At 36.5% G+C, this 71,876-nt stretch overlaps 2 protein-coding genes and 2 long non-coding RNA genes across 12 annotated transcripts in view; 3 read left to right on the top strand and 1 right to left on the bottom strand.

Moving 5' to 3' along the window:
- Positions 1–15,439: 15,439 nt before the first annotated feature.
- On the top strand, positions 15,440–20,060 carry LOC113943564. Its single transcript, XR_003526382.1, has 3 exons — positions 15,440–15,594; positions 15,832–16,107; positions 18,494–20,060. It is a non-coding gene; the product is annotated as an uncharacterized LOC113943564 (long non-coding RNA).
- A 6,937-nt stretch (positions 20,061–26,997) lies between these two features.
- Positions 26,998–43,640, bottom strand: FBXO8 (F-box protein 8). 4 transcript variants are annotated; one of them, XM_027635479.1, is made up of 6 exons: positions 43,429–43,640; positions 41,357–41,693; positions 39,066–39,192; positions 31,742–31,860; positions 29,956–30,152; positions 26,998–29,156 (listed from the first exon to the last, which is right to left on the bottom strand). In XM_027635479.1, the coding sequence occupies exons 2-6, from the start codon at positions 41,680–41,682 to the stop codon at positions 28,969–28,971; spliced, it is 957 nt and encodes a 318-aa protein (XP_027491280.1). In that variant the 5' UTR covers positions 41,683–41,693; positions 43,429–43,640; the 3' UTR covers positions 26,998–28,968. The 4 variants fall into 4 exon arrangements, with proteins under 4 accessions (XP_027491280.1, XP_027491276.1, XP_027491279.1 ...); XM_027635475.1 differs by having other exon boundaries at positions 41,357–41,690; positions 43,429–43,549; XM_027635478.1 differs by lacking the exon at positions 43,429–43,640 and adding an exon at positions 42,994–43,177.
- CEP44 (centrosomal protein 44) lies at positions 43,570–58,120 on the top strand. 6 transcript variants are annotated; one of them, XM_027635470.1, is made up of 12 exons: positions 43,571–43,799; positions 44,674–44,775; positions 46,748–46,891; positions 47,487–47,634; positions 48,633–48,779; positions 49,660–49,767; positions 51,194–51,325; positions 51,714–51,923; positions 54,659–54,728; positions 56,702–56,829; positions 57,088–57,125; positions 57,918–58,120. In XM_027635470.1, exons 3-12 carry the CDS (start codon positions 46,803–46,805, stop codon positions 58,024–58,026), a joined length of 1,179 nt encoding a protein of 392 aa, XP_027491271.1. In that variant the 5' UTR covers positions 43,571–43,799; positions 44,674–44,775; positions 46,748–46,802; the 3' UTR covers positions 58,027–58,120. The 6 variants fall into 6 exon arrangements, with proteins under 6 accessions (XP_027491272.1, XP_027491274.1, XP_027491271.1 ...); XM_027635471.1 differs by lacking the exon at positions 44,674–44,775 and having other exon boundaries at positions 43,570–43,799; positions 51,197–51,325; XM_027635469.1 differs by lacking the exon at positions 44,674–44,775 and having other exon boundaries at positions 43,572–43,799.
- Positions 58,121–67,896: 9,776 nt separating this feature from the next.
- Positions 67,897–71,876, top strand: part of LOC113943942 — a 20,238-nt gene continuing 16,258 nt past the window's right edge. The window contains exon 1 of the long non-coding RNA XR_003526514.1: positions 67,897–68,017. This is a non-coding gene — a long non-coding RNA (uncharacterized LOC113943942). The remainder of the gene's footprint in view (positions 68,018–71,876) is intronic.

Genomic DNA, 71,876 nt, shown 5'->3' with positions numbered 1-71,876 from the left:
GAACATCCAGGCATCAGGTTTGAACTGCAAAAGAATTCAGTTGGTCTGTTTCAATGCAGAATATTTATTAATCTACTTTTTTTTCTGTTATAAACCCAGAAGCTGGTGTGGCCCTCAGATTCAATATGTGTATGTCCATTTCTGATCATTCAGTGAAAGTAACTGAAAAATAGCAGACACTGTAAACAGTTATTTGAGATTTGTCTGAACGCTAAACCTGTAGCTAACCTTTTTAGACAATAGAGATCCTTGAAGTCATGCCCTATAATATCCATTTCTTTTATTCAGTATAAAAGATAACCAGACAACAGCTTTTGATGCAAATGTAACTGTGAACACATAACAAGTATTTAAATCTGATCAGAAAATTCCCTTCTGGATAAGTTAAATTAATAAAATACAACACATGAGCAACATTTTTTGTTGTAACAAGGAGTCTGAGTGAGAGGGTTTATGTGTTATTTTAAAACTGAAGAATTATAGACGATTTGAGGTAATGAGCTTCAGGTAGAACATATCTTGTCTGCAGGATAGCAAAACAGCAAGGATTAATTTGTCATGCCCCAAGAACAGACATGTTTGGGTTTCTGGAACATATACCTGTAGCTGCCAAAAATGAATTTTGCTGATGGGTAGGGTCACTAGAAAAACGTCTCCTATCATTTTATTTGAACTGTTGCTGGACATGTAGGTAACTGCCTGTAACTCAGGTATGGGTCAGCAAAAAAGACTTCATAATTATTAATAGTAAAGTCTAAACAAATCTGCAAAATACTCCATTAAGCTGGATGTGAGTGAGGCAGGTGAAATTTGGTATAAAACATGAAATTCACAGCTTTGCATTCAAAGCTGGGTTGGAAAACCTGCCTCTGTGTAATGTTTGAGCATACAATCAATGCAGAAGACAAAAAAATGCAGTATTATGATTTCATCAAATAATATAGGAGTCCTGTTGAAAATCTAATGCAGGATCATAGAACTACAGCTGCATAAAAGTGCTCTTGAATGAAGAGGCAACTAATGTGGGTAGATCACATGAGTTCAGGCAATATTATTCTGGCATTTCCAAACAAGCCACAAGCCTTTGTATTTGTTAGGTATCCTCTGGAGCATACAAATTATACAGCAGTTATTCATTTTGTACAAAGTGTTGTGAAGAGTTGGCTTTGCTTTTACCTATAATAGTTTGAATATTTAGATTCAGGAAAGAAAGGGTGATTTCAAGTAGAAGCTGATGCACATGATAAGTACTCCATCACTCCTTGGCATCCTTTGGTTATAATTAATCATTTTGCAGTTCTGTTAGAGATTATCTGCATCTAAATGCATAAAATATTTGTTAATGTTGAAATGTATGATACTACTATTAACATTTATTGAACAAATGTATAGACCTTTGAAATATTTAACTATCCTTGTATTACACTAGGTCAAAAATTCATAATATACTGTTTGGGTCCTTTAAATTCCTCTTTTGCACGGACTCAGATACTGAATCTGAGAGATTTAATACTAGTAGGAAATAAACGGCAAAGCCTGAATCAGGAAAGCATCTGAGTGTCTCTGAAAGCCAACTCCAACCACATTCTAGCTTCTTTTGAAAGAAGGATCCTCCCAATCCCTCTTACTTCTGTGACCTAGGAAGGGAAAACCTATACACAGAATTCAGATAAGAGCTACATCTTCCTTCTAGTCTTCCCTTTCAGATGAACAGGGGGACCTTACTGCCCTCTCCCATATACTACTCTAAACATAACAAATGTTACTATATCTGATGTGGCTCTTGTGAAATCTTGTAAAGGAAATTGGGGAAATTGTTTGTTTCCTATTTACCAGAATAAATGATTAATAGTCCATAAGCACAGGGGAGATGTGTTGTTCTTTATTTGTATTCTTGTAGTGCCTTAATTCTAAATGTTGGCCATGAGACATTGTAAAAGAGGATACTGTGTAAAACTACAGCACTTGAGCCAATTAATATACTATGAACTTGAAAATCATGCAGTTTCTTTGAGGTTGCACTTTTGAGAGTGATGTTTAAGTTCTTCCCTACAGAAAATTTAGCAATTCATTTTGTCACTTTAGAAATACCATATTTGCATAGAGAAAAGGTTGAATTACTCTGAAATGTGCACGAAGTGCTTTCCTACTTGTGGTTTTGGCACATGATATGGTAAGTAAGTATAACACTACTGTTGTCTTGGTTCTGTATCCTGGTGAAGTCAATAGAAAGCTTTTATAGTTACACAGTGCCTCAGGATTTGTATCAAAGTTTTCAAAATTTATCTTAAGAAAATTAAATATATGAGCGTACAAATAAAACTTAGAGAACTGTGGATAGCAATATCTGTGTAAATCCAGACTGTGTTTCACCTCTTTCAGTTTCCTTTCCATGCACAGTGTACACAGTGTACTCCTTGGTAGTCACACACATAGTGGCCTGTTAAATTTACTGGTATCATTTTTACTTTCTCATAAACATGAGTTTTTTTCATGAAAGTAATTAATGAAAGTGAGATTACATTGCAGAATCTTAGCTGGCGAAGAGATAAGAAAAAAGCTGCCAGATAAATATGTCAATATCATTCCTGAAGCAGAATGAAAATCTGAACTTCGGCAATGTCAACAAAAACATGTTTCTCTTCAGATTTAATTTCCATGAGAAACTATGTTAAATTAAAACCTTCTAGTGCAGTGTCCTTCCATTTTTCGCATTTTTACTACCTAGAGATCAAACAGTTTGACACAGCAAAAATTCTAGTGAGTTAGGAAGAAATGCTGATTGGTTTGTTGGCTGGTAGCCGGGGGAATGTTATGACCGAGTAATTATGTGTTCTGGACAGATGTATTAACCAGGCTTCGAGCTGGAGCCACTGGATATTATTTTAGTCATAAGACTAGAGGAACTGAATCATTTTCAAAGAGTTGGCTGGCTGACACTGCTTTAGTGATGCCTGTTCCAATGATTCTTTGGCAACAACTTCCAATGCTGCACTTATGACACAGTAAACAAAAACTACATTAAAGGTTTGTTTTTTAATCATAGAGAAGTTGAACATTTCCACTGAGCTTTTTTGCTATTTATCAAGAAGCACTGAAGGTTATTGTAAAGCTCTCATCCTTGTTTCTCTTACCAAAGAAGGGGAACCATTTAGCAAAACCGTTTTAGATTTGGTGATAGTAAGAATACTTCAAAACGCAAGGTTTTTACCAATTAGTTGTCTTCTTATCTCTAAACCTGCTGTGTCATGTTCATTAAATCACTCTGTGAGGTGAGTAAGAATGGTGGTTTTTTTATTGGACTGATGGGAGTAGGATGAGGGAGGCTTTCATTGTCAGCCTCAAGTTAAGAGATGGTGAGATTTCTCCTGTTCTGGTAAGTAATAACATTATTTTGCAAGATCCTGGAGTATTATACTGATAGATGAAGAAAGAAGTTGGAAGGAAAAGAAATCTGTACTAAATGCAGTCTTTCATAAAAAAAATGTAATTTTGACAAATAAAATAAGGCATAATATGTGCATATATCAATATTTAATATGTTCTAAATGTGATTTGAGATACTTCAGCCAGATTTGTCACCTGACAACCAAGAATACTTGGTTAGGCCTTTGAGTATTGGAGAAAAGATGTTTTATTAATTTTTAAGCCACTTGATTTTTGAATTTTGTAAATGCACATTGTCAAGATGCAACTAATTTGCAAATGCACATTGTCAAGGGGTTTTCTGGAGGTGGGGGTGTTCTGTGTTTTTCGTAGTTCTAAACTGACTTCATTACTGCTTCTTTCTCAAGGACACAACATAGAACAAGAGCAGCTCTTCATAATGAAGCGGGAAAGAGTCTGTTGTTTTGATTTCCCCATGCAGTGATGGATTATGAATGTAAACTGTTATGTAAGGTCATTTTGAACATTGCCCTGAAGGCAGTATGTCAAGGAAAGCACAGCAAACAAGTCAAAGATTCTCTTTCTTGGAATTGCAGTGGATTTAAATGAAGAAGGCTCTTTTCTGCCCTCAGATTCTAAGGGCACAATATGTGACTGGGAAAACACAGATCTATACCTAGAGCCCTAGAAGCTGCCTTGAGAAGAAGTTTAATTTTAGCTCTCCTACTTGCTCCCTTGGCTGTGGTAAATGGTAGACTCTCTGTGCTTTCAGGTTCACCTTTTGTAAAGCACAGGTGATAAATGACAGCTAGCATAGTACTAAATGTGTGAGGCTTGTGCTTTGTTTGGTTTGGGGCTGCTATGAATAAATGAATAGTAAAAAACATGACAGAAAGTGTGCGCTATGGCAAAACGTAAAAGAGAGATCAAAACTCTCCCTTCAGATTTGTGCAGGGGTAAATTAACCCTGTCCCTGGTGATTCATGGTGTCTTTTAGTGGTGTGTGCATGCTGGAGTGCCTTGTAATTTGTATACCCTGACAATTACTAAGGATCAAATTGGCCTGCATGTTTGTCTTACTCCCAACTCCTGCTGGCAAATGAGGGGCTTGTCTGCAAACTTCCTTCCCATATACCTCAGCTGCCAACACTCCAGAGTCAGCTTGCTAAGCCAGTGAACAAGGGAAAAGTGAGATACTGAAAATGTATTTGTTCTCTTTCTTCATCAGAGCAGCACAATGTTTCAGAAAAACATAATGTTTCTCCCTGAAAAAAATAAAAAAGAGGGAAAGATACAGTAACTGGGCTCCTGTACAAATACATGTTCTATAGTTGCTTTGTTTTCTTAATATTTTAATAAGCCATAACTTGTTGCTAGTGCAACATCAAATATTGCAAATTTCTATGGATTTTCTAGCTTGATAGAAACTTAACAAACAGCAGATAAACAGATGCTTCTTTAACACGGAACCACTGAATGAAGACTCAAGGGATACCTACATACTTCCATTTCATTGTCAGTTCAGTCATGAATTTGGTCATTGCTCTGATTTGGGTCTTTGAAGAATCTTTTTTGTCCTGAGACTTGAAAGAAAGCAACTATTTTTTTCCTTTTCAGGGTCATAAAAGGGAATCAGAAAAGGATACACTTAATTTTTTATGTAAGTCTTCATGCTCTACATCTTTGTGTATATATGTGCATCTGTCTAGGTGTGTGCATAAATGATTCAGATGATAACCTGAAAGCCATTCAGTGGAAGACTAACAGAAAAAAATTAAAGCCTTAAGTAGCACTTAAACTTTGTTCAAAATTCTCAGTGTGTTTGGATCTGCCCGAGACAAAGTCTGAAAAGGTCTTCAAGACCTGTTTTCTTCGATAAGCCAAACCCAAAACACCTTAAGCCAATAGGAGACTCTCCCTTTGCATTTGTCTGATTTGGAATGGGCCCAATGGATCCAGCAGGTTGATGTAATGAGAAGCTAAGTAATTGTATATGAAATAAATAAAATCCTATTGTCTTACATGTCTAAACTATGCTAATTTAAATCCCCAGAATGCATCTGAGTGCTCAACAGTTATTAATTCCTTTTCCACCATAATGAGCTTAAATTGTGAGCTGAGGTCCCTGGAAGATTTATGCAAGTTTCTTCTTTTCCTTAATTGGAAGAATTTGGCTTTTTTTTTTTAAGAGTAAAAATAAAACAAATCTTTCTGATTTAGTCATGATTTGTTTTCTTGTAGTTACATCCAAGATGTTAACACTAAAGTGTACAGCCCAGACACTGAAGTCTCATGAGGCAAATATGGTAATGGTTTATAGATTACAATAGTTATTACCCCATTTACTCTGGGAACAAGCTATGAGATCCAAAAAATGAACAGCATAATGAATAAATATATTGTTACCTAGACCAAAAGTTGTTTTCTAAAGATGAAAAGAGGAAGGTCATGGGACTTCAGGCTGGCACTATTTTAATAATTCGTGATGACAGTTGTGTCAGTTTGCTATAATCCTTAGACTATACTACACATTATCGTACAAATTGCTCTAAATGGAAATAAACAATGGTGCTCAGGGGGACTGGTTCAGCCTACGCAGAGTAAAATAACCCACTGACACTGCAAGAGAAGATCATAACTTTTTTCCTTCAGTTAAATGCTTTAAAGTGTGTGTATACTACTAAGTCTATGAAAAAAAAAATTGAAATGTATTCTCCATTGGATATATGGGTGCACACACAGAAATGGGATGGATAAATGCCCTCAAGCATTAAGACCAGAAATCCATGATTGTTGTGATTTTGAATGGTAAATGGTCCACTGGTATAATTCTAGGAGCTGAGAACCAACAGCATATTTAGAGAAGGTTCACCAAGAAGTGACATTTCACTGCTTCTTTGATATTTGGAAGTCAGCAGGAGGGAGAAAATGCTACCTTGAGAGAAATTAAATCCTGCTCATCTGCAAGCTGGTGACATCTTTATTCCTTCAATCACAGGAACTCTTGAATCCTGGTTGGCTTATGATTTTAGTTTAAAAAATGTAATAAATACAACATTCAATACCACCCTTAAAAGCCAAAGCATTTTCATCCTGTGCACAGCACACAGCTGAAGCCAAGTGCCACCTCTGTTCGCCCTGCTGTGTGCTCTAGCTGTAACACACGTTAGTCTGGCTCTGGGCTGCTACTTTGCTTTTGAGGGATTAGATTAAGTGTATGATTTAGAGGCTGATTTGTTTTACCCTGCTATCTTACAAACTAAAACACTTTTTTTGGTGTACTGGCAAAATTCCTGATACAGGTATGTTATGGATAGAAAGGAAAGCATACTGTGAATAAAGATGTTTTGTTTTCAAAACAAAGAAAAAATACGAATCTTGGTGCTAGTAGTTTAGGGATGAGGATGTTTACAGGGTAATTTGAGTGGGGACTAAAACAAAAGGAATGTTTTCATCCTTTCTGATTAATAGATGTTTGTACAGCACCATGAAGATGAGAGGCATGTTAAGTGTTATTAATTAGTATTATTTCAATATATTTATAAAATATTGATAATATTTATGTATTTATGACAACAAAAACATTTCAATATCAAAGTGAATTATCCCAGAAAAAATGCCAAGCTTTTGATCTGCTTATACATCAGGTCACTGCAAACCTTTTCCTTTCAACCTAGAGTTACATTCAAAAGCAGAAAGATATACAGCTGACGTTTCAAACTGAACGACACTACGATAAACTAGGGTTTCTCTAGAAGATAAAATACATCATAAATCGGCGTAACACTTACCTCATTTTAAATATTACTGTCTCCTTTTATCAGGTAACACTATATAACCTCCCTTTACCTCCTTTCTTCCCATATTTTATTTGGTATATTAATTCTGAACGATGATCACAACCAGAATTTTTTTTTAATTAAAATCAAATATATGGCTTTGGAGGCTTAGGTTATCTGATAAAAATATTTTAATTAAAAAGATACCAATTCTTTTGGCTCCCTGATGAATTGATAATAATTGAAATGTACAGTGTTAATTTTAATCTCCACCAGTTGTTCAAAGAAATAATTCTTACCCTTTTTCAAAGTCAAAAATAAATAAGTAAAGAGAAATCCCTTAAGGGGAAGAGGAAACTCTTGGTCTTTTTATTGCAGATTGTCAAAAAACTACCCATCATTGGATAGAGCTTATTAAATTTACTTATAAAGTTATTTTATTTTATTTAGTTATTTATTTTATTTTTCTAAGGATAAAGAAATAGTTATCTAACTACACTTACCGAGTTGTTTCTACTTTCATTTCACTCTACATCTAGAGGAGCTTTATATGTCTTGCAAATATACTTTCTTTACAAAATGATGATTCCATCATGATCAATTCATGATGGAAAGATACTTCACTGAAGTGAAGATTCACCCCTGGGCCTTGCCCCAAGGAGTATGCATGTAGCAAGGACAAATTTCAAACTGAGAAAACTATCTGTATGTCAGGAACGCGGGTATTGTGTAGCAGCTCTGCAATATCCGATTAGAGAAATGTGGTTTGACGATAGAAAATAGCATTCTAACACTTAAAGAAAAAATCAAGGTCATATAAAAAACAAGACAGAGAAAGGAAATGTTGATTTTAAAATATTTTTATTTATTTATTTATACTGTAAACTGCTATCAGAACAACTGTTTTCAGGTATTTTTGGGAACTTCTGGGTCAAAATTCTATATGAAAATTGATTCTAGTACAAGCTTTTTAAGGTAGATCAGAAGTTTAGGAGTGGTTAATTATTATTTTAAATGGACATACAGTGCAACATGAATACGAAAGCTGGGACTGAAGCAAAAATATAGATCTTGGTTGGCAGCTACTATATAAGAGTTTCTATATAAGAAAAGTTGGAAAGGACAGATACATGTGCACAAGTAACTAAAGTTTTTTCTTTCCTTTTGAGATTGTTGAACTTAATTAGATACTAATTCCGGGTGGGATGTTTCCTGGAATTCTTTCATTTACAATGATTGATTTTTAAGATCTAATCCATTTTTATAAATCACTGTATGAGCATGACTCCATTCAGAACAGTGATTTAATTCTGTTGTGACTGTTCTGACCTTAAATATTAAGCTAATATGGGATAGTCAGTAAAAGCTATTATGAAATACTCTTTTAAATAAACAAATAAAATAATTTAAATTTTTACGGAAATTTCGAGTGTCTTTATTTTCTAAGGCTGCTGCTGATTACTCAAAATCAACTAACCACAATCAAAGTCAACTGAATCCAAATAAGCTATCATGTTTAGTTTAGGTTTCTAATGTATCAACTTAGGTTGATGTACACATTAAAATGAAACAATAATAATAAAAGTCTTGGAAACAGAGAGAATCTGTGTATACCACTGAATACCACAGAAGAATGAAAACTGTTATGGGGTTACCCACAGAAATAATAGCATCAACTATTCACAGTGGCAGACCAAGTACACTGAAAGTGTGTGTGCAAATATCAGGATATGGGGGATTACTTTCTCCCTTTATTGTGCCTTCTGCCTAACCAAGCACCTTATTTAGGCAGTTTAATAAGTATTGCAATTTTCAGAAGTGCGGGACACTTTCCACTAGTATTAGTGGGAGTTGTTGACCAGACCTCATTAGGGCGTTAAATAAGATCCTGAGGGTCCAATCGTGGGCATATATCTCTAATGATTTTGTTCTGCAGCTTTAACTTTTAAGATTTAGTCATCTCTGTGTAGTTGATTACTGTCATTCTTTCCAGGTCTTGCAAATACCCCTGGAGTCAAGCTTATTCATGTGAGTTCAGTAGATAGCAGTTAAATATTTTCTCATGCATCAGTTTTCACATTGCACATGTTTTGCCGTGATCCTGTAGTAGGGAAAGGAGGAAGACTTTTTTTATGCATTCTATGGCTTATTTATATGGTATTTCTGCAAAAGTTTCATATGTTTTAATAAGATTTGTAATTTTTTAATATTTCCTGAACATGTAAGAGCAGTGTATGAGAGAGGATGAAACCTGAGTTAGTAAATCAATGAAATCAGAAAAGAGAATTTTAAAAACAGGTAACTAACAGATTTTAATTCCTTGACATTAAACTAAAAACTCTAGGCTTCTGAAGTGGTTGTGTTGTTTTCTCATCATTTAATGTTACAACTTGACACTTTTGCCTTCCTTACATATACCTAATTACTGTTAGGTAACCATAATAATGGAATTAAGGAGTCATTCTGCATAGATCTCTTAAATCAACACTAATCCTTGGTGAATGGTATTCTTTCTTTGGGGTAAAATGCATTTGCTATCAGCTCTTCCAAAAGCATATTCAGTTGGTGCTTTTTAGTCCTTTTTAGCTCTGTAGTAGGAACAAATAAATGCAAATTAGCGTAGAAAGCTTGCCTCGGCTAGGTCAAAGGCATGATTTAGAAACAGGTTTGTGGCAACCAGATATCAAATGGCTTTTACTTGTTTTTCGTCTCATGTCTATACTGTTTCCTCCATAAGACAACAGTAACAGACAATATGAAGAAATTTGGGCAGCTTAAATATTATGTCGGCCTGTGCTTTTCTTGAGTAGCTTAAAACAACATATTTTTTCTCTCCTCTGTTTGTTTTTTTTTTCCTTTTTAAAGAATCAATCTTTTATTATCTTCCTTCACAGAAGGGTAACATTTGTTTCTTTATTTTTGTATATGAATTTACTACAACAGATAACAGGATATTGCAGTCTTTGTGATGATTTAGAAGTGAGGGGGGGTTCTTTCTTTTTCCTTTTTTTTATGTGCTGTTTCTTTACCTCCTTCGCTTTTGGTTTTGCTCATGTTGGATTGACCTGCACATGTGCCGTAGACAGTCTTCTGGCTTGCATGCATGCACGCACATGTGGTGCATATACCAACAGGACCCACCACGAGAGTCTGCATGTATTCCTGCAATTATAACTGCTCTCTTTTGAAAATAGGGCTTATTGACACGTGTCACTACAAACAAACAAAAAACCCACCGACCTCAAATTCAGCATATCCTGAGAGAGGAATGCTCAAAAGCGATGTTAATATCTGGGAGAGAGGTCTGGTTTTGTGACTGCTTTTCACTTCCTGTTTCTCTACAGGAGAAATCCTAGTACTGTGTGGGATAGTCTTTCAGCTTTGAAAAACACAGTGCTCGCACCCTGAATACGTGCTTACTGCATATTTTGATGATGAATCAATACGTGTTATTAAGACCTTTTTTGGTTTTCTGATATAGAAGCAGAAATAATCATATGGATCAGAGAAAAACAATATTTCTAAAAATTTACATATTCACCAGTTAAAATGGCAGTGGAATAGTCTGCTAAATGAGTACATTGGACTGTTTATTCTTAATTTCTCTAAATTCTTTTATTGTATTTGAAAAAAAGTCTTAAAAATTTTCAGAGGAAAATCATATGAATTCTTTTGAGATAACATTGATCTTATGTAGGTTATATGTAGAAAAAAATGAAAACTCATTAAGTTATGCCTGAGTAAATATTTTGTTCAGAAATTAGTTGAACTAATGAAATAATCTTTTTCTTAAGCAGGAAAAAAAGAAGAACTCTTAAATACTACAAATATTGCCACCAAGCTTTGCATTCTATAAGTCTCTATCTTTCCTTACATAATTTTACTCCCTCATCAAAAAACAAAAAAAAAAGATCCACTTCTAACTGTGCTTTACTCCTAAAGGTATGAATTTTTTTTAAAAAAGAAGTATAGCATCAATTTATTGTTAAATGTATTACAGAAGCAAAATGTTAAAATGGTGCAATGGTATGTTGGAAGCATTTAATTTTGATAGGCATGATGTATAGCTAGGGAAGTAAATGTACTCAAATAATTATGTTGTCTTTGAAAGACTAGGTAATTTAAAAGTAGATTATCCAATGAGACTGAAGTAGTAGTTTTCAAATTTTCAGGAAGTAATTAAACAAGCAGAGGGTCTCTCTTTTTTACTGACCCTTTCTGGATTACATAGGGATTATGAAGAGAGACAAGAAAAATGACAGAGCAGGCTAAATAGCACATCAAACTTCCCTTGAAGAAAGCTTTTTTTTTTTTCCCTTAGTGGCTTTCTGAATCACAAATAAGCTAGGTAATGGTTTGTGATATTTTTGGTGCAGGTATCTGAGAAAACATGCCCTTTAGAAAAGCAGGAGACACCATAGGCCACTTATTTTTTTAATACCTCTCAATGAAATGTGTTACCTCAAAAGACTACTTCCCTGTTTAGAGTTTAGGCTTTTTTTTTCCCCCTTTTTGTTGTTGTTGGTGGTGGTGGTTTGATTTGGTTTACTATAAGGTTTTTGTTTAGACCTCAGTTCCTCTGGTTGGCTGCCACCTGGCACTCTGCCTTTTCTTTCCAAAAGTAGGGCCATGATTGCTTCTCCAGGTGCTGTTGATGCTGCCTGAGACTTCAGGCATCTCCACACCCCTCACAGAGCACCTCAGTCTTTCTCTGATGAGCCCCATTTCATAATGCTCTGGTTTTTTCAATTTGCATACTGCAACATGAAATAGCTATCTCTGGGTTTCTCAGCAAGATTATGTCAGGTAATGAGCTTGGGTCTCAGTTTCCCTGGCTAAGATATTTCAGTGTCTGCCTTTTGGAGCAGAAAGAAAGAGTCCGGAGTGGGGATGCAGTTAAATGACCAAAAAACACCCACGGGACAGTGGAAACAGGGAGGACAGGACTCTGTCTTTTTGTTTTGTAAATTCTTATGTAGCCATCTTAGGAATCAGCCCTCTAGTATCTAGGTAATAAGTCCTTTATCAAATCAAGAGGTTTTCTGACTTCAGGAAGATGAGAAAAATGAGTGTCCAGCCATTAAAATGGCTTTCATGCTTATTCTCAAATTTTCTTCCGTCTTTCTCTATGTATTTCAGTAGAACAAATGCAAGAGGAGAAATCACAACAGTAGCATCCCAGAAGGTGAGGAAGTAGATCAGATCACTGCAGCAGGTTTCTTGGAGAAATATGCAGTAAAAACCACTCCTGACCTTGCATGAGACTTTGGGAAACCTCCCGTAGTGCCCTGTGTCCAGATTCACCATTGCACCACACAAAGCAGCAAGGGACCACCTGGGACCACTTGAGGCCAATCTGACTGGCTCTCAGAAAAATCTAAGTATTTTGCATAGCCAGACTGACACTACAATTGCCTACAATTGTAGTCACTTCTCTCTTGACTTTTTCCTGAGGCATGAAATTTCTCCTGTGAGCATTCTGCTGACCTTGCCCTTTTCAGTTGCCTAAAGAGTTAATTCTCATCCACACCAATCAGTGTTTCAGCCACTGTTTCCCCTAGTGCTAGGGCTAGTGTGGAAAATTTCCATATTGACAACAGAGTCATAATGCAAGATTTCTCTCTAAGACATAAGGATTTATACGTGTTTACCTTCCCCGTTCACTGCTTTAAACTGCTGGATGTAGACTCCTGATTAATGTTGCTAATTACTGAACAACTGCTGCTGTACTCCCTTAGGAGGACTGAAAGTCACTGTTGGGATCTCTCAGAGTCTACAGTTGCCTATGCAGCAAATAATCTGATAACATTTCCATAACTAAACTTTATAAGTTAACTGTAAATTAAATTTACACTTTCATTTTAAAAGTGGGAATTTGAGAAATTGAGTAAGAATAATATTTTTTCAGGTTTTTTTAACAGTCACTTTAAATATTTTTGGCTCCACACCTTATGAATGGTTACATTTTTATTTAAATTACCTTTTTTATTATTATTTTATCAGCTTTGAATTTCTACATGAAAACCGCATTTTCAAAACACTGTATCTGGAGCTGGAAAATGGAGATAGTAGGAAATTATGACAGTAGATGAATGTGATAGTTATTTTTCTTAAGACTCTACAGTCACAGATGCAATGGCCTGGAGTAATCTGAGAGGCCATTGCTTTTCTGCATTTGCTCCGTCTGATTAGCAGGGTATGCATGACACTAAATAGTGTTGATGACACTAAACAGGGCCTTTTCAATCTCTCCATTCCTGGTAAAACCAGATATGCACCTGCACATCAAGAATATTGCGCACCAGTTTTTAGACACTTCTGACTGCATCCATAATGTACAGGACAGGTATTAGAAAAAGTACTGATATTTGTTAGATATGTGCATATATGTGCACATTAATTGAGTTTTAGGACAGACCTGTTGTAACAGACTGCTTTTTTTTCTTAACTGAAACAGTTGAATGGAAATGATTGTACTCTCTTTGGAGTTATCAGACAGATGGTTTTTGGGGAAATGGTTTTTGGGGAAATCAGTGTCTGGTGAGAGGCTGACTTGTGAAGAGGCTGAATTGTTGCAAACGAGTTTGGGACCAGTGGGGAAAGTATCCTCTTGATATCCTGGAGAGCGGTACCTGAAAGGTCACGTTTGAAAAAAGAAATGGTTGAGAGTTGTTCTGCATATGGTAGTAACACTGAAAACTGCATACTGTAGATCATCAGTACACTTTCATGTAGAGAGCACTATAAGACATTAAATTGAAGTGTTAATCGCAGTTGTCATTAATTACTGTGGGTGAACAAAGAATAAGGTTGATTTGCAGTCTGAAAGCATGTGTCCAGAGTGTCCTTCGGTACTATGCACCCTTTCAAGTAAAAAAGACCTAAATTCTTCAAACAAGTGCAGTGTGAGTAAGTTCACAGTTCCAAGATGCATTATCCTCTACATTTGGGGAATTGTTGGGCACGATTATAAAGGCAGGGAAAAAAGTTTGCGGGTGTATGTGAGACACCAAAAAGCCTTCTCTTGAGATTCGTTTTCAGTTCATTCTCATATTAGGTCAGAATCACAAAGTATCAGATTTGTCCCCAAATAATTAAATATAATTGATTTTGGAGACTCCATTCGATCCTTTGGCTTCTAGGTAGAGAAACGTGTACGGATACCCTTGCCAAGTCACTTAGTTTAAAAAAAAAATAAATCCAAAACGCAAAACCCCGTCAAAACATTTTTTTAGCCCGCTAAAAAGCTGTGTTCCTTCGTTAGTCCCGTTGCATTCCTGGAGCAGCACAGACTATTTGCAGATGGGATGGAGCGTCGAAAACTGTTATTTCTTTTCATTGTGTTTTATTTACACCTTTCCAGCCTTGTTGCCCGTTTACCACTGGTGCTGCAGGAGCGGCCCGCTCCCAAGCCTCCTCACCGCCACAGGTAATCCCCAACTTCACTCCCCGCAGCGGGGAGAGCTCTCGGTGTTGCTCAGCTTGTCGCCCCTGTTACTGGGCTTCTCTCTTTTTTTTTTCCTCGGAGGAGACGGTCGGGTAAAGGTAAATCTCCCGTCGCCAGCAGGGGCAAGAGGAGACCCTGAGCTCCCCCCGTGTTCTGGCTTTCCTCTCCTTGAAGCCCTGTGTACACAAAGGGCTCGCTTCTGCCTTTCAATTAGGTAACCGAGATTTATTTACTTTTGCTCTTTCTCCCATCCCTACATGTATTTAGTGTCTGTAACTCCTGTCAGCTTCAGGATTGGGTGTTCTTGTAAATTTTTTTTCCCCTCCTCCCGATTAAGTTATTTATTTGCATTTCCCCGGAGGCAGATTTAAATCAAATGTCCGTGTGAGGGAGGACTCCATCCAGCCTGAATCCTACAACCAGGAGACAGACGGGGCCGGCCGCAGTGTGCGGGCGGCGGGCAGCTGAGCACTCCGGCTGAGCGCCTCATCTCGCCTCACGGGGCTGGGGCTCCTGCGGCTTTGGAGGTTCCCGAGGAGCCCCAGCTGGGTGGGAGGCTTCTTCTCAGCTCGTCTGAGGGGCTCGCTGAGATCAACCTCAGCGCATACTCTCAGGGAAAAAAACAACAACCAAAAAACCCCAACATCACAGAACACAAAAAACCACTAGGGTGTTGCTGGAGAAGGAGGGTTTCCCCGTGCTTAAGGACGAAACTGGCCGGGACAGCGCTTGGCACTGGCGGGTCCTGCGGAGCTTTCCCGAAGCGCCTTATATGGCGGGGGGAGGGGGGCGCCCCGGGCACGGCTGCGAGCGCCGATCCCAAACCCAGGGGAGCGTGTGCTTGGGGGGTCGCTTTGTGTTACACACGCTGGTGTCATTCTAGGGAACAGAGGGAGAGGCCGCCGGAGGAGACGGGGGATCTCCCAGGACAGACAGTCCCGCCAGGAGGAAGAGTGATAGCATCCTTCCCGGCCACAACAGGTAAATCGTATTTGGCCACTACAGGCTGAAGTTGTGTTGTTGTTGGTTTGAGCTTTTTGTTTGGAGGCTGAAGTTGTGTTGTTGTTGGTGTTGGTTTGAGCTTTTTGTTTGGATTTATGGTTTGTTTTGGGGTGGGTTTTTTTGTGTCTTTGTGGGAGGTTTTAGTACATTTTTTTTTTCATTCTCCCTCTTTTTCCCTCCTCTCGGCGTTTTCTGAATGGCATGGACCTGACCAAGGGGAGGCGGCTATTGGCAGCCCGGGGAGCGCCGCCGCCCTGTCCCCAAGCCAGCTGTCTGTCCCACAACGGGGGGACGGCGATAACCCGGCGACGCGGAGTGCGCGTCCCGCCCGCTGCCCCTCCCTCGTCCTTCGCGCAGCTCCGCCGCAGCCCCGCGGAACTCTGCGGGCCCATCGCTGCCAGCCACCGCGGGAAATGCCACGGGAGAAGACACTTTCCCTCTGAAGCTCTATGCGCGACTTCCATGAAGAAATGGAAGGGAGTAAAGCCGAGGGTTTGTCTATTTGGCATTAAAACGGGGGGGAAAAAACCCCGCGCGGTTCGGTCACCTGCTCCGCGCCCGGACCGCATGGGAGCTGAGCCCGGCCCGTCCCTGGGGCGCGGTGGCGCGGCCCCGAGCGAGGCCTGCGGGAGCTTTTATTGCTCATAAAGGGTGCTGGGGGAACGGCCAGTAATGCGATCAGGAAGGGAGGTATTAGGCAGAGCAGCGCTCAGGCACTAAAAGCGCCCAAAAGCGTGCTCTCAAAGGACACTTCGGGCCGAGCAGCAGTAAAGGTTTTATTGGTAACTGAGAAGCGCCTCGCAGCCGCAGGTCTGCCATTAATGACCGCTTCGGTGGGTAAGAATTACACTGCCGGGCTGATGGCGAGACCCAGCGGGCAAAGGGCACTACGCGGTAATAGCAAGTATTTACTAAAGGAGTTACTGCCAAATGAATGCCGGGATTCAGGCTTCGATTCGCCGAATAAACTTTTTAGTAACTATGAAAGCAGGCCAATAACATTTATAGGGGAAAGAAAAACATTTGAAGTTAGAAACTTCTCTAGTAGCTGAAAATTAACTTCCGACAACAAGCTGGATTCCCCTCCTCGTAAATCTAAGAAACTCTATCCTTAAATTTCACCCTAAAAGATCTACTATTTTAAAAATAACAGCACCCCGCAAGGCAATTTTCCAGTGTAGAAGAACCTTTAAAACCAAACCAAGTACTGCCTGTGGGCAGACGTGTACGCTTAGAGCAGTGAGAGCCGAGTACTCACAATATTTTTGTTAGGATTTTCAGGTATGCAGGGAGCACACAAATGTTATATTTTCTTTTTGATCTGCTTGTTGTCAAGTAATTAGTAAAAGGAATTACCCGCTCTGCCGCTGTGCGGTCGGGTAGTAAAGGCATTAGAATTTTATACTTCGCATTTTCTGAAAGTCTCTGGCTAGACTGCCTGCTCCCTCAGCACCAGTCCTTTCAGGGGGGGTTAAAATTTTAATTCAGTTCGTTGTGATTATGAAGGGGTGGGTTATGTCGCCGTCTCTGCCCATTTGAAATTAATAGACTGATTCCAGTGACTTTGCTTCTCCGGGCAAAGGCGGGGGGGACTTTGTGGAGAAGCGCCTGCTCTGCCCCCTCAGCTGCCTCCCGGCCAACTCTACTGCAGTGCTGGCACGCATCGCGACACAGGTAGATAAATCAGATGGGGCGACAATCAGCGCAGCCTCCACTGTCTTTGGGAAGGCTCTCTTTTGTCTTCGAAAATCTGCCATGCGAATTTCCCCAGTGGACTCCTGTATTTTAATACGCTCTGTAATGTTAACCCTACCTTAAAACAAAAGAAAACAAAACAAAACCACCAAAAAAACAACCCAAAACAAACAAACAAGCGGCGAAGGCGCTTGAAATTAACTAATCCTTTTACCTTTTCTCAAACAGGGATTTAAGCTGTAAATTTTATCCGTGCAAACTAAAACAGTAAATATTGAGGTACAGGTTCATAAAGATACCTAAATGAACACATAGCTTTAGTGTGTGAGCATATGTATATAAGCAATTTTGTCATTTGTTCAGTGCACTTTCATTGAAAAAGAAGAGAGGCTGATGAAATGATTATCCTTTCATCAGATTAAAGTCCGTCTGTTATTTTTAAGTCTTTAAATCCTTTCGTCAGGACTATGGCTTTATTCGAAATTATGAAATAGAGGATTTTAGCTTGTAATAGGAAAAAAAAACAAACAAAGAAACAAACTACCCCATCTCCAAAAGATTTTCTCCACCTTCCCACCTCCAAAACAACAACAAAGCACCAGAGCATCCGAGAATTTTTTTAGTTTTATTTTGCTTGTATATTCAACGCAGAGACTTAACAATTACAGGTTAGAAAACGCATTTGAAAACAGTAGGGCCAAGTTACGACAAATGTCTGGCCAGTATTAATTTAGTGTTTGGAAAACAGCTGACAGCTGCGAAGGTTTCCCCCTTTCCTTCCTTTCCTTTAAAAATAAACCCCTTCAAATCCCAGACCCCATCTCGTTTTCTCTGGGTAGAGTCCCTTCTCTCTCTTTCCAGTTGCATGAAGGGGTGAATTGAAAAATCATTTAATTATTTTCATTCTAATCGCCTTAATCCCCCTTATACTAGGAGCAAATGATGATAATGGGATCCACATGGAAAAGACCCTCGGGAGAGGGGGATTAGCGCAGAATATTCTCCCGGCCCTGCACCCCGGCAGGTGGAGACCGGCGGGGCGGGGCTCGCCTCGGCACTGCACAGCTCAGCTCGGCTCTGCTCGACTCCGGCGGGGTTGGGGTTTTAACATGCAAAAAAATATTGGAGTAAACCTCCTCAATGTGTGGGTAGCTTGTTTTTTATTATTTCATTTTTGCTCCAGGTGACACAGCTGTAAAGTGACCCGGTTGTCACCCTGGGGGGACAGGGGACTCTCCTGAAACAGGGGGAAAAAAAACAAGACACCGCTCCTCCCCCCCTTCCCGCGATCCCCCCGCCTCTTCGGAGCCTGAGCAACGACAAGCTGATTAATCTTCCCGGGTCGCCCTCGCAATCCCCGAGGGCCGCTCCGCTTAGCCGCCATCCGCGGGCCGCGAACGTGCAAATCCCCCGGCTGCGGGGGCTCCGCTATAGCCCGGGGAGGAGGAGGAAGGGTAGCTCACCGGCGGCACTATTTAGAACCACCGCCACAACACTACTCCCATTTGAGGCTGCAGGAACAGAGCCAAGAGGGAGATCACCGGGCGCTTGGTTTTCTTTGGGTGTTTTCAGATCTTTACAAACACTGGGCCTGCCGGTTTTTATAAACAACTTTTGGGACGCAGTCAATCAATCATACTGGCAAGCAAACAGACCAGGAGCCTAGGATATACACAAGGCATAAACATATACATATAAACTTTGTCTTCTTTGGAGTAGTTAGATTTTTTTTTTCTTTAAGCCTTTCTAAGAGAAACTCTATTTATAAAGATTCTGACAAAGTCAGGAAATCACAGTGAAAAAGTAGGAGGTATTGTTAGGCAGTTATGTTACATTGTATGCTTTAATACCAGTAAGGAAAATATTGGAAAAGAGAAAGAAAAAAGCATCTAACCAACTTGAAAACTTAAAAAAAAATATTATGCTTACAGTCAGAGAGACAATTTCAAGAGTACGCGGCTGAAAAACATGAAACATGGTCATTTTAAAATACAATGCAATAGATACATCTGGAAAAGACATGAGTTTACCAGATTTGCTAGTCAGCAAAGTATTCTTTATGTTGCAGACATTTCTAGCCTTACTTTTTAATTTGAAACATATTTGTATCCAGGGATAGGTTCTTGGGAATGCACTGTGTTGTTTTGGTTTGGTTTTTTAAATGATCTTTTGATAATAAGAGCCCTGCACAGCATGGAGTTTGTGCCCTCTCTTTCTGACACCGAGTCTTTCGCTTGCAAAAGGATACGAGCGAACGAGAGTCCACAGCACAAAGAATGCAACAGATCTGAACATCTCAGTAATGCAGAAAGAATAGTTAGGGTAGGAGAAGCTGATCAAGTGTCAGGACTTAAAAGAGAAGAGCTTATTCTGTGCTGGTGTAAATTGGGAGATTCACAGATATAGAGGACTGGTTGGTGCTGCAGAAACGATGTGTTGTTTTTAATCTGCCCTGCCATGATCTGAAACTGTGGCTCTTTCTGAATAGTGAGATTGAGGAAAGCCTGGGGAATGATGCTCAGAGAGGAGAAGCTGTGCTCTGGCAGAGAGCATCAAGAGAAGCTTCTCCCAACTGGTGAAACCTTCCAAACAAGCTTGTATAATTGACGATCAGTGTTGGATTTGCTCAGGAACAACCTTGTGACTGCATTGCTTCTATGGAACCATTGAAAAGAATAATTTTCTCTTTTTGAACTTATTGCATTTGTTGTGCAAGTTTTCCTACCAAGAATAAACTTGGTATTTGGTAATTTCACTCCATGGTTGTCATCTGTTAAAACAAATCCTATAAGGAGCCTAAGCCAAATACTACTCATGTCAGGAAAGTGGGTTTTGGTGCTGTCCTTCCAAGCTGACTGGGTCTTAGAGACATAAATAGTAGGGAAGTTGTTTCATTGGCTTCTCAGAAAGATGTGTATGGTCAACAGAATAGGGACTGGGCTTACATCTAAGACCCCCCTTTTAAGGACCTGTGTCTAAACCGGATTGGATCACTTGCTTGCTTAAAGGCAGTTCCATTTTCATATAACAATTTATATTTATCATCATGTAAGTGAAAGCTTTAGCAATCAAAGCTTTATTCTTGCAGACCTGAGCTATCATTTTCCACAGAAATGTATTATGGAGTCCTTTGACAGAAACTTGTCTTGATTTGTGATGTATAAGACTGACACAATGAGTGATAAATGTATTAAATGACAATTTCCAGTTAAAATAGTACATGAAGTACATAGTCATTAAAATAGTATCTGAAGACTCTGCAAATACCTAACAATTTTGATGTAAGTGATTTTAATGTTATGGAAAAACTGTGAAAGCTCACATACTTTTTTATCCTCGAAGATTCAGTCTTTCCCCCTCTTCCCCCAAGAGAAATTATTATTAAGACTGATATAAGCAAGCTTTTCTAGAAAGAAAGAAAATGAAAAAGGAGGAAAGGGGAGAGAATTATATAATACACATACCTAACAGTATAAACAACTCCATCCCTCATCCTCCAACCTGGCTTTCTCCAGCCTTTTGAGCATTTTTTCTAAAATTTGTGATATGGCAAGTGACAACTGTCTTTCCAGAAGATCTGACAATGCTACTGACTCACCAAAGACTGTTTGTGAGAAGTGCTGGCCAGAGCAGACAGGTTACTATTCATCAGCCTCTTCAAACACAAATTCTCCTTTGCTACATTATGTGGTACATCTATACACTGAAAACTGGCTATGAAGGGAGTGAAATGGACACTTCAATCATTGTTTGAGAAGATTAGATGTTACTAAAACTGAGACACCTTTTCTTTTAGATCAATATTCTGCCATACCTGTACAGGTGGGACTCTGCTTTTTGTTTTACAGATCTTCTATGCACCACAGGCATTGAATTTTACAATTTCTCTTTTCTCTGAGGTTAAATGCTTTCTGGCACTACTTGTATTAAGTATGACTTACACTACTTGTAGTAAGCATAAAGACTCCAAAGAGTCAACCTGCTTTTGCTTCTCTTCTTTATTGAGAATAGATTATCCTAAAAGATTTGAGAATACTGCTATGTTTCAATTGATAACACAGTGACGTTTATCAGTGTGTTGAGACAATGGATCTGTGAGGTGAGGCATTAAAGATACTTCTAAGCTTTTGCTTCTTCCAAATCTCAATAACATCCTGACTCTACTCCTTTGAGTTACTGATTTGCTTTTGACAGCAATGGGACAACAATTTTACTAGGGTGTAACTTGTTAGCTGTCTTGTAAGGATAATGCAGATAAGCTTCTCCAAGTACTATCTCATATTCTGTGTAAAATTCTTCTTAGTTCAAGTATGTAGTGAACAACTTCTAAAATAGACTAAAGATCATCAATCAGCATTCATTAAATTAATTTGAGGATGATTTTGGAATGGATTGACATAAAACTGTATGATTGGCAACATGGGCTTCCTTTTCTGTTCCTTTAGTATAATAGAACAACTGTCTGTTCTTAGAAAATATTGATACTGAGAGTACATTTTAACTGCTAATTTCTCTTTTATCTGTTATTTAACCACTGTTAAGGAATTACAGAGAACACTTTACATTTTAAAAATAACAAAACTACATACAGTCTATTTACTAATTTGGTGGAAGAGTAGACTGCAATGGAAGACTGCTCAGCCTCCCTGTGGACAGCTGTGGAGAGGTACAGAGGTGTTGGGCAGGGCAGGAAGGCTGTTATGTTACTGCAGGAAAGAGGGAGGATGAGGTCTGAACAAGTCTGGGACCAGGTATCCTCTTACAAACCCCACTAATCTCACCTCTTTAAAACGTCTGTCTTCATCTGCATTAAACCCAACAAAATTTTAGTTTTAATGAAAAATCTTATCAAAGAACATTTCTTCCCTTGGCTCTTTCCGTTTTACTAACTTCAATCTTTAGACTCAGATCATAAATCTTGATTTATGTTTGACAATTTATAATTTTAAATGAAATCTATCTTATATAGGAAATCAGAACGTCAGTCTATGTACCATTTAAAACTCCAAATTAGGCTTGTAAGTGCTGTGATTTTCAGTATATGTCATGCAGCACTATGTACACTGTGAACACTTAATAGCAAGAAAAGGAAATCATATACTAATATATTAACTTTTAAAAAGTTGAAAAAGAATTTAACAAAAGCTGATTACTAATCATGTGACTTCCATATTTTATTACGTAAATAAACCTTATATATAGGGAAAAAAGATTCAAGCATTTTTTACTATATTTTTGCAGTGATAAATGAATGTTGAGTATTTATTCTAAATTTCTCTGCTATGCCAAGGGAAAAACCAAACCAAATCAAAAAAAGTCCAGCTTTTGCTAGTACAAAATCAGAAATGGCACTGTCAGACTTGACAGCATGGAGCAGCAGCAAATACATTTACTGATATAAATTCCTAAGTGGAATATAGAAACAAGAATTACACTTAATGTAAAAAAATACATCATCTTGATTTTGACTAAGAAGCACAATGAGAGATGCACTTTCCAGCACTGCTAATGCAGTTCTGTGATTTTCTTGCTTGCTTTGTTACGCAGGTGATTTATGCTGCCTGAAGGCAAGTAAACTTCAGAAGTTCTCCAGTTATAAAAATATATTTCAATTCAATTGTGTTGCATGTCATGAAGACAATTAGTCTGAATTCTGGATAGGAAGACGGGGAAACTGCAGTTGTGAAAATAGTTTTTTTAACACGCAAGAAATAGCTAAGATAAAAGTCATGCAAAGAATAAGTGTGCCATTGTGGCTCACAAGGAGTATGTTCTGCCTAGTGTAGTAGAGCAGTACTAAGTCTTTTTCACCATCTACATCACTGTGAAGCCTCACAGGATTTTTGGCCCGCTGAGTTAATTGATAGAACTGGTGTATAAAGGGGTCCACAGGAGTGAATGCAAGGTCAATTTGTTGATACAGCGTTATGTGACTGCAGAAAGACTTTTGCAGCACAGGCAGGAATGTGTTTCCTTGGAAGGGGAAGGCCGCTTTTGAAATTAAAATAGTCTTTTCAGTTTTTGTGTATTTCATGTGTTAAGGAGAACATAATGCTCAAGCTGTGGACCAACAGAACAAATTTCCACAAGGAAACCAAAAAGGCAAATTGTAAATAACTTTCAATATCTACCATACATTTCAAAAGAATTACTCATTTTCTCATGTTATGGTCCTGTACGAAAAGTATTGTGAACTTTTCAGATTCTGGTACACATGTGAACACAAATGCATTTGCCTTGAGTCCAACAGAGCATTCCTAGCAACCTACTGGCGTGTGTAGTGCTCAAAGAATGAGATCCTCCTAATGAAATGTAGATGGTCTTTCTCCAGAAAAACTTAGCTGAACAAGTTTTGATATATATTTTTCCCTGTTAAAGAATTTCTCCTCTGCATGGATTATAGTATTTTCCATAAGATTAATAATAAAGGCTGTGCTTGCTCTGAAAACTTCAGTTTACACTGGTATCCACTGTCAAAAACAGACTATTGAAGTAATGAATGAGGTTCACTTCCTCAGAATGTGTAAATGTCCCAACTTACAGTTAAACTTTCAACAGCTGAAAGACAATACCATTGACATGTATCTGGCACTAGTTACTCAGGTTTATTTTTTCCTGGAAAGCAGTTTAGGGCGACAGAGTGGCGTCCGGGTTTCCCAGGTTGTTGTGCTGACAAACTGCAGTGGTGGTAAAGGCAGGGAGTCTGACAAAATCTCATTAATCATTTTAAATTAAATCCAACATTCCTCTCTAACACTGCCAAGAAGAAAGCTAACTTTTACAAATGAATACTCTCTCTGAAAAGAACTCTTATCCTGACCATGTTACTTTCACATAAATAAGCTTGATTTTTTTTTAGGTACACACACTCTATTAATAAGCTGCATTTTTAAGCTTAAAAAATAATGCATTTGTTGCATTATTAGGAATCTGAAAAATATTTTTTGCTCATTTTCTGTATTAGATACTGAGTGAACCACATAGCTGAAAATTAGAGCCTCTTCCTTCTTTTAATGAATTGCAGTTTTTTGCTTTTGTAAAATTGTAAATACAGAAAGTTCCTTTTTAATTTAAGTAAATTTCACATATGAAACAGAAATATTCTGTGTAAAGATTTTCTAATCCATCTTTTCTCTATGCCTATTTATATGAATAAGAAAGGAAAACTGCAAATCTACTAACATTATGCCAGAAAAAACAGAGGTGATGAAGGAGAAATGTGATCTCTTTAAAGTTTTCTACATACACATTTCTGAAACCAATCCTAACTATTTGGGTATGATTTAATTGTGCATATTGTATTGCAAGTCTGAACTTTAACATCTGATAAATAATATCAGAATATCATCTAAAACTTTATCCTATTAAAATCATTATTACATGTAGATTATAAAAGTTTGGATATTATTTCTCTTTAAGGCAAAATGAAACCATAATGTGCCTATGGGAGACACAGGAAATACTTTAAGTCTGTTCTTTTTCCATTTTAATAGTGCTTTTGAGCTTTGTTACTCAAAAGGGTAGATCTTACAATGGCAGAGAACAAGTCATCAGCCTTAATGTTTATGAGATCTGATACAAACATGAAATACTTGAAAAAAATCCTCATTCAATAGAAGTCAAGTAACTTCGACTTTTCTAAATACTTATTGTTATTTTGACATTTTAACATGATCAAGTAGGTATACCTCAATTTTGTTTAAGTACTTAAAATAATTTAATACTTGTTTTCCAAAAACAGAAATATAAACAGTGAACAATGACATCCTTACACAGAGAACAAAATTATTACCACTTCAAAAAAGAGCACTTCCTGTTGGCAATTTTTATCTAAAGAACATTAATAAACTGCAGAATACTGAAGAGGAAACAGTAACATTTATTTGCCCAGTTAGTCAGTTTATTTTCCTAAAGCTGTATTTTTGAACTGTTTATAGTTTTTCTTTTTCCAGTGTGGGGAGTGAAAGGGAAAGGTTGAACAGAACAAATTGAAACATTTTTCCTGAATGCGATATTTTGCTCACTTCAAAATTGACAAACATATCTCTAACTTACATTTGTTTGGGCTTTTGTATGTTAAAGTTTAAATTTAATTTAAATTTTAAAAAGTCAAAGCTGTATAAATGTGTTGTTTAGAGCTTGAATGGAAAGTATTCTAGACCCAAATAGAGTCTGAGAAAATGTATATCAGATACTGCCTAAAACTACCATATGAATATGCAATATATGCCACATTCCTGCAATAAATGCAACGAGAGTCTGAGAATTTAATACATGCGACAATGAGCTCTATTTGTGTGACACTTTACATGGACACAGGTAGACACATTTCCCCTACATGAACACAGAACAGCTGTCCTTCTGTCACATCTGTATATACTGAAGTTAGCAAAATTTCAGAAGTTATTCAGAACCATTCCAGTGTCTTTTAGGACCAGAATACCCAGTGTTTGCAGGGCAATGGGCTGCAGGCTCATTTCTTCCTTCAGTGCTGTGTACAGTCTGTACACTTAGCATTAAGGCAACACCACATGGCCAAAGTTCAAAGGACATGCAGTCGTGGAATCACAATAGCTTGGGAATCACTTTGCAGTTATAGGTTGATCATGCTCATGTAATCAGGCTTGGAATCCTCTACCTAAGTCTTCTGAAGTGCTTGATCAAGGAGCTATTTCCACATCAAATCATTTAGTGACACCTGGATCAATTAAGTATCTATCATTATTTTCTTTTGCAATGTGCATTGAAGAAGACACTGCCCAAAACTCAGTTTTGTGAAGGGTTTTTGGAGGATGACTAAGAGAATTTTTCTCACTTTGTAAGAGTACTATTACACCTGCTTATGACTATTTTTTCCTTTTAAGACAGAAAATTCCCTAATTTCACATAAGGTCCAGATTATTAAAATGCAAAAAATTACTTCTCAGCCACTCTGGAAAAAGACTCGAACTGGAAAGAAAAAAAAAAAAGGACAGAAGAAATATCTATATTCATTCTTTGTTTCTTGGTTGCCTCTGAGGGAATTCACACTTGGCATGTTGTTTGCTACTTCCTGTTCAGCTCTGAGCTAGAAACATAATGTACAACATGAGTTGGGCACTAATCATCTAACACTGTTCAGAATCCTATTGGGAAGATCAGATGTGGTTATCTGTATGCCATTACGGTTTTGTTTCCTTTTCCCTTGGACTTGTCCTATGGAAATTTTAATCATATCATCCTGTTTCTAATTTATCTTCTTGGCTGCTACACTGGCCTTGAAGCTTTCTAAACTTTGCTAATAGACACATTCATCTACTCCAGAAAAAACCCACATGTTCTGTCTACCTGGAGGCTTTGTTTTGTATCAGGGTAAATGGAGATTAAGAGAAATGCAAACTAACAATTCATGCTCTCTTATCAGTGCAAAATCAAAACCAGTATCACTAATGCCAACTTAAATACAAGTCAGAAGAGAATTAAGCCTTCCTCTGCATTTATGGTTTGAGAAGAAAACATTTCCTAATAAAAATAGTTCTAACTTCAAAATTCACTGCATTCTTCTTATTACATGTATAACTTCTGAGGAGTGTTTTCTAGAAAACTGTATTCTGCAGTGTCCACTTAAGATCACTTTAACGAGCCCAGGAGACACTTGTCCTTTATTGTTAGCTAAACAAGTTTTCCCACTTGTTTAGTTTTTTTTCTTTTATTTTTCTAATACAGGAGCAGAAACTCGTGCCTTAAACAAAGCTCCCCACCATACCACACACTCTTTATTTGTGTTTAAGATTAATTGACTGACCAACGCAGAACACATCCTTGGACTTTTTGAAATACATGAAACAAAACAGGGTGAAGAGTAGTTATCCTGAGAGAGGCAAGTGATACTGTAAACCTGTCTGGAAGACAGCTGCTATACTGCTGGCTCCTGGCTTTGTGTGTGTATGCTACATAAATACAAATGGCATTTACACTTGATTAAAGGTAATATAATAAAAAGGTACAACATTTTTTGTGTGCATTTTTATATGTGGACCAGAGCTATAAACAAAATGTACTAAACACTTGAAATAGCAGCAATAGCTACATTTTTTCTTCCTGTCATTTAGGCAGCCCTTATGTGGACTGTCATTGTCATGGTTATTCTCACTTCTAAATAAAATATAACACTCCCTATGTACCAAATGGAAAGCAGCAGTGTAGGCAAAGTGTGTGCCTATGAGGAGTATGACCTGCATTCAGTTCCTGGCTCTGCCATGGGCTTTCTACATAGAAGATCAGATTAATCTGATTAATTAATTAACTAAGAATGCCTTCCCACCTCACCTCATGGTGTGGTAGGGAAAAAGAATAAATGTACTTGTTGCCATGATGAATCCAGATGCTACTGATAGCTGAATATTATGTAAACAAACCTAATGAAGAATAGCTCTTATTTTAACTATGTTATGTCAATTTAAGAAAAGCATTGCTCTGTGAGCTGTCTGAACAAACACCAGGCAAAACCTCATTCAATTCCTGCACATGCACAGCAGTTGCACTGCTAATATTCTACAGACACAACCTGACCTAAGCAATTTTTGAAGTATTTCCATAAATCTAGAACTGTTTAAAAAGCTAGCTATATGACTGATTTTGAAAGTAACTCAGTATCTGACTCTGAAACGGCTCTCGAATCCTGCACAGTCACTGCTCTAATCTTGCACAGTCAGTTTTTAACAGCTTTAGCAATGAGTCATCTGGTATGTATTTGCCCAGGCATTTCCATCATTGACACTTCTAGACTGAGGGAACCAGCTGAAAGCAGCAACACAGTTAGTAGCCCCCACTACTTTCCGTTTGGATTTTTCCTTGCTTACTGTGCTGAATAAGTGATTGTAGTTGCCCTGTTTCCCAAAAACTAGTGTCTGTAAAATAGGTTATATATGTAAATTATGTAAAATTCTCTGTACACTGCATTATTTCCCTTGGTTATCCGTGTATGACATCAGGGTTCATCTAAAATAGAGCCTGTAATCTTTAAAACTGAGTGAATAGCAGATTGGCAATATGCTAATTCAAGTCAGTAAATATAGTATAAAATACCAGTCTAGATATTTTACAAGTGTTCTGTCATCTCCTAGAATAAACTTTATTGTAGTACTCAGACTAATGTTTCTCTAAGTTATGCATCTGAGGTAGTCAGCATTGTAAAAAAAAAATGCAAACAAAAGTACAACACTATTTTAAGAGATAAGAGGAGAAATTTTAGTTAAAATATTTCACAATAAAATAATTATGATTATAAATCTCTTCAGTTAAATATATACACATTACACAGTATTCTAAAAAGAATGAACTTATTAAAGTTTCAAGCAGATCTAACGCACAAATTCACCACTTTGTCAGCTTAGACTGTAATGTCAGTTTAACATTCGTAAATGGCTGTGTCAGACTAATGGCATTGTTTTGTGCAAAACTGAAAAAAATTATGAAAACCAAGTCCTTCCATTCCCATAGTAAATAGATAGAAAAGGTAGTTTACACATACACACACTTACGCACACAAACTTTGATTGCATACAGAGGTTAGAATGACCAGCACTAAAATAACCCCCATCTCTACAAAATAATTAATGTCTTGAATTGACGTAATATTTGAAAATTACAAATTTTAAGTGCTAGCAAATTGTGCTTTTAGGCAGCCACATGGCCAATAAGGTAGATGTTGTCATAAAGGTGCCCTACAAAATCTTCACTAATATTCTGTGCAGCTCGGCGCGTATTTCGGATGAATTCCCTCTTTGACATTTTGTTCTTCACGTGAGGGCTTGTTAGATCAATTGAAAGTAGAATCAAAGAGTAACACAGTACATAAACTGCATCTAGACAAGAGAGAATAAATAAAAAAAGTTTAAAGAAAAAATTGTGATCATTAAAAATATTGTTCCCTCTCTAAGAACCTTATGGTCTTCATCATCTGGGTTCATAATTTTGTTTACATATATGTATGTATATATATATACATATATAACAACTCAAAGGGGTATCCCAGTGAAATGAAATTGAATACAGAAACTTTCAAAGTAATAATGTCAGCAGGTTGCAAAATGAGAATTCACAAATCTCTTAATACTTCTACATAATCCAAAAGTCACTAAGGGCTTTATGCATGTTCATTTAAACAGCTTCTTGAAGATTTTGTGAACTAAAGCCAATATCCTGCAAAAGCTTATCTTTAAAAAAGTAAGCAGTTCCACTGCTGAAAACTGCTTCCCCCCGACAAATTAGAAATGCTCGTTAACTTCGATGAGGCCCAAAATTCCCTTTCATTCCTATGAGACTATCCACAAGGTAAAATGCTAAGTGTGTAAGACTTTGCAAGAGGAAATTCAGAGAGAGTAAAAAACTCAATTAAAAAGCTGAAGCACAGACAAAAGTGAAGGAAATAAACATGGAAATAAACTCTATTAATCAGCTAAAAAAAGAATCTGTATATTTGGGGTTTATTGTTTTTTGTTTGGGTTTTTTTTTAAACCCAACTGGAATTATAACTGTATACTGAACCATGTTTGTACTTTCAGAAATACGTGTTTAGGTGCCGATTTTAAAGCTATCAGAAACAGTAGTATCATCCAGAAACAAAAAGACTAATCCACAAAATCAAAGCTCATTTTTGCTTACCAGGACTAAGGCCAAGTTCTCTCATCAAATCAGGATTACAAGCACAGAATCTGTGAGAGAATTTTGTTATGAGAGTTTCAAGGTACTCCCCACGCTCCTCAGGAGCATGAATGTGTCTGAAGAACTCTCTCAGTGCATTTGGCAAGAACTGATTTCTGAAGTTGTGCAGCGTCACAAGGTCATCCAAAACATCTCGCCTGGTAGAATGAAAACTCACATTATTAGAGAAGTTTCTTTTAACTGTTGAAATATGAAAATGTAGGTTTTAAAAATAAAACTGAAAGCTTTAGAACAGTAGGATCTTTGTTTTCTGCTGAAAGGCAAAATGATCACTAACAGCACAAAGATAATATCAACACGTTTTTCACTTATATAGTAGTCAAATACTATAAAAATATACATTAATCAGAATTCAAAGTTTCTTTATATGTATATTCAATCAGTCTACATGGAGGCTTTGCTTCCTTTAAACTGTGACAAAGCCATTAAAAAAGACAGTACAGGGAGTAAATTCACGTGTCACACATTTCAATGCCTAAGCAGAAGCTGCTATAGGAGTGTCTTGTTAAAACCAGGCTTCATCTAGACAAAATCTGTTCACTTAAGTCCATCAGGGCATACCATGCTCTCAAGTGTTTTCCACTGATCACAGAAACTAAATGAATCTAAAGGATTCATACCAGCCTACAGATTTGCAAAAGACATCTGAAGAAAATTTGGAAGCAAGTTTGAAGTGAACCAAAGAATATTCTGCCATGTTTAACCTAACTTTTACCTTTCAGTACTAAGATGGGAGTTTCAACATTAGAAAACTGGTTTTTATTTTTAGTGTCTGAATACACTGTTTATGAAGGGAAGATGAATGGCAGTAGGGGTTGCTAATAATAACTTGCAACCTCATCCACTAAATGGGTTTGTGTATTTTCTATTGACTAAAAGATTGATACAGCACATGACTGTCAGTGGTGATAACACTGACACACAGAATGCTTCCTTTTATTCCTTTAGTAGTACAGGTTGAAGAGGATGACAAGCAGGAGGGGATTCCTGCTAGGAAGAACAGAAGGACAGCAGCATTTCTATTTAGGTGCCTTTATTGTTCTCCTTCTCTTTCAACTTCTGTTGAAAGTGCTGGTGTTCCTCTTTCCTCATACCGTCCCACCCCAACCTGATGGCACAAGAAAGCACTGTAGAGACAGAAGAGCACACTACAGCAGGGAGACTGTTCCTTACTGCAGCTCATGATGCCTCTAAGAGGATGCACCATTGCATCTTAGGAGGGGTTTGAGATTTGCAGTTGAGAAATATCAGACAATCAAATAATGGTTAGGGGATTCAAAATTAGTTAAAAATCTATCAACCCTTGGTAAAGTGATAACTAATTTTTCTGATTAATATCCATACTAGATAGGGAAAAACCCCCTCAAGTCAAAAAAAGCAGCAAAATATCTATAAAATCCAAATGTTAAACAGTGCAAAGACTATCCTGCGCAGTTTAAATGCTCACCATAACTTCAAAACAATTTATGCCTAGAATTGCAAAAATGCAGGAAAATCTCAGGATGTGAGACTAATTGTTATAGGTGGCATTTTTGAGGGTTCTTATAACGTGTTACAGTCATATAAGTACTTAAACTGAATAACTGTTCAGATTTAGCAGCATCATTTAGTTGCATTTTCTTGCCTTTTTACACCTTTAAAATTGCATCACTACAAACAAAATATTGTTGAATGGTGCTATACATTGAAAATTCATAGAAAATGTTTTAAGAGAAATTCAAATTACCTTTCATCAAGGTAGATTCTCAGCTTCTTCCAATTTAGTGTTCTCGTGCAAAAGATAAACTTAGCTATTTCTTTTGGTGAATCGTCTAATATGCCTTTGGACATAAAGTAGTTGACTCCCTGAGATAAAATACATGTACATATAAATTTGTTTAATCTTCATAATGTATTTGGGAACAAGTATTGTACTTCACAATGTAGGAATGTCATCCTACTAATTAGTTGGGTTGTTTTTCAGAATGATCCCTCCTCCTCTAAATCACATTTCAACATGCACAATACGCTCTAAAATTATAAATCAAATGCAAAGAAACAATTTATTGTTATGGTTGAGATTTTACATTCAGTCTTAGTAGGAAATTTTAAATTATGAACCCTATAATGAGTATGATAGTTCTTTAATAATTTCTTTACAGTGTAGATGAGTATTTTTATTTTCATACTTTGTAATAGTATTTAAAATGCTGCAGGGACCATAACTGTTAAATTCATAACTTTTGTAAATAAGAAAATCTTAGCCATAATGTGTTTAGTCTTTAATATCTTTCATTAAAACAATAATGTTCTCACATGTATACAATGTATCACATTCAAATAGATGCATTAAATGCATTTGTTTAAATGTGTAATAATGCAAATAAACACAAGCACGCTGATTTCAAAGCATAGGTAAATATCAGCATATATAAATATACATACACATAAATAAGAACACTATGCCTAACATAAAAATAGTTTAAAAACACAGAATTGTATATATTTCATATTCATATTATGATTTCCACAATTTTACACTTTTACAAGCACACATTTCTTGCAGAATAAACATGCCAAATTTAATTTTAAAGTATTTCAGTGATATTCAGGATTCTTTCTGGTCATTGAAATATCCCAAAACATAAAAATATTTCCCTTATGATCTCAGAAACCAAAACCCAATTAATGGATTTAAAAAACGTTCACATTTTTCAATAACAAAAATCTAAACCTGAGAATAACTAACCAACTTGTTCCAATTCAGTTTGGTAGGGGCTGAGAGTGGTTCTGAGCATTTGTTACAAGACTTAAGTACAATATATCTTGACTGTAGAATAACATTGAAATGCAGAACATGTAGGACAGTGCATTTCTGCACAGAACAATGTACCAAGGGCACAACCTAAATCACCTTTAAAATACTTCTGAAATATTTTTTCATAAATCCGCTGATATCAGGCTTCCAAATACTTTGCAAGTTTGCCCTTTTAGTTTACATTTCATCCATAAAGACATAGGGGCAACCTGTCATTCAGTGCGTAAGCTAAACTTCCCAGTACTCTTCAATTTTGTGTGAAAAAGAAATAAAGGACTGAGTGCAGGTTTGGAGCATTTTAAGAAGCAGATTAGTAAAGCAAAGCCTCAGTTGCATCAAGCAAAAAAAAAAAAAGTAATTAGAAAATATGTTTAAGAACAAAAGTGAAAAGCCAAGAAACACCTGTAATATTAACTAGCTATTTTTACCAGTCCATAATTTTTGCTTATATATTTATAGAAAATATCTGTTAATAGCACATATTTATTTCATTTAAAAAATGGTTTATAAAAATAAATCTTGCAATGTTAGGACCCAATTTTAAAAGAATCTGTATTTAGGACTGTAATGAAGCATGTATTGCACTATAAATTCACATTTCAGTCCAAATTAGATCATATTTTTGTCCATAACATGGATGGACAACATAACGTTAAGTACTCTTTTGAATTAGAGCTAAATAAGAAACTAAATATGGGAGATTAAAATGAACAACTGTGTATTAATTCCTCAAGAATTTTGGCAATTTATGTAAGATGAGCAGCAGAACATCTTTATATATATCCCGACTTAATGAGATTTACACATTTGCTTCAGTAACGTGTATTTGCTTAAGGTAGTACCAACTGAAGCCTGGCGAGGAAGTCTGAGTAACATTCCTGCCACAACGAACAAACACTTCTGCCACACTTCCAGGAAATACCTGGCATGTCACAGATGAGGCAGAATGAAAATAACACCTTCTTTAAGACAGACAATGGGTTGGTTTCTCTGTGACAGTAAATGCTGTAACTTCTTTCTCGTGCACTACATTGCAACTCAACATCCAATCTTCGCCTGATAGGCTACGAGGTGTTTGCACAGCATTTTTATTCCCTGTCTCTAATTCCCTCTTTCTCCCCCCACCATACTTAATTCTTGATAATATCTTTCTCTGTGAATGCAGTCTCATTCATTTTCCTCAACTCCTTCACAAGTAAACAGAGTATAAATGATATTTACCACATGCCATCATTTTTAGTTGCTTTTTATTTCATTCTAAGCTATCAAAAACACTTTGCAACAGCAGAAACCTGATTTCTCTGTTAAGTTCTTAAATTTTGTCTCCCAGCAAATGAAGTTCATTTACAAGATTTACAGCATGTCATCGAATCTGCTTTTTCTAGCACTGTAAATACTGCCTGGAAACTCTCTCAGAAATCACGCTTCAAACAGATCTCTTTTGGTAGCTAGGGTGGTCACTTGTGGCATACATAATAGCTGAAATAAGTAGTTCTACACGCTATTAAAACCTAAGCTAAGATTATTTATCAGTCAGCTGGTGATTCCCTTAGGAAACATTTGACTGCAGTCAGGTAGGCAGATCTGTGCCACTCTCTGCCAGGTCTGAAGAGGCCTTTTTAACACTTGGGAGACATTGAGGGATGAGCACATACAGTATGTTCTTTTAATTCTGATTCAGAGCACTATAATGTTCTTAGCATTAGAGAATTAGGAGATGCCTCAAGGATACCTTGCCTCTGTGGCAAGAATATTATCACTGAATTTCAGACAGCTCTGGATAAAATATCAACGTATGGAAGCGTTGATTTAAATTACATATGCAAATAACAATCATAACTATAGACTAATAGTAACAACAAAAGCCATTTGTTGTATTTCAGTATGTTATTTTTTACAGTTGCTCCTTTTTTTCCATGCACACAATGCTTGTTTTCCCAACCTATTCTACTACAGCACTGACTCTCCTTGTTTGCTTTTCTGCCTGTTTCCAAGAGCCTTTGCATTCGTTTATATCCATATAGGATACCTAAAATGGAAAACTTTTATTTTTCAGTATTGGTTTCATTTCTGCATTTATTTTCTTCACTGCTAGGAGTACTTTCAGAACACTTCAATACAGCAGTCAACATTAAAACTTCTGTAGTTGCTTTTGACACCTCTGTTTACATATGCATACAAAACAAACCAGACATATTTTAAGTTAATGGCACAGGAATTTTGGAATCAGTGTTTTTCTACATATGTAAATAATTTCTCCTTTTCATATTCAAATGGAATTGTTTGCAAAATCAGAGTCGGGAAACAATGAAGATTTTTATCTAATGCCTACTTAAAGGCAGTGTAGGAAAATATATGACAAATACATTTGTCAATAAAGACAAATTTCACTTAATATTTCAAATTTCCCATAAATGGCTTTACACATGCTGTATTTGTTTAGTTTAAGAGTTTTTAAAGGTGACTAAGGAAAACACTAGTAGTATCTTTACATAAACATTTTTAGATGATTTATATTACTGCAAGTTATAAGTTTTTACATTTTGGTAGGATTACAGAAGTATCAACAAAGTGCTCATATCTTTCTAGTGTGTACTGTATTTAAAAAAGGTGATTTTGATCACCAACAAAATTAAAACATTTTTAAAGAAAAGCTGAGAAAATATATGAATTCAAGTTTAAATAATAGCTTAATTATTTAGTTAAATTCTTCGGAGATAGTGACTCATTTTATTCTGTATATAGAGTATGTAGCATAGTAGGGTGCCAATTTCTTATTGGGGATTCTAGGTAACACTAACATTATTAGCAAAAAATAATTAGACAAAATAATATTATTGCTCCCATTTTTCTAGGGAAATGCAGTATCTTTATATAGTTCATGGTGCATCTTCTGGAAAAAATGCACAGTACAGATGAGATATTTTCTACTAGAAATTTTTAAGATTCTTTTACTAAATAATGAATCAAGTAATTTGGTGACAAATGTGGACACAATATATAACATACATTTCAGTGTCACTTTCACTGTACCTCTTTAAAATACAGTTTCAGTGATACAAACTTATGATGGCAGAAATTGCAAGTAGAACACAGAAATATTTTCCACATTACACAGAATCCATAACTAATAATTTACAAGATTAAACCTCTCTGACTTTAATGTAGAGTTTTCAAAAGGTTTGAGCTGTATGTTCCTTTCCAACTTTTTTGATAAATCACACAAAAGAACTTCTTCCCCCTATAGCATACACATAATTCTGGTAGTCTTCAGACAGATAAATCAATGCATCTAAAAATTGGCTTGCTTAGTAAATGATAATGAAATAGGATAAGTTTCAAAAAAAACTGCTTAGAAATATACAGCATTGTAAACATTCCACCATCTACACACTATCTATAATTAAAGTCAGGTAAGGTAGCTGACTTTATATACAAGTGGCAAATCATTTAAAATCAGGAAAAGGTCAGAAAAAACTGACCTCCCTGACAAAAACTAAGGGCACTTGATAGTGAAAAAGACAATCAGAAGAGTGGAAAGCCAGGCTTAGCATAAGCACTGTCTTACTGAACTTTATTATTATGCTATATAAAGGAAATCACAACCTCATTAAAGACTGACAGGATGAAAAAAAAAAAAATATCTTTCTGACCAAAAGATTTTATTTTGTACCTTCAGTTTCAATTTTAACTACATAGCATAGCTCCACATACTAAACTTGACAATATATTTTGTAGGGAGTTAGAAACTGGATACAAAACAGTGGGAAATAACTTCTGGTTGCTTACAAATTCTGAGTCATAAGCACATGAGTTGAAATGAGCACTGCATGAGAAATATTTCACATACACCATACACTCCCCTTAAAATAAAATACAGCAGAGACCATGTAGGCAGATTAAACAACACAATATTCATACTCATATGTTAATACTGACACTAAATTCCCCCCTCTCCAAAGAAACAACAAAAAACCAGGTTCCAAAATCTTGGCTACAGTGGTGGTGCCATATGAAAAAAAACCCAACAAAACCAAACAACCAATCAACCAAAAAAAAAACCCAACCCAAACATGCACTGGAGGGGTTTTTTATGTGTAATGTGATTAGGCACATCCTTTCAGCTGAATGTGAGCACTTGCTATGAATTATGCAAGCTCATGCACACAATCAACACGTTAAACTACAGCAGATATCACAACACCATGCACACAACAATGGCTAACCAGAGAATCCTACCACAAAGTGTGTAGATGCTCTTCCCTACCCCGTGAGCCACCGCTAGCTCTGGAGCTGTTGCTGTGGAGCCTGGTTACCCACTTTCATGACATGGGCGGTGTCCTTTGGAGAATCTTGCTCCTGTGGCTGTAAGTATTCCTATTTTTATAGTAATTTGATCAGGTCTGTTATCAAATGTAAAGCAGAGTTTGGCAGGAAATTGGAAGACACAATTTGTAATAGTGGAACCTCATATCATATAGTCCAGTTACAGTGTCCTTATAATAATAATTCTGCCAATATCACAGTTGTAAACAATAAAAGCAATTGTTGAAACTCAGGCCCTGAATGATTCCTACCAGGCTATGGTGCTCCACAGGGAGAGAGGAACAGAGCCCTTAGGAGATACCCCGAGGTTCTCATCTCTCATTGAAGCAGACTGTTTGTACTACTATTGTACAATAAAACCATAATGAACCCATAGGAAGCAAGAGGAGCATAATAAAGTTAATACCTAACTTAGGTATACTATAAATTAGCTCTAATCTGCAGATCTTAATTTCCTTTAAAAATAATGGATTTTTTTATTAAGTGCCTTTTGTGAAGGCTCCAAATGCTTTAAACATATGAAGATTACTTTATATAGGGTTGAAATATAACAGCACATTATAAACTCACATAGTTAAGTTAAAGATTGTGTTAAACTGAAATACAAAGAAAAATTTGGATGGACAAAGTTGCTACCAATTAAAACTTGATATATTATTGAAAACATTTAAGTTACCTAAATACTCCATTTCATTTGAAAACCTTTATATTTTTTACTAAATTTATGAAAATTCTGCTGAAAATCAATATTAATCACTCAAGTGGCAAGGTGCTGAATCTCAACACTGTGTATCAGAATTCAAGGCAGAGTTCTATGACAAAAATTACAAAATACTCCAATTTTTGATAAAAGTAGTGGTCTCTTGATCAAGCAGAACATGAGATAAAGCAAGAACTTAAGCAAAATCACATTATTGTAATGATTTATACCACTGCTTTATTTATTTCACCCTGTGGTAACAAGTTCATATTTTCTGTATCATATCTGCAGAGTGCAATTTGCTTCTAGAAGTATATCTTTTCATATCTCTTAGTCCTTTTCCTACTTTGGATTTATTCAATTACCACTTCTTTCTGTATGCATAATTATATGCAGGAAGTTAATGCTACTTTTGTTCAGTATTGCATTGTGTACACTCCTTTCCTACAAAACATTAAGCAGGAGTCTGGCTTTGTCACTTGGGCACTAATTGCATATCTTCCAGGCAAAAGTTGTCTACTTTCATACTCTTTTCTTCTTTGAAAGGTGACAGACTGAAAGAAGAAACTGACTGTTCCAGTTAGTTACATGAATTAATAAATGCAAACCTTTCAATTTGACATGGGATATGTTTTTTGAAGATAAATTTATGTTTTTCTATACTATAAAGATTATGCAATACAAATATCCACAGAAATCAAATCAAACTGAACTTCAGAATAGTTCAGCAGTATATCTTTCCCATAATACTTCAAGATTTGCCCCTTGATAGTGGAAATTAAGTAAAAGTCGCTTACAACAAAACATAATTGTCATAGAAGTAGTCAGACTTAATACCTCATTCTACTTTACCTGAAGTGGAACCAAACTCATACTCTGTAGAAGCATTTTAGTATTTTAATTTATGGAAGTGTCTTATTGTCCTTTAAAAATTCACCGCTGTCTCTTCAGTTAGGATATGTGCCTTGTTCCTAAGTCAATATGTGGTTATGGATTTCTGGCATCCATAGGTCAGACTGGTACAGAGTACTTAAGAGGCAAGTCATGTAAATGGTGTGCACAGCTACAATACTCAAAAAAAGACCAGAATAGGGCTGTAGCTTAGTATTAACCACCCCTACAGTAAAACAAACACTTATTAAAACTTGTTTTTTATATAGCTTTAGTTATAAAACAACAATCACAATTATTTTAACTGTGTATTACTGTCATCAACAGTTCACTTACCTCATCAGGGTTGGCATTAAAGGTGAGACTTCCCTCATCTAGCTGCATATACAATTTTCTAAAAGAAAATCCTAGAGGTGGATTCTTATTGTATATAGAACAGTGACCCCAAGTGGATTTGCACAACCTACGAAAACAGAATTAGTCTATTATAAAAATTCTTTTCTGAATTGCATATATTTTACAGAAGCAAAATGTAATCAACACTGCAAAGCTAAATACTCAAACTATAGGAAAAGTTAGAAATAGGTTATTAATTCTTTCAGTTATTAATTCTTTTGCATGTGTGTTGCTACAATCTTCAATTATATGATCATTTTTTTCTTCTCACAGGGGTTTTGGTGTATTTGAGTGCAAACTCGAAACATATCCCAGTAGGTGGCATCATAACGAAATCCACACAGTGGAGACCTCTGGCCCTGGTAGTATCTGAACAAGAACTGTGAGGTGTTGTTCTCCTGCAGTATTATGACAAATAAAACACTGTGTTTCTTTTCTTGTGCAGTGAATGAGACACCACATCTGCACAAAAGTATGCCACTAACTCACCACTTTCCCCACCTTTTCCACCAGAATCTTCTTTTTCATGTCTTGGCCAGTCCTAATTACTAGATCTAGCCCCATCCCTCTGTATCTTCTATAACTTCTCAGTTTCTTTCCCTTCCATCCCAGATTGACTCTGTATCTCAGTTTCATTGGTTTCTGTCCTTCATCTCAGTCTCCTTGATGACATCATCTGAAACTCCCTTCAACTTTCATTTTCTATGCTCTCTAGATTCCTCATTGAACCGGTAGTTTTGCTTCAACACACCTGCTATGTAACTAATTAGGCACAATGTTTAGGACCAGCAAGGAGGACATGGCACAGACTTTGTTTTCAGTTCAGACCTGGGACTTATTTGGACTGAGTTCAGAACTGCAGCCACAGGACTTGCCAAAGCTTAAATGCATCCAATACATATGGAATGCTGAAGATCTGTAGATGTTTACAGAGATTATGCAAATTGAGATTCTTATTAATCTGCTAAATCAGGGCACATTTTCATTACCAAAGTGCATACTTTGAATGTGACCATTATTTGGAAAGATTTCACTAGAAATGATCAAACTATTTCCCAGAATGAACTTTGAGGAAAATACATTGGAGGTTTTTTTGCCCCTGTATGTTAAGAATATATACTGCATACAACAAAGAAGCTCTAGTATCTTCAAGATTTAGCCTAGGGAATTTATTTGTATTTAGGGTGGGTTTGGTACCAAGAAGTGAGCACAGTACAATGTGTACTGATAAACTTAGAAGTTACTGGTATCCTTCACTGGAATTTCTATTTCCTGTCAATACAACAATCCCCAATGGTAGAACAATTGTGACTAAGTAATTATAATGCATTATCCTACTGCTAGGTTCATAAAGCAGGATAGGAAGGGAAGCTGCTTAATTCAAACGCAGAGGGGCAAGGAAACACACAAGGAAAGGAAGAGATGTAGAGCACAATGAAAGCAAAAGAAACAACCTGAACAAACCCCTAACTATTACAGATACGGTACCATTGGTTAAGGGGTAAGAAAATGTGAAAGAAGTTACAAGTTTTGCTAACCATCTACTCTGAAGATAAGTATGACTTCATGAGTCTTTCCTAGTGTTGTAAAACATAAAATATCAAAGAAAATACTGTTAATTACATTTTGATATTATAGTATTTTGCATGAAAGAATGTTCCTAGACATACAAGCTCTGCATATGTTTTACATAAATGTGTTTAAATCTAGACTGCAGACATTTTACTTGAGAAAAACCAGCCTTTTTTTTTCCCCACCTCCATAACTGTCTTCTAAAAAAACATACACCTAAGTTGCTCTAAGACAAATATAGTAGATGAGTTATCCTGTCTTTTCATTTGGAAGTTTATCTGAATAGCATTCCTCGCTCAAGCTAGACACTGATTTGAAGTTCAGAGAAATAATACAAACATTTGAGATGTGCTTTGAGCTAATACCAAAGTGAAAACAAGTCCCCTTTTTTTTTCCCCATAATATGCCAAACAATAGGTGTGTAATAATATAGTTGTGCCAAATACACTTTTGTATGTAGTAATCTTCAATAATACCCAATAGTAATTAGAAATCCAGAATAACACATTTTTAAACTATATATGCTTCCTCTATGTCAAAACTCATTTAACTTAGGAATCCTTTGCTAAGGTCAGAGTGCCAAAAAGCACTTACTGAGACAAATTTAAAATCTAATTATTTTTATAATGTCCAGGTCACACTTTTTTGTTCATGCTTACCCTTGCCAGAGGAGCTCATCATTAGCAAGATCCTGCCAGACACATGAAGCTAGACAGAGGTCAGTTGCATTCAGGTATGACAAAATGGTAAAACTAAGCTCTGGTGGCAGCATTTCCAGGTTAATGAATCCTTCTTGTTCTTTAGACTTTCTTGTCTTCAACAGGTGGTAGATGTCAATGCCTCCTTGGGCTTGTTTGCGATGGCTTGTATTGGAAACGTTAGCAGCTACCCTCCTACCATGCTCTCTGGTAAGATAGCCTGGTCCACTGTATCCTTGCTGTTGCAATTGCTGGTTCCTAGCAACTCTCCAGAGTCCCTGACCCATCTGCGAGCCTGCTGGACATAAAATCCAAATTAAATGTTGACGGCTATTAATAAACATTTGTAAGACAGACTCAGCACACACTGCAAAATAAAATTGTAGGACTGATCAGAATAGATAAGAAGTGAGTTTTGTCAAAATTATGGCGACCATGTCACCTGTTTTCATAAAACAACTGAAAAAATACTGCAAACAAAACCCATAAGACAGCCTAGATTTTTTCGAAAATTTCCATGCTTGAAGAGTTACAAAATTAACAATAAGCTTCTGCAAAGAGTACCAAATATTATCTACATCCTATGCAAGTTAAGGAGCCTCAAGATTCAGAACATTTGGAATCTTTAGACTTCCTTTAAAATTTAATAAAAATGTCCCATTTAGCGTCAATGAAGCAGTATAAAACACAAAGAAAAACAAATTGCCCTGAGTATTGGGTAGCACACAAGATGAAGTTGTGACTGACACTGAAACAAAGTTTCTTGACTTCAACCATAATGCAGTAAGGATTTTGGGTGCTTAGAAACAAGAGAATGAATATCTTTTCAAGCTATCTTGCCTAGTGTCCTAACACAAATCCTTCAGAATAATGTACTCACATACTTAAAAAGAGGACGTCACTGCAGAAATAGTATAAAACCCCTTTTTGTAACATAAAAAAGACTAAAAAATACATTCGCTACTTTAAGGACCAACTGAAGAAATTTTAAAGAAACAAAGTGAGACACAAACCATTCTAGAACCAGCTGCTGGAAATCCACAAGGCTCCAATATCCGTGTAGCTATTCAGCAGCTTATATGCTAGTTGTTAGAACACATATAATCTTCCTCATCATGTAATTACTTTCAGCTTCGTAGTAATTCAGGAAAAACGCTTTCAGAACTCACTCGTAACACAAGATGAGCAATCCCATTGTTATAATAAAGTCTTTTAAGTAATGGTATCCAGAAATACATGTTTAAATTAATTTGAACATACATTTTCAATCTCCAGATTCAACAGGCCACTCAAATGTATGTTTTCAAACTTCCAGTAATGTAACTTTATCTAGGAATTGAAACCTTGATAGCTTGGCTGTAAAAACTATCACAGTAAAAATAACCAAGCTTGTTTCTAAATTGCTGATCTTTTCCGGCTCTGTCTGGTATCTATCAAAGGCTGATTTAAATTCTAATTGCGACTTTTTCATGTTACTTTGCTACTACATAATAAATTCTTTAGCAGTGTTGACAAGCACGATAGGATACTAAAAGGAATCTTGATTAATGACGCATTAGCACCGGTTTCTACTTCGTTAAATAAAAAGCAACACGCACTCTTGATCTAAACGCTCTCCGCTTTATGGTAACCGAGCCCTGTGGCTGCCGTTTTGCAGCCACAATCATCTCCGCAGGAGAACGTTCCTTCCTTCGTAACCGAGGCCCGTAACCGTGCGAGTCCTTCAATCCTAGAGGGCTTCAGACTGACTCCGGGCAACCAGGCTGGCGGGCGGAAGCACAGCCCGTCCCGCAGGCCCAAAGCCGCCCCGCGTCTCCAGGAGCTCCGCAGCCGCGCTGCTCGCCGCCGCCTCAGGCCGCGCCCCTCCCCACACAGAGGGGCTCCGGGAGCGCGGCCGGGCAGGGCGGGCAGGGCAAGGCCGCTCCGCTCCCGGCGATGCCGCGCCCGGGCCCCATTGGGCCGCCCCCAAGGCCCCGCTCCCCATTGGCCAGGCCGCCCTCCCGCCCGCCCTCCCGGGGCACCGCGGGCCGTACCTGAGCCAGCCCGGGTCCCACCGCCGCCGCGACGAGCCCGGCCCGCGTCCGTGCGAGAGCCGCGCCGGGCGGAAAGGGGCTGCGCGGCCCCGGGGAGAGGCGGGGGCAGCCGGAGGGGCGCAGGGAGGGAGCCTGGGCTGGGAAGGAGCCTCGGTAGGAGGACGCGCCCGCTGCCCCGCGTCCCCACTGCGCCGCTCTGACGGCTGCTGTTGTTGCTGGAAGTGACGTCACCGCGGGGAGGCGCGGGAAGCGGAAGTGGCCGTTGGGCTCGCGGCGGCAGATTCAGAGTGTGCCCGGCTCGGCTCCCAGAGGGAACAGCGGCGCTTCCGGCGGGAACTGCGGGGTTCCCGCGGGGGGTGCGCCTGGCGCGGGTGAGCGTCAGGATCCCTCCCGGGGAAGGGGTTTGTCCCAGCCGTGCGGGCCGGCTCCCAGCGCAGAGTTCTGCCTCTCCCCGGGGCCGGCGAGCCCCAGGCGGGGAAGGCCCGGCCTCCGGCCTGTCCAAGAGTGAGGGAGGGTGGATGTGGAGCCGGCCCCAGTCCCACTCTGGCGAGTTCGCTTCAGCGCGCTGCGCCGTGTCCTGGTGGGGACACGCGTTTTTCCCGCTGGAGTTGCGGTGGCGCCCAGGGCAGCCAGCCAGTGACACGCAATTCCTTGTGCGGTTCGCTCCTGTGCGAGCTGCCTGTGTGCTCCAAGTGCGACGGTGGTATCTGGCACGATAGCCAAATCCACTGTTTGTCGGTGACGTTTTTGCGTCTCTGCGCAATGGTGCTATTTCCCCTCAGTTCCCCACCCCATGCAAGAGGACCGTCTAGATACAATTAGAAGAAATCAGAAACCTATTTTGTTAGGCATTTCAAAGACAATGCTTACAGTGTTGAGTTACTTGGTAACCTGCATGGCGTAGCTATTTATTTTGTTTGTTTGTTTTTTGTTTTGTTTTGGTTTTTTTGTTTGTTGTTGTTTTTGTTTTGTTTTACACTCATTCTTTGAATACCATGTGCAGTTTTCAAGAATTGTTGTTTGATCCACTTGCAGTTCTGTGTTATCATATCCTAAAACATTGTTGTACCAATTTTATTCTGGACAGCCAATGTTATGTAGATGTTCTGTCATGAGTTTCTACAGGCATAAGCTATGTGCCACTTTTTACTGTGTTGAAAGATTTTCTGCCAACTTCACTGTTATTTTTATGACCTCAAGATGTTTTGTAGTAGTAATAGTAGTTTTTTTGTTTTATCATAACAGTAGTTGCTGGTTTTACATCCAGAGGTCCAGTGTAAAAAGGATTGTAAATACTTTTGGGAAATGGCCTGTATGATTAGACAAATTCCTGTGAGAGTATCTTCTGTGAGTATTTGCATTGCAGGTTAGAGCTTCACTTTTATATCAGACTCTTTGAGACTTGTCTTAAGATGTGGTTAAACTGGCAAAACCATAGGATGGATCACTTTGTAAGGTAATGCAGGAAGAATAGCTGCCTCAGTTTCCAAACAAATTGGTTAAATTGTCCCAAACATTCAACAGTAAGTGTTGTGTACTTACATTTAGCACAACTAATAACTGAGAACCTAATGATTACATTGAAAGAACCCCATAATTAAATAGGAAGAAAATACTTTAAGAAGGACAGAACACATGCCAAGAGCTTGATCTAGAGGATTGCTGATTAAACACCATAGAAACACGAGAAGAAAAACACCCTCAACAAACCCAGACCATTAATACAAGCCTTAACTGTCTCTTGAGACCGGTTGAGACCGGTGCTTCATTTATAGGTTGTCTGTCAATGGCCCTTCACTGCTTGGACTGGTAGTCAATGGCCCTTCACTACTTCAAAGTACTTGTTTTCTGGCAAGAAAAGAAATTCAGTGGAGACAGTGGCAAGCAATTATCTCCCAGGTTCTAGCAGGAAGTTGAACAGTGATTTTCTATTCTAAGGCTTAATAACTGAAGTCATTACTCTTTAACTGAGGCTTTTGTGGCAAGTACTGTAGAGGATTAAGCCAGTCACAAGCAGATCTTGAGGATGTGAGGAAGAATGTTCTTTGAGAGGTGTCAGCTTTCCAATTTCAACTTTTAGGCTTTTTTTAATCTCCTCTAAACGATTAAAAAAACATTGTCTTTGGTAGTTTGCTGATAGGCTTTCTCAAGTTTTGTCAGTCTGTCCAGGTTGTTAAGATGCAAGCATTTGCTTTCAGTTGTGACTTAAGAGCTGGGCTGTGATCCAGTCTGTGCTCTTAAAGTTTTGTATTGGAGAAGAGCTAATATTGGTTACATATAAACAACTGGTTGCAAGGTACAGTAGTTTTAGGCTGTCTCTAAATATAAATTTATTTTCAAGGATAATTATTAGTATTGATATTTGAAAGTACTGCTTCAGGTGTTTCATTTTACTATCTGCCAGCCAGGCAGAATTGCCAGTACTTTTAGATCTCTTATAGCAATTTTCAATTTCTTTTTTTTTTTTTTCTTGTTTTCTCCCCAGTCTTCTCTTCTTTCATTTGACAATTTACTAATCAGTTCTGTTTGGTACATACTAAAAGTGGGTGCTTCCTGTATTTAATTATGCCTTTGATAGATCTAAAAATTGATTTGGATGTTGGTGGTTTCATGCTTTGCTGATTCTCTTTCTTATTTTTTTTTTTCAGTCTTCAGTTTCCTTGTGGGATAGTTCTCCAGGAAGAGAGCTTTTTGTAGTTAAAAGTGGATTCTCAAATTGTACGTTACAATGTAGAAGTTAAGCAAGGACTTTTTGGTTATCATCCCAATAAACTATTTTTCCTAAATATCTAAGCACTCTGTTACCCCCTGCCCCTTAACAATTTTAAGTGTATTTAACGAATTGTCTAAATAGAGAAGTATTATCTGTGATGAGTTGCTAGTCCTGTCTTCTGATGTCTGCAAAGCCAAACACTGCTCTTTTGGCCAGTGAGCTTAGGGCCAGGTGAAGAAAAGAAGCATTCTAAACTGAAGAATGCAGAAGCTTTTCACTACTTGTGAAACTTCTACTCCTTTGAAACAGCCAAGAAACTTGTTTTCATTCAGTTTTAGTGGATTTAACCAACACAAAATTTTTAATTCTTATGTTTTCAGATATCTTTAAAGCTCTTTGGTAGTTGATCACATTGAGGATTACTGGTTGATCCTCTTTCAAAGGAATGAAGATGATGCCTGGTATTAATTGGTATCGAGCTGTAGTTCTGTGCTGTATTGTAATGCTTTGGAAGTAGTAGTGTTTAGAAATGGGAGCAAAACTCTTTGAATTTCAGTGGTAATTCTATTGCATTTTGTAATTTTTGTGTATATAATTTTTTTAAAGGGGATGTACTTTTTTACATTTATTCCATACTGAAAGAAGAATAGCATTCAGAATAATGGCAACAGGAGACCTAAATGGAAGTTTAAGAAAAATAGAACAAGGACTTCGCCTGTTAAGTTATCCCAGAGATGTGGATTATACAATGTAAGTGGCAGTGTGAAAATTTGAGCCAATACACGATGACAGTAAGATGTGTAAACAAGCTATGTATAAATATCAGCATTACACATAGTGATGAGTAAGCAGAGCAAATGTCTGCCGGAAGCTGGGGTTTGGTGAATGAGGAGTGGAATACAAAAGGGTGCAATTTTCCTCCTCTGAGCAATCCTTAGAATAATCCTAAGTATATCACTGTCTTGCTCTTCTGCTGTTCTCTTTTCTTTAGTTAATCTCTCACCTTTGTAATTTCTTTGTAAGTGCTTGCAAAACTTCATTCAGGAAATTTCGTCCTGTAAAGATTAAAAAAAGGTGTTGAATGTTGAGCTGAAAATGCTGGTGGGCTTTAGACCTGTCAATGTTTAAATTATATGAAGATCTCAAGAACTTTTTTTTTTGAGCATTATACAGATAACAGTAAAAACTGCTGAATAAGATATCCCTGAACAAAAAAACCTTAAAATGAGATACTTGGATATAACTTGCTGGCTATATTAATGCCTTTAAAGTTAAATGTTTGAATTCATGTAATGAAAGGCTTTTGTTATCTTCTGCTGTGTAAAATACTTTTGTTTCTTAATAGGTTAGTAAAGGGTGATCCAGCTGCATTTTTACCTATCATCAACTATTGTTTTACTTCTTTTTCAACCTGCATAGCAGAGCTTTTGGTAAAGTGTGATGTGGAACTGACAGCAAAGAGTGACTTGCGTTTTATTGAAGCTGTTTATAAGGTATCTGTCTTTGTGTTCTTTGCAGAAGAAACGCAGTTTTGAGTATAGCCTCACAAAAATCAAACATCTATTATGAGTTTTATTAGAAAGTGAAAATTTTTGGCAACAAACGTGAACTGTAGCTCTGTTAGGATTTAAAATGAGTAATAAGTCAGTGTGTGGCAAGGGTTTAGGTTTTCATGAAAATAAGGATGGGTGGTGTTAGCCAACGGTCTCTCTATTTTGAGATAGTTGCAGAAACAGTAATATGGTTTTTTGTTCTAAAGAATACCAAAATATTTATTACCTAACAAGATTTATAGAAGTGACCTTGGAAGAAATCATACCACCATAAAAAAACCCACATAAAACTTAAAAAATTGTAATGAAAGCACAATTAAGAAATATGACTATTTTAAAACGCTACGCCATTTTAATCTATGAACTCGAATACTTAACACTGTATAAGTTGGAATCAAGTTCTTAACTGATTGAAAATAACTTTAAACTATCCTTAAAATATCCATAAGCATGTTTTTAGAAAAGGTGACTTGATGTATTAACAAATGGTGGCTGATTTGACTAGTTTTCCATCTGAGGAGGACAGAGACTGCTTCACAGAAAGGTTCTGGGGCAGCTTTACGTAGCCCTCTGACGCATTTGCTGAGATTGAAACAACTTTTTGTTGCACATTCACTTTGGAAAATCTTTATTTTAAATTTTTTAGTATTAATTACTACAGTCATTTATTTAATGAATCTTAAGACTGTGGGTTAAACTTTAGAAGAGTGATGCAAATGGAATGTTTCTGGAAGAGGAGGTATGTTTAAAGCCTAGTTAAAAGAAACAGCTATATATGCATTTATATATGTATAAATAATCGAATGAGAAAAGGTTTAACTGTTGAAGTGCAGAATGAAACAAAAGATTGTAGTAAAACAAGAATATATGACCATGCCAGTTCTACAGCAAATTGTGTGGTGATTTTGAAAGTGAAGTAAACTCCTGTTTTGTTGCAGTTTCTTCGAGATCAGTTTCAGTATAAACCAATTTTAACAAAAGAGCAATTTCTTCAGTTTGGCTTTGCGGAAAGAAAAATGCAAATTGTTTGTGACATTATCAACTCTGTGGTGAAAAAACATAAGGAATTGAGTAACTCTAATAAGGTACTGATTAAAAGGTTACCTTTATGATAAGTTTCTTTTGACATGTTTGATGTTGCAGGTAGAAGCCGAAGACCAGTTTATTTAAGACGCAGCATCGCTGATGGACAAAACAGTGGATAATTAGTATGAATTTCCATTGTTAGATGCTTGAATGCTATCATTCAAGAAACTGCCAAATCTTTGAAATATAAATAGAAAAAAATATTAGAATGAAGATATATCTAGTACTTGGTGTCTTTACAGTGATATATTTTCCTTTGCACTTCTTGACATCATGAACACGTGAATCATTAAACTTTGCACATGGATATAAAGGCAGAGCAAAACCATCTGATATATTGAAGTTCTGTAACAGTTTAAACATGACACTTGTATTTGTTTCTCAAATCTGAGTATTTTCATCAATGATACTTGTTTGCATTGTTAAGGCATTATTTTTATCAGTGTGTTGTCTGTCAGTCTGTGCTTTAATGTAAAGAATTTTCAGTCTTCCTATTTTACAGGATTTTGTTTCCTTTGAGTTTATAACAGTCTTCAGGGCTTCTGTATACTTAATTTGCTACTTTTGGGAACGTAACTACAATTTTTTCTATTTGTTCGCATTTCAACTCTGGTGCAAGTTGTCTTTTCTATTTTACAACCACCTTTGATGCAACTTTGCATAGGCATTAATGAGCATATAAATATGGCATGCACTTGTGCATCTGTGTTCTCTGTAAATTTGGATAATTTTTTTTTTTAGACATTATTGTACTAGAGAGGTTTAAATGTGTTTGTGTGTGTGTGCCATGAAATATTTCTGACTATTAGTGATGGTAAAAAGTGGGGTGTGTAATCCTGGAAAATTTTCCTATCTTATTTTCTTCTGTTCACTTTGGAGGTTAAATCTCAAACAAGGAAAAAACTCAGACCTTTTAAATATGAAATATGGTCAAATTGTGGTAAAGGCCTTGCTGATCCTAGTGGCAGCGCTCCGAATTCCAAACAGGTATGAAAATAACTTTTATGTTTTATGTCTAAAGGTTAATCTCAATTGTAGCATTTCACACTCTTGATGGAATTTGTGCTTTTATTTAGATTTTAACACTTAATGAAACCAGTTTTGAGGTGGCCTGGTGTTTGTTTGTTTGTTTTTCCCCAAAGTGTGGTTGACTGAAATAATGGCTGAAATACAGAGGATGTTGCCTCTTTTACTGAGTAGCTGATCTCAAAGTCTTGGTGGTAATAATCTAGTGCTGTTGTTTGTCATTTGAATTGTATCAAATGGAGGGACAGCAATGAAAAAAAGGTAAAATCAGAAAAAGAAGCTACACTGTGTTTGGAGAATGAAGTGTACTTGGCCTAATGCATGTGTTGTCAACTCAGCTTTCAGGCCACTTTTTGCTTTTTGTTTGAATCTGTTCAGCAAAGATTTCTTAATCCCTCCTGGCTTTGGTTTTACAAGAGTAAAATGATAATGCTTTGAGTAAAAATGATTCTGCATTATGCTACTCTTGACATGTGGAGGAGGCAACTTTCTTAATATTTTCTGCTAAAGGGGTGCAAAATAAAGTTTTACAAAACTTTTAGGACTACGACTGCCCAAAGTTGGTGATTTCTATTTATAAGGAAGATACTGCTTTTATCATTGTGGAAAACTTCACAAAGAAAGTATTTGAACTGGCTTGTCTTCTCTTCTGGTTGTTTAATGGTAGAAATGAATGGGGATATATAGTGCTTATTAAGAATTCCCTAGAAGAGGAGCGTTTCAGCTTCACTAAAACATCTAGGAATCAGTATGTGTTAAGATGCTGCACAAAACTAGTACTTGTGCATTCTTAATGATTAAGAATTTTATTTTGTTTCGTGGCAGGATCAAAGGACTTAATCCACCTAGAAGGAAGTGCAAAATTTTTCTCTAAGGGAAGCCTTCAAAGGAAACTAAATTTGTAGCTTTTAGGGCTATTTTGGTGACAGTTGTCAAGAAAGAGAGAAATCTGAGCTTCCTAGTTAAACTTTTGTTTTTTCTGAATCTTTTAGTCCTGGTTTTGATGTTAGAACTGTCTATGAATCTCGCTAGATGTATTAACATACCTCCCAATCCACACTTAGATCCTTACATTATGAAAGGAGATTGCATTTCATTCATTACTGTTTGTGGAAGGGAAACAAGGTACACAGTATATATGATAAAGTGTGTGCATATTTGTTTTACAGTTCTTTCAAGTCTGTATGATTTTTTTAAATCAAACTGCCTACTCTTGCTTTCTGTATTTTGTAACCGGTTGGGATAAGATTGCTATATTTAAATGAATACTAAAATGATAGATCTTATGTGTCATTAGTTGGCTAATAAAATGAAGTGTTCTTGTAATGAATAACGCCAGCAGTTTGTTGGGGTTTTTTCTTTGTTTGTTTTTTAACATACTCAAAAGAAACCTCTAGTAGAGCGACACTCAGGAAATGAAGTTAGTGGTGACATTCATCCGCTACCCCTTCCAGCACAGAGGGGTAACGAGGAGGAATTGTGCCTGGATCATGATATTGTGGAAGTTAAATGTGAACAAGTAAGAACTTTTATTTTAAGATGCTCTCTGCATGTATTCCTAATTTTTTTTACGGGGTTTTTCTGAAGCGATAAAGGTTTTTACATTATAGCTGGATGCTCCTTAAGTATAACTTATAGTTCTACAATAAATATATTGAAAAAATTGGAAAAAAGAAAAGTAATTTAAATTGTACTGACCTTTCAAGAGACAGTTCTGTTAACAGTTTCTTTTAAAAGCTGAGTTCCATGGATAGGACATTATGACAATTCTTAAAGGAAAATATTTTTCTAGTGTAGCAGGATGCAGTTACTGAACTTGAGGAAGATTGCACTTAATTTGATTGATTAAATGATGAATTATATATGTTTTGAAATTAGAAATTAGATGTTCTTATCCATACTTTCAGGTCATAGAAGGTAATTCTGAGATTGAGTTTTTAAAGAGTCAGCTTGCTGATTACCAGGAAAAGCTTCATAAGCTAGATTGGATAGAAGATAAACTACAAGTTTTAGAAGAGAAACTGCAAGGAAAGGTGATAATAGATGAGAAGGACTGGAATAACTTGTTGAATCGAGTTTTGCTTCTTGAAACAGAACTGTTGTTACAATCCAAAAAGGTATGTTAACTTCTGTTTTATTGCTATAAGAAAAATTGCCCAGACTCAGCGTTGTTGGTCTGTTTCTGCTCTTTCTGCCTCCTGTATGTGCCTCTTACTGGTTTTAAAGACGTAATTTGAATGGAAGTGCTCTTTATGGAGTTGGTGGTGATTTTTTTTTTAATTGTTAAGTTCTGTTGTGCTGTCATGCTCTATGAACAAAGCTCTCCATTGGGAATTGGTTTTTTGCGGGAATAGCTAAGCCCTTATTCAATAGTTATGCTTCGGTGTGTTTTTATTTACCAGTGGAGTTATAGAAGGAAGTTTTTGAAGACTTTTGAATATGAAGTCTTCATTCTATACAACTGACATTGACAAAAATAGATGGCATGTGCAATGGAAAATGTGGGGTTACTTAATTCTTATTTTAATCTTTTTTTTTTAATTTATGGCTCCTTGAAATTTCTAACCTAATTGATGGGTTTTTTTCTCCTGTTTACACCCTCTTCCCCCACTTCCTATTTCTTGTCTGTGATGTTTGTTGCAGTTTTAAATGTGTGAAAGTGCTATAGTTGTGATGTAGCTACATTTGGCATAGCAAATCAAGTCTTATGTTGCATTAAGACTGGGTTGTTTTTCATGCTGTTGAAAGGTCCTTGTGTGCACATTATATAATTTCATTTAAATACACATGTAAGTATTTCGAGATGCAGTGAGCCATACCATAAATTTTTTGATCACGTGCTTAAATTCAAAGTGTATTTGCATATGCATCTCATGTGTATCCTTCATATACTGTCAGATGCTGTCCAGAAGTTGAAAACTCTTGTGGAAAATAATTGGATTTTTCTCCACAGATGTAAAAAATGATGAATTTATTCATAACCAGGAACTTTGTGTGTGTTGCTGAACCCGCAAATTTGAAAATGTTGCTAATATTTGTGTACAAGACATTTTTTACTGTGTGCCTTGAGAGTGTGCTAGTTATGCAAAGTATTGAAATGGATAAGTGTTCAGACTGATCACAAGATTATTGCTAAAGACTGTAGCTCAAATAGAAAGAATTGATGTTCTCAGTCACATTTTTAAACAGTTTCATGTCAGCAATGGCTCAAGTGGTTTACCATCTGAAATTAGTTTCTTATGGATATTGGAATTTAATTATCAGTAGACATATGCCCAAATAACATCACCAATGACAGCGTTTTCTTTTGCTAGCAGTCTCAGGAGACCTTCAGGTGAACAGCCATAGACGGTTTTGGTCCTGTTTCAAATATATTCTTTTCAAGAGATTGTTGTAGCAACCCAGGAAAGTTTGTGTTTCAGACTAGACTTGTTCTTTTTTTTCTGTAAATTTGGTTTATTATTACTTAAGTGACATGTTTATTGCAGTTGTTCCCAGCGTTGGAATAGTGTTTGGGAAATACTCTCAAAAATATCACTGCAAAATTTTTGAGTGAGGTAATTATATTTCTATACTACATGTTACTGAAAGAATTCACCCTCAGGGACTAATTCAAATGTAGTTACTGTGTGACATTGTTGCTGGTCTTTTTTCAAAGCAAAATAAGCTAATTCTATATATATATGTAAGACCACATACATATATACATATATATACATGTGTATGTGTATATGTATATATATGTATATGTATATCTATATTTATATAGTCTTCAAAACCCTGTTTCCCAGTAGACTTTTGGAAACTGCCAGGAAATAATCCTTTGGGTCACAGAATTGCTGCTTCCTTGTTTGATGAAATTGCATCCAAATATGCTTCACATACACAGAAACAATTCAAAATTACTTCATTAGTCATACTCTTGCACTTTTTGGGGAATTTTTGGAATCTAACCAACACAGCAGAAACACTCTGTCTCTTGCTGTTGCAAAAGTAGCAGCAGCTGTGCATTTAGCTCTGGGAAAGTGTGAAAGATACCAAATCCATTTCAATGAAAGGAATTAAACGTAGACAGTGGAGATATCTATTTTTGTATTTTTTAAGAGATATCCATTATTACCTGTTAACTGATATAGACTTCAGTATATAAAACGACGTTTTAAAGGCTGAGATTTCAAATCATAATGATAACTCATTGGTAAAAAAATAGTCTAGATGTTGTTTGTGTTGTGTTTTTTAACTTTGAAATTAGAAGAGTGCACTCAAAAGCATTTAATGTTTCCTTGCTTATGAACGACCTTTTTAAATTAGATTGACTTAAACTGAGAACCTTTCTTAAAAGAGCATTTTGTCATTTAGGAGCCTGGGAAACTAGCTTAGAATAGACTTCTGAGTTCTAAGCATTTAAGTGGAAAGAGGTTCAGGTAATCTGGAGGCTATTTTTTTAGTACCGAGGACTGCATTTCTGAATATCAGTCAGCAGTGGAAGGTACACGTGCTTTGTTAAGTTAATGGCAGCCAATGTCAAGGTAAAATGATTAGCATGCTAAGAGCTAAGGTTATTTGTTCTACTCATACCTAAGTTATATGAACTATGTTTTAGCCTGGTTTAGACCTGTTTACAAACAGCAATATTGATATTAAAAAAACCTCCATGAAATAGACTACTTTTTAAATGAAGTGTATGTGTGGAAATGTTGGATGTTTTTAATCCTGTAAAGACATTTGTGTAGTGCCAACTTGACTGGATGGTGCAAATGCATACGTAGTTAGTACTTAAATATAATTTTGTTCAGTCAAAAGATGGTTTAAACAGGGTGTATGGCTAAAATGCAGTAAACTTGTATTTCAGAGAGACTTACCTACAGAATCCAGCAATGTAAGTTGGACATGTACTTCTAGTAGCATTCCAGTTTCTCCTGGTGAGTATTAATGATTTTCCTTTTAATTAACATAAATATGCTAAACACTTCTTTCTGACCTTGACTAAAATACTGCTTTTAAGTAGATAATTGCAGTTTAGTGACCTCTGAATTTAAATCCATACTGCAGATTAGAATTTAACCTCCTCATCACTTCCTGTCTGTAATTGGTTCTTTAGAAGATTTATCTACTCTATCTTAGTAATTAATAGTTACAAATAGCTACTCAAAATATTAAAGATATAAATTTAATTGAGATGCTGTTGCTAAGGTAGTGAAAGACAATCTGGACTTTAAAGCAGTTATTGTGTTTTGAAAATACACTATTCATAAGCACAGAAGGAATTATTTTTGCTATCACTGGTTTTATGATGCTGTTTTCTAGTTTTATAAGGGGATTCAAGATAAATCAGAGCCTTTTTATTCATAATCTGTGTTCTTTTTCAAACCACTGCTGAATGTTGTCTGTATTTCATCCCTTTGAACCAGTTAGCAGCCATCTAACCAGCATTTTTGCTAAGCTTTCTCATTTTGAAGAGGAAGGCAAAATCTTTTTCTTCCATTTTCAACTTAATTTTGATAACATACAAGAAGTAAATGAAAAAACCTTAAGTGGGAAAGAAATTAAAAACATTGCCCAGGCCATAAGTAATTTTTCTGTCTTCCTCAACGATAGCTCTTTGTCCCTTAGCTTGCATCATTCACTTCATTGATTTGACCTTTTTCCCCTGTGGCAGCTGTTATTCCTGCCACCAGTGTTATGGAGGAGATGCTATTTTCCATTCTCAGATATTAGGCATTTTTTCTAGTTTTGGGCTGTTGCATTGTAATTAAAAGGGAATCTCAGAAATTTCCATGGAAATTAGGAAGGCAGTTTCTTGGTTATGTCAAGGTTTGTTTTTATTTTGTACTCTCAGAAATGGGGCCCTCCTTTTACAGGAAAGCTTGCAACATGTATACTTCCTTTTGTTAGTTTAGTGTTTTGTTAGTGACACTTGAGGACTTCATATCAGTAAACAAACAGATGGTCTTTAAAAGAGAATTTTCATATTTTCAAACTTCTTGAGTTCTTCTGATTTTGTTACTCCTGTTTTTCTAAAATTCAAGAAATTTTAGGCATACAAGTTATGGGGCCAATCTTAACTTTTTTATCTGAGATGTACAGTGCAGGAATGCTTTCATGCTCTTTTTGGTTGTAGTGCTCTTCAGAAATCACAACTGTACAGAAGAAACAATTTTTAATTTTAATTACTTAAAATTAGTTGATATGATTTTTAGACACAGTAGTGTAGCTAAGCATGTTCCAAAGGTATGATGTATTGATGGTGACCTTACTAAAAATAAGGACATGGGAACACTTTTTTTCCTAGATACTAAGTTCTCTTCCCTCATGAATTTTAGTAATCTGAAATTGCAAATAACACAGCCTTCCCAATATAACAAAAAAAAAAAAAAGTCTGTTTCTGCTGAATAGTTGCTACAGTTGTCCCAAGGGGAGGAAAACCAGAAAACAGCAAGAACTTAATACAAATTTTAAGTTAAACAAGAAGGTGATAATTTTCTATAATGTTTCTGCTACTTATAAGACAGGTTACTTAGCACAAATTAAAGATGTGTTTGAACAGGCAGTTAACAATAAAAATAACGTAAACTATATGGAATTACTGTTAAAAGTTGACACTGTAATCGGATGTTCATAAGTTTTGATTTTACTAGAATCAGGATAAAGTAATTTTCCTAGTAATCTTTTTGGAATTTGCTTTGTGTATATTATACATAGTAATACTGCATTTATCCTGTTTTAAAAAAATTAGAAACCTATTTTGGACTCTTAAAGTAGCTTTTCCTTTTCCTGCTCTAAACAATGCATTCTCTTCTGTTATTACATACTGTAAATCAAGTTTTTTGATAGCTGACCTTGCAAAAGGGAGCAAAAAGGCAAAGGTGACACAAAACCGAGTATTTCTCTATAGATACAGAGAGGAATGAGGAGATGCCAGAGAGTCATCTTCAGTCCTCTGGATGCAGTTCACTATTATCCACAAACCCATCTCCCAAAGCCATGACCATTAATTCTCATGATCTGACAGACATTTCAAAGGTAAGTAAAACTGGGGAATGCTCGGTTGATTTCCTTTCTGAGGTCAAGAGAACAAGTAAGCATTGGTTTTGGTTGTATATACTACTAGGAAAAAACAAGGAAACTAAGCAAAACTACATCTAGGTCTGTCTCATAAAAATACTTTTGATATGTAAACAGTGGTTAAAATCACATTTTCTCTGAATCTTTAAGTTGAAAGTCCATCTGAAGAATGTCAGCTTTGAAGAGTTCACTAACTTTGTTGCTTTTAAATTGTAGGAGACAATAAGACAAAGAATGGAAAAGATAAGTAAAATGTAAGTAATAGGAAAGGGCAGCAGGAATTTATTTCCCAGGAGGGATTTGTACTGGACTAAGGCATATAGAGAATGTACATGTGTGTTCCAAACCTCAAAGGTCTCTACATCAGGTGTGGCATTTCCTTATGACTCCACTGGATAATAAATCCACTTACAGTTCTGTATTTGTGGGATGAGTCACTGGTTTGATTTCTAAAAAGCAATAGAAAGCATTCTTAATAGTATTAAATAGAGATTAAAGAGTGTTTAGAATTTGGTTGACAAAAATTAGGAATACTATTTATCTTCTGATAAGAATTCCCTGGTACTTGCAACTTTTCTTCCTGAAAAATAACTACATAACTCTGCTTTTTATTATTTAAGGAAAAGTAAAACCAATCTCAGTTTAAGAATTATGATAACTTATTAACATGTATTTGATACTGATCCTGAGATCTGTAATAAAATTGTTTGGTAAGAAATATTTTTATTATACTTGGAGAGAAATGCATTTTTGTATATTGTTTCTTTAGCAAGAGATTTCTGTAAGTGGCTGGCCTGTAAAAATGTCTAGCCTTTTCTGTGATTTTGGTTGTGTTGTTTGGGTTGCCTCTTTCTTTCTGTAAGGTTTATGATATATGGTAGGCATTTAAAATACAAACCAATTGCAGAGGAAAAGGGGGGATGAGAGAAAAATTTTGGTTTCATGCTGCTTATTAGTATTTTGGATAATTAAAAAGTTAAAGGCAAGACAGTAATTTCTTACCTGAAATTATATAATAAGCATATGTAAACAAAATTTATTTTCAGAATTGAAGAAACCTTCAAATTGTTGAAAACGTCAAACCCACCTCTGAGAATACCTGAAAGCACAGGTCGTGAGATCTGGTCTCTGCAGACTTATGGATACCAGGAGTAATATGTATGTTTATACAGCATTAAATTTTTAAAATATCGAGTTTGTAATGATCACTACTGCTTTTATTGCTTTGAATAAATATTTTTCTGATGTATCTGTGTATTGATTTCCCTTCCCCTGACCCCAATTTTTTGTTTTAAAAACTGCTCAAATAGCTTCTCCCACCCTCCCTGCACTTCTGTAAATTGAAGTCATTACAGCAGTGTATTCTTGTGTTGACATTTGTTAGCAGTGTGCTAAGTAATATGTTTTTTAAAGTGCAAGCTTGAGGACCGTGGTTTACATCCTGTTGGAAACATTCCAGCTGGAACTTGCACGTTACACCCAAGAGGCATTCTTACATACCATCTTACCATCTGTACGATTGAATAAATCTTAATAAAAAACTTATATACACAGTTTCAAATAGGTACCTTTTCTGCTGGGTATTTTTTTTTAAATATAAGTTTTCATGCTGAGCTGGAGAGCACCAACACTTTATGACTTACATTAACACTGACAAAGTGGGGTTCAGTTTGATCCTAAACACTAAAATGTGCAAGTAAGTCCACAGACTTTGACTGCAAGAGATGTGCTGAGTGTTTTAGTGCTTTTACCCAACACATTTTAAGACCAGCAGCACAGATGGAGACCAGCCAGTGTACAAAGAAACACAACATTTTCATTATTTGAAACCATACTAAGATTTCTGTTTAGAGACATAAGTAGATGTAAGACTTCCCTAAACATAATCAGACCAAAGATGTGTGAGGTTTGGTAAGATTTTTTTATTTGTTTATTACTCTTTGTAAATTGGTAGCCTATCATATCAAGGTTTCTTTGTACTTTAATACTTCACTTGAAAAGATTTTTGGAGTTTAATATTACAAAACCACTAATACTTTTTTTTTTTTGCAGAGTTTTCAGATAAAGACAGAAGCAGCTGTTTGACATGCTGTAAAAAATTATTTATATGTTTTAACAGTAATTATTATTTTTTTCTATAACCATTAGGAATATAAATTGACTTTATTTTATATACAAACAGAATAACTTAGTGATCCATTATGTTATATAAAATGTAGTTCTGCAACTTTTTCAGTTGTTTAAAAAAGAAGAAATAAAAAAGATTGGAAATTAGATGATATGAATGTGTTTTGCTCCTTATTTGAAAACAGACCTTGCAAATCACTCTTCATTATTCTAAAATGAAATTACATGAAGTTTTCTAAATGTTTTAAAATAGGACTACAGCACCACCTTGTGGAAGTCTTTATAAAAAGTAATTATCAAAGGAGTAAAAATTAATATTCCTACGGTAGTAATCAAATATTTTGAATTATTATCTCTCTCTTACTTTTCCTTTTTGCTTTGAAGTCAAAGGGGCTTTTATGTTAAGTAAAATGAAATTTGACAATATTTCTGGCAAGAACCAGAGGAATGAATCTGTTGTTTGTTGATGTCATGACAAAAATGAGAAGTGATAGTCGGTAAAATTGATTCAAGTTACAGTGATTTATTACTGAATGCCTCTGGGGAATGCAGCAAGTGCTAGGTCTTTCTGTATGTGTGCAATTCAATATCATCTCTGTTTAGTGCTACAAAATTGAAAATCCAGAGCTTCTTCCAGCAGCTTAAATGCTTAAACGGTAATGAAAAGCTGAAATCAAGAATATGGACAAACTGAAGTTTGAGAAGTGCATTATTGTCTTGTAAAGGTTAATTTTTCTGGAAAAAGAAAAGATGGTAAAAATATATGAGAATCTACTGGTATTTGTGGAATTTATATAGTAACTTTCATTACTAATCATTAGTGAACAGGGTTTTAAAACAGCTTTTTCTATCAGCTGCTTGTTTGGACACCGGAAGTTAGCCATGATTTTGAACAGCCGCAGTTGTAATATATTCTACCTCAAAATTATTTATTTGTGAATTATTTACAGTTATCTTTCCAAACACTTTATGCCACCTGTAGTTCCTGTTCAGTTTTTTTCTAGGATCTTTAACTCTGTGGTGAAAATATCTTGGTTCACTTATAACAGTCAGACAGCAAACTATGTTTCTTCAGGAGAGGTCTTATATCTGCAAAAATTGTTTAATGATAGTATGTTGCTTCTGTGTTATCTAGGCAGATTTCTGTGTGATAAAGGTCTGTGTTGTGGTCTTTGTAGGGTACTTAGGATGATGCACTCTGCCAGTGATGTCAGATGAGCAGTTAATACAAGGGTACTAACTAAAACACTTCTAACTTGAGTGTTCCAAATGGGGAAAAGGAGTCATACCAAAACTATGATATGCCTTCACCTGAGCATCCTACAGCTTGTTTAATGAGGTGTAGTAAACTTAGTAGCTCTGTTTAGGCAATGTGACCTTATCTGAGAGAAAGATACTGTATTGGTCAGTGCAAGACTTATTCTTTATAGATTATCAAGAGCAGATGCTTGATTTTGAGGTAGTGAGGCTTTTTACTCTCTGGGAGCAAACTGCTCTAGTTACAGGTTAACAACAATTAGCAGTAGTGTAGAGCATTGATGCTCTAATACAGCATTGTGTGTTCGGTTTCCCTTCACCTTTCCCTGTGCAGTTATTGTAAAGAAAACTTATACTGTAAAGAAAAATCACTTGATGATAGGCTCCAGAAACAACAGAAATGTAATTTTGCTAATGTTAGGTTTATAATTATTAATTTTTAGCATAAGCAATGTCAGGAATATCATGCCTCAGGGTATTTGAATAAAAGATGCAATTGTATTTCTAAAACATACTGCAAGGTTTTCATAAAGTTTCACGTTTGCCTGTCTGTTCTCTTCTTACCTAGTGTTGCTTCACTGCAGTGCATGTTGAAATATGAACTGGGATTAAGAAAACTGCATTTAGAGAGCCTTGAATACTTTCCATGAATGTTGAGAATAGTTTCACAAAGCTGAAGTTTTTGGCAGCTTAGGGGATTTCCTCCCAGTGCTGCTTATTCCCGTCTGTCTGTGTTATGAACTCTGTTTTGTAACTGATGTGACTTAAGTATACACTTCTGAAAATACATAGCAAAGGGTATTGGTTGTTTTTTTGGGGTGGTCTTGGGGTTTTTTGGTTTTCTTTTTTTTTTTTCTGATTCACATCAGTTCCATGTTCCAGCTTATGATATTGCATACAAACATTTGTGCCTGAACTTTCAGTTGGAGCAGCACACTGTGCTGTCAGCAAGTAACGGGGCAGCAGAAGAAAGAATGGGTCAAGTTGGTGTTTTACTGCTGAAGGGTTTTTTCTCTTAGCCTATGGTGAGCTAGAAGCGAAGTTTTATGCAAACTCCCTGTGTACGTATTCATGAAAACTTGTTTATTTTTGAATTGGCTAAATGAAAGGGCAAACGTGTGTCTGAGAAAAATGTGGAAAATAGGATTAAAGGGAAAGTAAATCTACAGTTTGGGATTGGGTCAGTTTTCAGGTGTTAAAATAACTCTTTTTATTACATGTGCTTGTGATTTTTATTTCTTTTTTCCCCTGGCCAGTTTTTGTGGATTTAGTCATATCTTTCATATATTCAAAAAAAAAAACCCAAAAAACTTCTGTCCTGTTGCTGGGTAAAAGGACCATAAACTATACAGGCAAATGCAAATACAGTTCTTGGGGAATATTTTTTGAAACCTTTCATATTGTGTAATAAACATGTATGAATGTGTAATGCATTTGAAATAATTTCACATAGACTATCACACTGTATTATAAAAATATGAAACAAATACTCCTTTCAACCTTAGTTTAACTGTGATAAGCTAGATAATATAGTTAACGGAGTTTGAGGCATTTCATTGCTAACAATTTAAGGAAATTTTAATATACATGAATACTCTCCAGTTATTTTTAGCTCTGCATGTTGGTTTATTTCATAGGTGATCAAGTAGAACACGCTATGCCTTTCCTGTCATACTGACGTGGTCTGGGATTGTGTAGTCTAGGTCATTGCATAAATAATTTGTAATTTTGTTGTCTGCTTTCTCTAACTGTAAAATTAAGTGATTCCCCTTGTTCTTCTCCTGAGAGTATTATGTGGTTTGGTTCATTGTTTATGTCCACTTTAAGAATTACTTAGGAAAAAAGCTAATGGAAAAAAAAGGTAGTCTGGTTTCAAGAGTTCTTTTAATTGAAACCATTCCATTGGAACCTATTGAAGGAACTAAGAGTAAATTCATGAACCTGAGCTTGTGTATTTGTGTTAACTTAAGCTCCAGCTTCTTGTAGTTATAAAAGTAGTTGACAGCTGTGACAATTTCAGATAAAGTAGTTGTGCTTCTGTGTGAACTACGGAAAATTCGGTGCTGATATGGTAGGAAATAACTAGCCTGAATATCAAATTCCATTTTAAGCTGAGATACAGCAATTTAGGACCAGTGTCTCAAATTTTCTGTAGGTTTTTTTTCATATATCACTGTTGAAACATTTCTGTATTTTCTGTATTACATATAGCCTTTTTCATGAAGACATACCAGCAAACAATTTATTGCCGTAAGTATGATGATCAAGGGCATAAGACAATCGAATGGCTCTTTTCATGACCCAGACAACATGATTACAGCTTAATCTCCAAATGTGATGTGCAGAAAGAGAAGAGATGGTTCAGACTCATGTATTCCTCAGAAGTTCAGCAAACTTTCCACCCAGGAATGCCTCTGAAACTAGGAGAGGGGAACAGTGATGTAAATAAGAATATATTTGACATAATTCTGGTTTGCACATGAAGGAAAAAAATGAGACTGTGTTCCTTTGGAGAGAGGTAATTGGACTTGGAATCTGAATTGGTGTTTGTTGTTGTTCTTCCAGGATTTAGGTAATCACCTCTGCATTCTCCATGTTTTCATCAGAACACTTTTAACTCTGTTAAAACAAAAATATTGAACTCTCATGCTTCAGAATGTGTCATCGAGGTGAAAGAGGAATTCATGTCCAGTGTATTTGCTGAGGTGTATACAGAGCTTGTAGAGCATAGAATAGGATTTTTGTTTGTCTAAAAGAAAAAATATGGTCCAATGTTCATTGCTTTATTATTATTACTTTATGCTAATATTTACAAATTTAATGCAAATTTTAATATAGATTCTGTATTGGTATGTTTATTGACAATCCTAAGCACAAATACAGGGTAGGCAGAAAATGGATTGAGAGCAGCAATGAGAAGGAATTGGGGGTGTTGGTGGATAAGAAGCTTGACATGAGCCAGCAATGTGCACTTGAAGCCCAGAGAGCCAAGTGTACCCTGGGCTGCATCAAAAGAAGTGTGATTAGCAGGTCAAGGGAGGTGATTCTGCCTCTCTACTCCACTTCCGTGAAACCTCACTGGAGTACTGTATCCAAATCTGGGGCCACCAACTACGAAGGACATGGACCTGTTGGAGGAAGTTCAGAGGAGGCCACTAAGATAATTAGAGGGCTGGAGCACCTCTCCTATGGTTGAGAGAGCTAGGGTTATTCAGCCTGGAGAAGACTCCAGAGAGGCCTCAATAGCAACCTTCCAGTACTTAAAGGGAGTTGGACGTTTTGAGAGGGCGTGGAGTGAAGGGACAAGGGGGAATGGCTTCAAACTGAGAGTGTGGGTTTATATTAGATATTAGGAAGAAATTCTTCCTTGTGAGGATGGTGAGTCAACTGGAACAGGTTTCCCAGAGAAGCTGTGGATGCCCCATCCCTGGAAGTGTAGATTTTTTAGCAACTTCATCTAGTGAAAGGTGTCCCTGCCCATGGCAGGGGCATTGGAACTGGATGGTCTTTTAAGGTTCCTTGCTGTGATTCTGTGATAATGGCTTTATCTATGAGGAAACAGTGCACACATAACAGTGTGAAACTGGTCACTTCATCTGGGGAGAGACCAGATGCAAGAGAGGAGCAGATTTCAGTCGAACTGAATTGGCTTGATACAAAGTCAAGGCAACACCAGAAGGCAAGACAGGAGTATGCAGCTGGGGCTACCCAGAAATGAGCTTGGGGTGGATATCCTCATTGGCAGTTACTGCCTGTGATATTGTTGCATTACAGTATTTATATCACATTACCTTCAGTTTTCTGGGCACTAAAAATCCCTTCACTACTAAGGATTTTATTGCTATTAGATTTCCTGCACAGGTCAATTTGCCTCTTTTATGATTTATGCTGTGAGTGGATACTTTGGTACTTTGGTGTTATACCACCTCCTCAGAAAGGCTCATTCCAGCCTTCTTTAGATCTGCTGTGGTGATTTTTGAGTACTGTAACATTTTAGGTTATATATGAGGTGGGGCCTAGTATCACAGATATAAAGGTCACCTTGAATACAATGAAAACCAAGGCAGTGGGGGGGGGTTGGTTGGTTTGTTTGGGGAGATTTTCTTTGGGGCTTATTTGGGTTGTTTTGGGATTTTTTTAAGGTGTTGCTGGCCAGGCAGAGTTGTGTATGTCTATACTTTTCCTGTCTTAAAAAGACAGCCATGGCTGCATAGCTGTGTAAAAATAAAAAATTGAATAGTAACTGTAACAATTGCTATCATTCCTAGCTCTATAAAGCACACAAAACACTTTCCTTTGATCAGTGAATTAGTAACATTCGATGACTTTCATTAATCTTTACATATCTTTCAGTGCTTTCTATACTATTTCATTTTGTAATGATGTGCAAAAGAAGAAATAAACAGATTGCTAAGGAAAACCAAACACTGGCACAGTAAGAGCCTCACTACTAAAACAGTGATTACATAAAATTAGTTATTTTCAAGCCTCTGAAATACAGCAAAAGGAATTCCAGCCACTCCTTGTTTAGGTGTTTGTGGTATGGTTGAACTGATATGTAACAGATGCATACTGCTTAGAGAGCCTAGTTTTTTCCCTACTGTTGACTGCACTCTCCTAAACCTATTGTCACCTCAAGAGAACGGTTCCAGTGTTCCCTCTTTAAAACAAGTGTTTTTGTCCCTGCGGGGGAAACATTACAGCTGAACACCTATGCAGGAATGACAGGTGTTCCCTGAGAAAAGCAGCAGGACCAAGACTTGTTTGTCATATCAGACAAACTAATCACTGCAGCTTCTCAGTGAACCCTTGTGTATTATTATCACATACTGTTGCTTGTGTCCTTTATTTTACTCCAACCTTATCTACAATGTAAGTCTCTTTCTGTATTTCGTTCCAGGTTTTAAAGTGCTACAGGTTATTTAACATATACTGTCCCAGTACTAGTACAGTGTCGTGGTTTAGAAATGGTACTCCCCAACTCAGTGTTCCTACCAACCAAAACCACACTGCTGCTCTCTCTTGCTCCCTGCCTCCATTTTCCCCTTCCCCTTTCTGCTGTGGTGGGATGCAGTTGAGAGTGGGAGGCACAAAAGGCAAAGATCACAGATTGAGATAAGAACAATTTATTGGAAACAGCAATGAGATAAGAAAACCAACAATAACAGCAGCAATATTAATAACAAGAGTGTACGAAAGACAGTGATTGACATGCAGAATGCTCACTGAGCCCAGCCTGACCACAGCTGGCACCACCCTACCACTCTCTGGCTTGGTACTGGTGCCACGCTACCCCAACCACTCTCTCCACCGTGTTTTCTTAACCATAAGGAGCCCCTTCTCCTCAGAAGAAAGAGTCCCTTTCCCCTGCCCCTGGCAAGGACATGAGGGGTATGGAATAACTGCTGTGTTCTAATCATGCCCCCCTCCCCACTACTGCAAAAAAATTAACCCTGTCCTGGCTGGAACCAGGACAGACAGCAGTATTGCTTCAGCAAATGATTTCATAGACCTTAGTCAAGGTGAAGATGGAATGTGAGAATATCTTGAATCTTGTACAAATCACAGACCTGTAAATGAGAAAACTTAATTTGACAGTTTATTTAAAATGGCATAGATGTCAGACAGGGTTTTCGAGCTTTAGGTAATAAAGCTTTCAGACTTGAATTGGCTGACCTCATCAGCACACTTCAGCACATAGCTAGCTAGCTTTAAAATATCCACTGAGGTTGTCTTGATTACTCATTTAGCTCTTCATTTGTAAATTGAGTAGCTCAGGTCCTGACTTGTTACCAGGGCTGTAGTGTTGAGGTCAGTACAGGCTGCAGGACCCAGGAAGTGTGTGAGTCAGAACACACCAGTCTCTGTTGCTGTAACTGCTCTTGCTGACAACCCAGCCAGTTTGGTAACTCTAGTCTTAAAAGTCTTGGACAGCAGCATATACCTCAGTAACTGAATATAGGATCTAAAGTTAAATGGTGTTCTCGACAGTTCATGTTATGCAGTTGCAACATCCCATGTATCGCACAATGATTGTTGTATATGTATTTTTTGTGGGAACAAAAGGGAAGAATATGTTTAAAAATATCTATAAAACAGTCAAAACATAATTAGTACTAGTTTTTAACATGAATGGTAAAATCAAGTAAGGAATATCTCAACTCAGGATTTCTGTTTTAAAATTGACTCAATGCTTTCATGTTAAAAATTGAAGTTGTATTTGGAGTGATTTAAGAAATAACATCCATGTAAAGTAAGCCCATTATTCATGCAAAAATGATGAGTTTAAATCTGAGTGTTGTCAGACAATTTGCTGAAGGATCATTCTTTTTTTGTTGCTCCAGTATTAGTCACTATACAAAATAAAAAGTTGACTCTTACTGACAAATAGACCCCAAATAAGGCATATAAAGTATCATACATGTTTTCTATTTCAGTGTAGTTTATTGGTAAATGTAGACAAACTTGTCTACTGTAATATAAACAGTTTAGTCCTTAAGTTACATTTTTTTTTTCATGAAAGAGTGACATTTTCTGCTTTTTCCAGATAACAGTAGCTAGTGTTGTCTTATCAGGGAAAAGGTTAGCTGTAGTTCTTTAAATCGTGGAGAAGATAAGAACAACTTTGAGTAATGGAGCAATGGTGCAACAAGGCTTTTGTGTTTGAGAAAAGATTAAAGACTAAAGAACTTCCCAATATCCTGTTACAATCAGCCCTTTTCTTCCCCACATAAAAATTTCACAATCACTTAGAAGTATGAAGATGTTAATCTATACAGATTTTTTCAGATAAATATTTTAATCTATATAGGTTATTATAAAAAGCTCAAGTTCTTAAACTTTAAAATTAAAGCTGTCTGCAATATAGAGAATACTTCAAAATGATGTGGGATTTTTTGTAAGAGAAATTAAATTTAATATTTACTTTTTATTCTTCATGTGGGGTCTTATTTGTGTCTCTGAGCCTTTTTTGCAGATATAATCCCTCTAATTTAATCTTTTCTTAGATACCCAAGAATATGTGTTAAAATCTCTATAAATTGTTTAGTTGCATTTCTTGCACCTCTAAATGAGTATTTACCCCCTATCTAAGACAGATTTTCCTGATGTCAATGATGAATACATTATTGCACATAATGGTGGATAGGCCCAGTTAATTCTAGCTCTCTTGCTATTATTATTAGCAAGTATGTCCCATAATCCTTATCATAAGTTCAGTTAGAACTGCTTTAGTAGCTGAAAGGGAGTTTTACTCCCATTTCATTTCCTTTCCTTATACCTGGCCTGCTAATGTTTTCCTTCTTTACAAACTGAAGCTATGTTTTTCTGCTTCAGAAACTGCTGCTTGAATTTAATGTCTGGACTACATATCTGGAGGAAGAGAGAAGAGCGAGCTCGTTGCTTCTGCTATCAGTACTAAAGCTGATTCTTCTTTCTAGTTTTATCTTCATATTATTTTTTTTGTTGTTGTTGAAAATGAAAAGCATCAATTCTGCTCTTATTTTAGGATAAGTAGAATTTACTGAGTTTACTCCGTGATTACGTGGGTAAAAAAAAAAAAGAATCCAAAAGCAGGAGCTTTCAGAAATGCCAGAAATACTGTTTCTGGCCATATTATTGTAATACGGCTTTTAACATACCTGTTACTTTAAGTTCTTGCATTATCTTTTTTGAATAGCATTGCACTTAAGCTGATCTATTTTTCTTTCCTTCAGTAAAGAAGAAATTGTTAATGGTGTTTATTACTGTATCAGGTGAATATGTGAGTATTTTTCTTTTATGCCTTGCATTTCAGAAAGAGATAGCTATTATTGTGATGGGTTTTGTGTACCAGTGAATCTAGGAGAAATGGAGGGAATAAATAAGCAGGATTAGGCAAGGGCCATGGCAAAAGTGCTGTTCTTGTTACCTCATTCTATTCTATTGGTAGAGATTCTACATCACAGGATAATTTTTTGAAAATGTAGACCACTGGGGACGTTGTGCAGGCTCTTGCAGAAGAGGTCATGGTCTAGAAAAGGTAAATCTGGGAAATATCCCAGGGAAGTTGTTGATAAGTGTACTAGTGAAATTGTGACTATATTTGTATAATTTGCAGGATTGGAGAGAAACAATAGAGGCAAAATACATAGACAGTAAACTTCAAGTATGAGAACAATGCTTGCAGAACATAAACAGGTCAGCAGGAAACTAGCATGAGTTTTTCCAATGTTATTTGAAGAGGTAAGTGGTAGTTTAAGATTCTGTATAAATCACATTCTCATCTGTATAAATCACATTCTCATCTTCTGTTTTCTGTTTGAGACCTGAATTCTTTTTCATAGCAAAATGTAAGATCTCTGCAATTTTCCCAAGGGGATATTTTGCCTCCTGGACACATCTGTACACCCAGTATCTCATTTTTGCATAGGGGGAATCAACTCAGAATTCATCACTGCAAAGTTAGAGTTGTCATGTATCTTGTTTAATGTTTGTCAGCATTGAACTTCCTCAGCAATTTTTTTTTCACTCAGTATTTTCAGTAAATATTTTTTCAGTATTTCTCGTCTTAACAGTCTGAATATTGTCAGCCAAAATTGTCATATCACAAGAAAACCACATCTAGAACATTTATGAACAGATTTGCATTTGATGTTTCTACCTTTCTAGCAGTAGCTGCTCAGCTAAGTCTGTGAAAAGGGTAGCACAAATTAAATTTTTGTCCTAACAACCTTCTTGCAAGTTTTCTTCAGCTTTTTGTTGTCTGACCCTTAACAAAATGTCACTAGAAATTTCAGAGGATTGTCTGAAAGAAAAATTGCCAAAAATCAGGAATGTCAGGATCTTTGGAACCTTTTCCAAATTGTAGACTTGTATATCCATATGCTTCTCTGTCTTTACTTGTTCCTGATTTATCCAGGGAAACCAATTTTATCTTTTCACATCCTTTTTACCTTTCTTAGGTTAAACATTGGGTTATTTTTGGCATTTTAGGTCTGTATGAAATGTGATCTCTAATGGACAATATTGGAAGCATAATATTAAAAGTTCTCACCTAAAAATCCCTTTACAATGAAGACGCTGAAGAAAGGTTCTGCTGCTTCTTTTGAGTTCTTTGAGGCTACTATATATCTAATATTTATACTACTTGAAGAAAATTAGACATTTGTCACCGAAAAGTGCAGAAAGACAATATAGATAAACTTGATGGATTCTTGAGAATGAGCATACCTATCACATAATAGCAGAAGCTGCAAATTTAAGCTGAGTGCAGCATCTTTCAAAGGGAATTGAATTTCATACTGTCAGCAGTGTAACATAACTGATTACTTGGTACTTAATAGCAGCTTTAACTTAGAGGTACTAATTTTACATTTAGACTCCCATTAAAAAGATAAACACCTTTAAACTGACCACTCAGCTCACTTAACCGTGGTGTCTGTTTAGTATGAAAGACTTTAGGCATTTTTTTCCTCTTACTTTTGGGTTTCTGAGGCCCTGTCTAGTACTAAGCCTTAACAACTTGTCTGCCTGAGACCTTAGGGCCACACAGAAGTCTCTGATGAAATTCAGGAACATTCAAAGTACCTTATATAGCTAAAATTGTGTCAGATGACCCGTGAGAAACAGGTACCACTGCAAATTCAAGTTAATGTTAAGATTCCTGTCAGCATAGGCAATCATTTCAGCCCTTTCTTGCAAAGCAACCAAATAAAGTATTACTCAAACATCTGTCAGCAGAGACTTGAGGGTCTAACCCTCAGCTAAACTAGAAACCTATAATGAAGGACAGCTGGTTCAAACTGCTTCTGCTGAGACAAGGCTTCAGCACTTCTTTGATATATTAGGAAGTCATATTTGTGACATTTGTGATATAATTTTCTAGAAACAATCTGTCCAACCGAATTTATGCAGTCTAACTCTTCATTAGACTTTGTTATTTATCTTCATATTATAAAAATTATCTGCATTCAAATGTGTTGTGTCTTTCTTTAAAACTGCTCAAATTTGCTGTGCAAGTTTTCATTTGTAAAGAAATTAAGTTTTTAATAATTCTGAGATAAGCAGAAGCCTTCTGATCTCTTTTCCATATCCCTGTCCTGTACCAAGCCACTAGAACCCAATCCCTTCCTTTACTAAAATGGTAAATATACTACTATTTATCCCTAATATTCCCAGTGGCTTCTTCCTCTGCTTTAATGTATGTGCTTTCTATTTCAACCTCTTATCAGAGGAATGGACTTGATTCCCTTAGATTCTCGTTCTTTTTAGGTATTCCGATGCTTTCAGAAGTTTTTCAAAGCTCAGGTTCATCTGAAAGCTGAGAACTAAGAAAAACCAAGATTTCACATTGCATTTTCAAACGGGGTAAAAGAGGGAAGATGAAGGGCTGTTTTTTAACAAAACGGTGGATAATCATTGTCACCTCAATAGAAAGTTTAACTGCTCTTGAAATAATTTACTAGATAGTTCATTTACTTGGAATAAGGGTAAAAAAGGCCACTAACAATGGTTTATAGTGCATTCCATCACATAATTGCTACTATTCTACTAGTAATAACCTGAAATTTAGAGTTGTCTTGAGAAACAAAAAGTCTGAATCCACAGGAAACAGGATCTTTATCTCCTCATTTTTTTTCTTCTGTTGAATGGTGCTGCTGTTAAGAAGCTATAGAATAAGTACCTAATTGTCAAAACTATTGCTCAACCTGCAGGCTTTTTGTACTGCTGTTCATTTTGCTATTCAAGCTTGAATTTTCTGTATTTCTTACATTGCAAAAGACCTGTGTTTTCTCTGGTAGCCTTTTTGTATGGATCCCTGATTCTTCCTTTCAAGCACTGTCTAGAAACTGTTGATGACAATTTAAATTGCCAATTGCTTGAGGAGTGAATATCTCTTGTGGTATCACAGGGAAGAATATTTTTTGAAAAGTGAATATATACAACCAGAGTCCTTAATTTCTCAACCTTGTAGATGGAAATCCTGATGAAGCTAGAATTAGGGTTAGCTGTCTTAGACAAAACTGTCACTTTTCTCAAGAAAGCGTAGAAAGATTTTTTAGATGAAAAGAGGTTAGTTGAAGTGAAAAATTTTTATAAAGCTAAGCAATTACTGACCATTTGAAGGATCTTTTTTAATACACACTGTAGGAAATTAATAAGATGGGTTTTATTACAAGCAGGGGTTACCATGGTTGCCTCGTGCCGAGATACCTGGAGATCATTTTATTTGGGGAGTTGGGGAGCCATTTTGTGGGCGAGGACTAGTGAGCTGCTCACTGTTCTGCTTACAGTTACCTATTGCTGCTTACAGGGTTGCTCACAGTTACTTACTGTTACTTACAGTTACGGTGTGTGTAAGGCAGTAAAACCAGTCTGAACTCACTGTCAAGGGACCATGCAGCCGGGGGGCAGGGAAACAATTTGACAGGTTGGTTAAAACAACCAATGGACTGCAAGAAGAAGACTATATCACCTTTTGAGAAAGAGAAGAGCCAGGCTTGGCATGGGAGGAGCGAGGGAGTGGTTATGTAAATCAAAGGGTCTTAAAAGGGCTCATCCCTCCCATTTGGGCTGTACTCGGACCTGATCATGAGTCAGGTGCATCTAGCATGATGTCAATGAAGTTCTTTGTTTCACTT

This window comes from Corapipo altera, unplaced genomic scaffold (assembly GCF_003945725.1).
Source record: "Corapipo altera isolate COAL_440 unplaced genomic scaffold, ASM394572v1 22b, whole genome shotgun sequence".
Taxonomy (NCBI): Eukaryota; Metazoa; Chordata; class Aves; order Passeriformes; family Pipridae; genus Corapipo; species Corapipo altera.
The sequence above is the reverse complement of the archived record's forward strand: the minus strand, read 5'-3'. Positions and strand labels throughout refer to the sequence as shown.

Excerpts from the sequence above, each read along its gene's own strand:
- CEP44 (XM_027635470.1), top strand. The coding sequence starts at position 46,803 with ATGGCAACAGGAGACCTAAATGGAAGTTTAAGAAAAATAGAACAAGGA. Across the intron at positions 54,729-56,701 it reads TAGCATTCCAGTTTCTCCTG|ATACAGAGAGGAATGAGGAG; the intron begins GTGAGTATTAAT and ends ATTTCTCTATAG. Across the intron at positions 57,126-57,917 it reads ATGGAAAAGATAAGTAAAAT|AATTGAAGAAACCTTCAAAT; the intron begins GTAAGTAATAGG and ends ATTTATTTTCAG.
- FBXO8 (XM_027635479.1), bottom strand. The coding sequence starts at position 41,682 with ATGGGTCAGGGACTCTGGAGAGTTGCTAGGAACCAGCAATTGCAACAG. Across the intron at positions 30,153-31,741 it reads AGAATCTACCTTGATGAAAG|GCGAGATGTTTTGGATGACC; the intron begins GTAATTTGAATT and ends TCATTCTACCAG. Across the intron at positions 29,157-29,955 it reads AGAACTTGGCCTTAGTCCTG|ATGCAGTTTATGTACTGTGT; the intron begins GTAAGCAAAAAT and ends TCTCTTGTCTAG.